The 67,713-nt window shown below is 44.1% G+C and overlaps 1 protein-coding gene across 1 annotated transcript; it reads right to left on the bottom strand.

Annotated features, from left to right (window-relative positions):
• Positions 1-15,791: 15,791 nt before the first annotated feature.
• lemd1 (LEM domain containing 1) lies at positions 15,792-49,119 on the bottom strand (the record flags this gene model as incomplete). The annotated part of the gene is made up of 6 exons (XM_084333592.1): positions 15,792-16,119; positions 19,237-19,301; positions 29,099-29,163; positions 29,552-29,662; positions 32,839-32,947; positions 48,922-49,119. 6 exons carry the CDS (start codon positions 49,117-49,119, stop codon positions 15,792-15,794), a joined length of 876 nt encoding a protein of 291 aa, XP_084189718.1.
• Positions 49,120-67,713: the final 18,594 nt, after the last annotated feature.

Genomic DNA, 67,713 nt, shown 5'->3' on the forward strand with positions numbered 1-67,713 from the left:
TACAAGCACAACTGTACATTGGAATATTGACAAAACCATGTTTGGTAATTTACTGTACATTGGAGAGGGTTGGGTTAGGACATTTACAGGGGCCAGTTTCGAATTGCAGTCTCCCGTAGGTGTTCTTTGAGAGTGGTTTTGAAAGTGGGTAGTGATTCACATTCCTTTACATCTTTGGGTAGGGCGTTCCACATTGATGTGGCATAATTGCGAAACGTGTTTAGTCCCTGTTTGAGCCGAATCTGGGTTTAACATGATTTGTGGAGCTCCCTCTGGTGTTGTGGTCGTGGTATTCACTGACCTTTAGGAAGTATTTTGACATGGGTACCTTGGTCGTATAGTGTATCTTGTAGACCAGGCCCATTGCAAGTTGCTGTACTCTGTCGTCTACTCTAAGCCATCCTAGGTTGTCAAAGTGGGCAGGGATGAGGTGGGTTCTAGGAATAAGGTCAAGCAGTAGTCTGACCAGTTTGTTTTGAGATGTTTGTGTAGCAGGCTGGATTATCCCTACTTTATGAGAGTAGATGTACACTGTCACCAGGTAGGGGGGAACGCAGCAGATCTGAGTCCAACTGAATCCCCGACTTTAGTGCAGGAGTATTAGAGTGGAGCTTTAGCAGAGGGAGTGGATGAGGCCTAGGATTTACTAACCTAGGGGTAGTGCGCTGGTCCTTCTTGCCCTCCAGGGTGACTCGCAGTAATTCCCCACACACCCACACTTCTCCTAATACTACCCGCACCCTCCCACACCCGGTGGCAGTAGTGATAGATGATATACTTTCTCCCCAAAGCAGTACCTTTCCTTGCTGATGAGCTGATGTCCCAATGATGCCTAGGCTCCCCTGTTAGCCTCTTTAGCTGCTGCTGTTAGCTCCCCTGTTAGCTGTTAGCTCCCCTGTTAGCCTCTTTAGCTCCCCTGTTAGCTCCCCTGTTAGCCTCTTTAGCTCCCCTGTTAGCTCCCCTATTAGCTCCCCTGTTAGCTCCCCTGTTAGCCTCTTTAGCTGCGGCTGTTAGCTCCCCTGTTAGCTCCCCTATTAGCCTCTTTAGCTCCCATGTTAGCTCCCCTGTTAGCTCCCCTGTTATGCTCTTTAGCTCCCCTGTTAGCTACCCTGTTAGCTCCCCTGTTAGCCTCTTTAGCTCCCCTGTTAGCTCCCCTGTTAGCTCCCCTGTTAGCCTCTTTAGCTCCCCTGTTAGCTCCCCTGTTAGCCTCTTTAGCTCCCCTGTTAGCTCCCTTGTTAGCTCCCCTGTTAGCCTCTTTAGCTCCCCTGTTAGCTCCCCTGTTAGCTGTTAGCTCCCAGTCATGTCCGCTTCCATTCATTGTGCTAGGCTAACATGCAGCTTAGCTAGCCTAGTTCACTACAGTCAGGAAATATACAATCAAAATACAACTCCCAAACGTTCCTGTAAACATGTTGTGACCTGTGTATTTACCACGTCTCCCAGTCACACAAGTCACACGAGTCTCCCAGTAAGACAAGTCACACAAGTCTCCCAGTCATACAAGTCTCCCAGTCACACAAGTCTCCCAGTCACACAAGTCTCACAGTCACATGAGTCTCAGTCACACAAGTCACATGAGTCTCCCAGTCACACGAGTCTCCAAGTCACACAAGTCTCCAAGTCACATGAGTCTCCTGTGTGACTTGGAGACTTGTGTGACTTGGAGACTTGTGTGACTTGGAGACTTGTGTGACTGTGAGACTTGTGTGACTGTGAGACTTGTGTGTCTGGGAGACTTGTGTGACTGGGAGACTCGTGTGACTTGTGTGACTTGGAGACTTGTGTGACTGAGACTCATGTGACTGTGAGACTCGTGTGACTTGTGTGACTGGGAGACTCGTGTGACTTGTGTGACTGGGAGACGTGGTAAATACACAGGTCACAACATGTTTACAGGAACGTTTGGGAGTTGTATTTTGATTGTATATTTCCTGACTGTAGTGAACTAGGCTAGCTAAGCTGCATGTTAGCCTAGCACAATTAATGGAAGCGGACATGACTGGGTAGCCTTCGGGAGAGGTGTTAGTTGGACAATGCCTAGGCTAACCAGTCATGCCCGCTTCCATTCATTGTGCTAAGCTAGGCTATCATTGTGCTAAGACTGAGCGAATTTTCCAAAATGTTGGCGTGTTCCTTTAAACTGTATAAAGTTAGCTGTATAAAATTGTCTATAAAACACTTAATATTTCGTTAGATCAGGGGTCTCAAACTCGCGGCCCGCGGGCCAATTGCGGCCCGCTGGATGATATTTTGCGGCCCCCCAGATGATTTCCACAAAAAAAATAAAGATTTCCCAATTTTTTTATTTTATTTTTGCAGTCATGTCATCACAAACACTGGCATTTAAAGGGTACAAATAAAACAATTCCTGCACCAGAATGCAGGAAATGAAGTCTTTGTAACACAAAATCTCCTGGTGGGGGACCCCCGCTTAAAAAGTGGCCTGACTGGGGCTATATTTTGCACTATATTTCCTGGCCTGAATGATTTACCCAGTCTGGCCCTGGTTAAAAGCCTCCAATGCTTATTAGTGTGTGTAAAGGCATTAACCACAGTATTGTTATGTTAGCTACGTTGAGCTGCTAGTTAACGGCCTTAACCACAGTATTACATTAGCTACTGAGCTGCTGGTTAAAGGCATTAACCACAGTATTGTTATGTTAGCTACTGAGCTGCTGGTTAAAGGCCTTAACCACAGTATTGTTATGTTAGCTACTGAGCTGCTGGTTAAAGGCCTTAACCACAGTATTGTTATGTTAGCTACTGAGCTGCTGGTTAAAGGCCTTAACCACAGTATTGTTATGTTATGTTATGTCCGAAGTTGTTTTCGTCGACCCGTAGGCCTGGGATAACCCCTTTTTGAAAACTGAAACACTTGTACTGCGGTATAGCCAGTGTATACCCGCAGGTGTGTTTTGGAGTTTTTTCCTGAAGGGTTATAGGAACAACCACCGCATGTTGAACCAAGAGGGTGGTTGATTCCCTGGTGTGTTGGAGCGGAGTCAACTCCCGGGTTACCCGGTTGAGTGTGCCCCTGCACGTTCATGACGTCTGCCAATCGTGTCAGCCTTCTCTGCCTCGGCCCCTCTAGTGTCAGGGATTTTTTGGTGGAGGCTTTGACATGGTGCTCAACAATGCCAGCATACGCCCCTTCCGCCGGGGTGCTGTTTTCAGTTGACCCCTTTGGCGCCTGTCTCGTCCGCAGTGCTCCAGGCTCGGGTCAAGTGCCTGCTGCCTGGATTGAGGGATCGGCCTCTTCTGGAGGTCGTCTCCCCGGTGCGCTGCCTGCTCCCGCTGTAGTGTAGCCTCTTGAGTGCTTTGAGTTACAGCCATGCTGACTGCCTGAGTATGCCAGGGTCAGTATGCCAGGGTCAGTGTGCCAGGCAGCGTGCTAGTGGGGGGAAGGGCCTGCTCTTGGATGGGCCCTGTCCGAATACGCTGGCGATGTGGGGGGCGGTGTCGCTAGTGACCGCCTGGTGAGGTCTTGATGCTGTGGCGTCATTGGCCTCTCCGGGCCTCCTTTTTCCGGGGGGATCCAGTCCCTTCTGGGTCTGGGTCTTCCTTCGCGCTCCACTGCTAGGGCCTTGCCACAGGGTTGAGTTTGCTCTTGACCCCGTGATTTTGGGGGCGGTAACGAGGTTGTTCCTTCCGTTCGTTCCCTGGTGGCATGCGGGTTGTGCGTGTGCGTAGTCGTGGGGTCAAGCCACGGTCTGCTCACCCTGTGCGTTGAGTTGCTCAAGTTCCTCTTCGCACGGTCGGATCCGTTCCCTCCCGTCCTCCAATAGGGAGGGTATCCCTCCATTAGGGAGGGTCGGGGGGTTCGGTCCTCCCCGGTTCTGATGGTTGTGGGGGGCCTCAGTGGGGTACATTTGTCGAGCTTCAGCTCCCGCTCAGCTCCCGTTGTGCAGTTGACGCTGAGCGGAAGCTAATACGATATAGAACGATAGGTTATGAATATAGTATTAGTGATGCTCAGCGTCTGGGCGCCACTGCAGCCTTTGATCTTGCCTTGTGGTGAAAGATTGGGAAGGAGGCGAGTGTGTGGCCACACACCTGCTTATGTAGGTAGCAGATGGGGTGTGGCCAGACGGATGTTGGTATGTAAAGGTGCATTTGTGAGTTTTTATTCAGTGCATATGCACTAAGTGAGATATGTGCAGTTGACGCTGAGCGTCACTAATACTCATAGAACTACGGTTATATTCATAACCTATCGACCTCTGTACCAAGAGGTGAATTCACTTCTAAGCACTCAGTCTGGATGCCTCTGGGGAGTGAGTTTTACTTCCTGTACCTCTACCGTGCCAGTCACTTCACACCGTCCGAAGTTCATCGTGACTGGGCTTCGCGGTACCATCCGTTACATTTGTACCTGGTGAGAATCATCTTTATAGGTATTTAAAAACTGGTTCATGTTTGTACCTGGTGAGAATCATGTGTATAGCTCTTTTAAAACTGGTTCATGTTTGTACCTGGTGAGAATCATGTGTTCAAATCACGGTTCAAATAACAAACTCAGCAAGACCGACGGCTTCTCGGTTACAGTGGGTGATAATATTGTCACAAGGAAAGATGAAATTACCTACCTGGGTTCCATCCTAGAGGCTAATCTTTCCTGTGACAAAATGGCATCCAATGTAATAAAAAAAGTCAACCAACGAACGCGATTCTTGTACCGGATCTCCTCTCTGGTAAACAAGAATACCCTGAAGACTCATTCAAGGGTACTACGACTATGCTTGCACCTCATGGTACCAAAGCACCTCAAAGGCACTAAAAAACAAATTACAAACATCTCAAAACAAGCTAGTCAGACTACTGCTTGACCTGACTCCTAGAACCCACCTCACCCCTGCCCACTTTGACAACCTAGGATGGCTTAGAGTAGACGACAGAGTACAGCAACTTGCAATGGGCCTGGGCCCCGTTCCCCGTACCTGGATAACTGAGTTAGCCGGATAACTTTCGGTGAAGTCTGACTTAAGCCGGACTTTCCGGTTCCCCGAATCTGGATTGTCCAAATCACCATGACAACAGATCCAAAAGTTTGAGCCTGGTCGAAAGCAGGGTTTAAGTTCAAGTTAGCCGGATGAACCATCGCCACGCCCCCGCAAAGAAGTGACAGCCCGTTTCCTGAAATTATTCCCACAGTCTACGATCTGCATTATACCATTCTGAATTACGTTTTTGTGCTCCATTCTTCCAGAGGGGGCTTTTGAAATGTAAAATAGACCCAAAATGCTGATACTAAATTCACTTTGTCCTAAATAATGCACGTTACCGTGCATATACCGTGGCGCTCGCTCGGTGCGATGTACACATTATGTGGTTATTTTAATTGTAACTGGGATTAAGATGTCTGATGAGATGCGCTGTTTGACGGATTTGAGAAATTGAATGAGCCGTTGACGTCACATTAATGAATGAGGATAAAGAGATAAAACTTCATTCAAAATAAAGAATATTCTAAACACGGGTCTCTCGTTCATTAATGTATAAACAATGAATTTATCCCATCTGGCACAGTGGTGCAGCGTTAGTGCTCAATCCTGGCAACCCAGCGACCGGTGTTCGAAACCCCGTGTTTCCAATATAATTTTTTGGAATATAATATTAATGATTATACGCCAAAGTAGCCTAGTTTTAAGTTAAAATATTATAAATCTACATGCATTGAGGATGTCATTCTTTATATAGCTCTCAACGTGCACCAAATTGAATTATTCCTACATCGCAAAAAGAAGGGAAAGACTAGGTTTCGAACCCCGGTCGTCTGCGTGAAAGTCAAAAGAAGAACCCGTTACACCACAGTGGAGATAAGTAAAAGATCGACCATACATCAATCAATGGGAAGAGAGCCGTATCGTTATTATGTATAACAGTTTAACTAATTATTTTCGCTAGCAAGATCTCATTTGATTATTCAATCCAGCAGGCAAGTTTAAAGAAATATAATCTGATTGATTGAGGTAATGAGGGACTTAAAATTAGCCTATAGATAACGCATTTAACTTGTCGGCGAGGCGATTGAGCCGTACTGCAATATGTTAATAAAGTTTTAAATCAATTAATCAATCAATGCCGCTAGAGAATCAGGATCTCTGCTATCAATACGTGCTGGCTTTTCAACTGGAGCGGCCGCGCGCACTTATCCTGGGTCTCAAGTCTGGCTTGAGTTAACGAGACTGAATCCACCTTCGAGGAACAGGAAAATCCCGGCTTCAAACATCGGGTTAACTGAATCTGGATAATGACATCTTGATCGACTTAGTTGAACCAGGTACGGGGAATAGGGCCCTGGTCTACAAGATACACTACGCGACCAAGGTACCCATGTACATGTCAAAATACTTCCCAAAGGTCAGTGAATACCACGATCACAACACCAGAGGGAGCTCCACAAATCATGTAAAACCCAGATTCGGCTCAAACAAGGGACTAAACACGTTTCGCAATTATGCCACATCAATGTGGAACGCCCTACCTAAAGCTGTAAAGGAATGTGAATCACTACCCACTTTCAAAAACACTCTAAAAAAACACCTACGTGAGACTGCAATTCGAAACTGGCCCCTACAAATGTCCTAACCTAGTTGTACAGTAAATGACCAAGTAAGGCTTTGTCAGTATTCCAATGTACAGTGTAAAATGTGTGTGTGTGTCCTACCCAACCCCCCCCACCTCCAATGTACAGCCCCCACCCACCCACACAACCCCACCCCACCCACCCAACCTCCTCCAATGTACAGTTTCTACGTCAAATGTATATACACTCTTTTTCTGGACACTTTTGTATCACAAACAGTACTGTATTTGCAAATCTGATGTCATAAATGTATAGATGTAGCAGTACTGTCTATCTGTATGTCATGTATGTCATATATGTTATGATGAATTGAAAATGGGGGACCCTGATGTAAACAAGACGAAAGTCTTTCTCTGGTCTGCATCCCCTTAACAATTGTATGTATTGAGCTGTACTGTACCCATTCTGCAATCTGTTAATAAACTTTTCAATCAATCAATCAATCAATATAGCTTTTTAAAACTGGTTCTGTATCATTTAGGGGATCCGCTCGGCATCACTCATGCACTCCCTCGCGTACATGCACGCGCACTGAATAAATTCCACAAATGTACCTTTAATACCAGTATTCGTCTGACCACACCCCTCGTTAGCTTACCTTCATAAGCAGGTGTGTGGTCACCTGCTCTCCTCCTTCTCGCTTTTCACCACAAGGAAGTTGCCTCGGTAGTACCCCACTTGACGTGTTGTTAAAGTTGAAAAGAGTTGTGACGAGTTTACATTGTGCTTAGTTTTTTTCTTCTCTCATAAATATTCGATAGAAAAAGCTAAGTCATAGAGAGTAGACCTGCTAGACCTACTCTTCACCAGCGGTTCTCAATTCCCGCCTCCGTCGTGCGTTCTGGTGCTGGGCTGTTGCCACTTTCGTGGTTGCCGACCCAGCCCAGGAGACAGCCGGTGGATAGTTTGCCTCTCCGAAGAGCCGAGGAGTCGGTGCCGGCGCTCCGGCGATGGCCTGATCTCGAATCTGGTTCCTCTGGTTCCAGGGAATCGTCCGTTGGTGAACGGGCGGTTGGTTTGGAGCCGGAAGATTTGCGACGCAAACTTTTCGCGTCTGCCCGTTCACGTCGCAAGATGGTGGCATGCAGGCGCGAACGGCCTGGGTTTGGGGACTTGCTGGAGACCAGCGAGGATGCGTCCGGCTCTGGATTTCCGATGGAAACTGAGGACTTCATGGAAGAGTCGGACGGATTCTTGTTTGAAGGTCCTGTGGAGGAGAGTATCCCTCCTGTCCAGGAAACACCGGAGGGGGGAGAAATGGCTCCGCGGGACGCCTTGTTCGAAGATGTCGAGGAACCACCTTGGCCTCATCAGCAGGATGCCCTACTATCGGCCACATCAGACTGTGGCTCCTTGACCAGTCGCAGCCTGCTGCATGTGAGGGATGCGGGTTCGGTGGAGGAAGGTCTGCAGGGGGAACTGCGGGCTTTGTTTCCCGAGCTCATGGCGGTAGCCGCCGCCGCAAACGGCGTGCCGCTGCCGCTGCCATTGCCTGCTACTGTCCCTGACGATCTCATAGGTCATCTCTGGCAGTGTCACCCGGTGAGAGGGGCTGATGTTGTCTACCCATTTTTCCCCTCAATGGGGACCTATGTTCGTCAGGGTCAGGTGGTTTCCAACATCATGGGACTTACATGGGTTAGTCAAAGGTATGAGAGAGAGCGTGCCTCGGCTTGATAGTCCGATGGCCGCTCTCCTCTGTCCGGATGTGGTGTGGGAGCCATTATGCAAGCCGGTCCTCCATGGAAGATCGGCTAGGCGATTGGCATATTGGGGTGACCAGTCATTTATCGCTGGTACACAATCGCTGCCTGCGGCGTCTAACATCGCCCACCTAGCTAGATTTGTATCGGGGATTATGACGGGCGGCATGGATCTGACCGAGGTAAAATGCGATCAGATCACCCAGGCGACAGGAGCTGTCCTGCACCTTGCCCAGGTGCTGGCCATAGCCATGGGGAAAGTGCGCGCCCTGGCCACCCTGAGCCAGCGCCATCTTTGGCTGGAGCAGGCCCGTGTGCCAGAGAAGAAGAGAGCCCCTCTTCTGACGGCCACCCTCTCCGATGCTGGTCTGTTCGGGAAGGCCCTGCGGTTGATGACCTCAACGTGCAGAGAGATGGCAGAGGAGAGATCCATTCTTCAACCCCATTTTCCGCCTCCCGTCCTTGCCGGTGGAGTCAGAAGGCTTCCACGACGTCGAGCTGCCTCCGTCGTCCCTACCACTGCTCCGCTGCTACGGCCTTGCCACGGGGTTGGGTTTACCCTTGACCCCGTGATTCTGGGGGCAGTAACGAGGTTGTTCCCTCCGTTCGTTCCCGGGTGGCATGCAGGTTGTGCGTGTGTGTAGTCGTGGGGTCAAGCCACGGTCTGCTCACCCTGTGCGTTGAGTTGCTTGAGTGCCTCTTCGCACGGTCGGGTCCGTAGCTCTCCCGGGAAACCTCTAATAGGGGGGATGCCCTCCATTAGGGGGGGTCGGGGGGGCTCGGCCCTCCCTGTTCTGATGGTTGTGGGGGGCCTTCAGCGGGGTGTATTTGTCGGCCGGTGGCTCCGCTCGGCCTCCCTATGTGCATGAGTGATGTCGAGCGGATCCCCTAAATGATACAGAACGTTAGGTTATGACTATAACCAAGTTCTGTTAATTAGGGGTGACGCTCGGCATCCGACGCCGCTGCAGCCCTTGACCTCACCTTGTGGTGAAAGCTTGGGAAGGAGGAGAGCAGGTGACCACACACCTGCTTATGAAGGTAAGCTAACGAGGGGTGTGGTCAGACAAATACTGATATTAAAGGTACATTTGTGGAATTTATTCAGTGCGCGTGCACGTACGCGAGGGAGTGCATGAGTGATGCCGAGCGTCACCCCTAATTAACAGAACTTGGTTATAGTCATAACCTAACGTTCATGTTTGTACCTGGTGAGAATCATGTGTATAGCTCTTTTAAAACTGGTTCATGTTTGTACCTGGTGAGAATCATCTTTATAGCTCTTTTTAAACTGGTTCATGTTTGTACCTGGTGCGAATCATGTTTATAGCTCTTTTAAAACTGGTTCATGTTTGTACCTGGTGAGAATCATGTTTATAGCTCTTTTTAAAACTGGTTCATGTTTGTACCTGGTGAGAATCCTGTCCTTATAGCTCTTTTTAAACTGGTTCATGTTTGTACCTGGTGAGAATCATGATGTCCTTATAGCTCTTTTTAAACTGGTTCATGTTTGTACCTGGTGAGAATCATGATGTCGTTATAGCTCTTTTTAAACTGATTCATGTTTGTACTTGGTGATAATCATGTCTTTGTATTTTTAAACTGGTTCATGTTTGTACCTAATGAACATCAAGCGAAGGGTAGGAAACACCCTGGCCCTGAGAAAAAGAACAGGCCGCAGCACACTGACTAACAGGAAAACAAACGCTGATAATAGGTTAATCTGCTGTAGGCCATATCAACAATAAGACAAATACAGATATACTGCTACCCTGATGGAACTGTGAAATAACAAAGTACATTCCAAAAATCCTACAGTATCTGAAAACACAGCAGCCAGGAAATTAATCATCCACGTAGGAGAAAATGACATCTCAAATCGACAGCCCACAACTGCAACCTCCGAAACGTCCCACCTTGTCCCCAAACTACTGCTATCAGTTTAAACCATGCTGTTCCTGTTCTTACTACTATCAGAGTCAAGAAGAAATGCTTGACACGTACTGTAACACTTACTAACCTCAGACCCATCATCGCTCAGCCAAGGCCGGCCTCACCCCCCATCACAAAATCACTAACAATGGCCCTTCTGAATGTTAGATCGTTGAGCAACAAATCTTTCTTAATCAATGATCTGATAACTGAAAATTATTTGCAATGCATGTTCCTAGTTGAGACCTGGCTAAATTACATTACTGGTGTGACAACGCTGATAGAAGCCTGCCCTCCAAATTATAAGTAGTATTATCAATCAGTAAGGCAAAACAGGAAAGGGGGAGGGAGGGGTTGCCACTATTTTATCTACATCGTTTGTATGTAATGACATTGACATGGGTGAATTTACATCATTTGAATATCTTGCTATTGAGCTCAAGGCTGAACTGTCTTTGCTCATCATCACATTGTACCGGCCACCAAAATACTCGTCAATATTTCTGCAGGAATTCTCAGAGCTAATCTCAGTTGGTATCATTAGATGTGAAAGATTAATCATACATGGAGATCTGCATATTCATATAAATAAGACGAACGACCCCAAGGCTATTGAGCTTATCAACCTACTGGACAGCTTTGAGTTAATACAACATGTAAATCAACATGGACACCATCAGCAAACTCTGCGAAAAAAAAATCTGTGATATTGGATTTTCAGCTGTTGCTTCACTGAAGACAAAGCACAGGTCTAAGCTCAACATTGAGCATGACTTGAGTGGCAGTATCAAAAAAAATCCAAGGAAATGAATAAAGGGAAGATGATTAAACTGAAGGTTTAATATTGTGGTTCCCTGCTTTAGTCTGTTGACACATTTATATACTAAATGCTTTTGTAGTCCTGTGTCATACCTAAATGTCATGTGAATTGTATAGAAACAACTCATTAAAAGTGACTATTGCTAAACTGATTTGACAAAAAAATCCCCCCCACCCTCCCTAATTGCCATACCTTGGCTTTTACTGAAACGACGCCAATGCGTGCATAACAGATAATGAAATCTACTGTATGTACAGTAGCTTTTTTATTTTTATCAGGGTGCCACATTTTGAAACTAATTGCAAATCTAATTGTTTATTATCCCGAGTAGTAAGAGATAAAAAAAAATTCATACAGAAGTAATTTGCTTGAAACCCCATAGAGGCACTTGGGAAGTGTCGTTCGGAAAAATTACAACGCTCATTAAAAGCTCTCTGTCCTGTACAAAATGGCCGTAAAAGAAAATACAATTTCCAAAATGGTCGACTTTTGCGAAATAAACAACACCAAAACGATTTTTTTTTTATCTATCTAATAACACTTTAACGGTTAAAGTGTTATTAGATAGATAAAAAAAATCTTCAAAATGATTGACAGTTACCTGACAGAACATGGACTGAAATGGGAGAACTGTGTGGGCTTTTGCTCTGACGTGCGCAGGCCATGGCAGGGAAAAGGAGGGGGCTACAGGCACTCATCAAGGGGGTCTCGGCCTCGCCAAACGCGCAATGGACGCACTGTAAATTCACAGAGGCGCTAGCGTCAAGACAGCTTAGCCCTGAGCTGAATGAGATTGTGACAAGTTATAAACGTGGTAAATTTCATCAAAACCCGACCCCTGAAAGCGCGCCTGTTCTCTGCGCTGTGTGAGATGGGAGCTGACCATTCTGCAGTGCTGTTTCACAGCGAGGCAAGGTAGCTCTCGGGAGGGAAGGTGTTGTCACAAGTCTTTGAACTACGAGAGGAGATTCGGGTGTTCTTGGAGGAGAGCATGCAAGAAGCTGCAAGCAAGTTCAATTATGAACAATTTCTGATGAAACTGGCCTATCTCAGCGATGTCTTTGGAAAGCTGAATGAATTAAACCTTGAGCTTCAAGGTATGTTGATATTTTTTGTCTTCTAGTATCTGTCAAGTCTACTCTAAACTAGAGTAGACTAGTGTCTGTCTGTTTGTCACTAAATGTAATATGAATTGATTACAAAAGGACCCCAATTGAAACAAGCCATTGGCTTTCTTGGGTTTTTTAATCCTATTTAGTTGACCTTGTACTTACTGTCATGTGATTTTTTTTCTGCAAACATCTAAATAAAGTATTCTATTCAATTCAATTCAAGGCAAAGATAAATACCTACCTGAGCTGGCAAACAAGATCACTGCATTCAGTGGAAAGCTGAAGATGTGGGGCAGGCGCCTTGATGAACAAGACTGATGCCTTTGAGAAGCTGACTGAGTTTGCTGAAAGCAGTGTTTCTCAAGTCACCACAGTGATCCCCTGTCTCAGGCAGCACATCTCTTCCCCCCTAACAACAGTGCTCAGTATGACTGGGTGGTGGATCCATTCAATGCAGCAGGTTGGTATTTTATGTTATTGACTGACTAATTATGACATTTGTGCTGTAGGCTACATACATTTTATTTATGTTGTACATTATATAATAATAATAATAAATAATAAATAATAATAATAAATAATAAATAATAAATAATAAATAATAAATAATAAATAATAAATAATAAATAATAAATAATAAATAATAAATAATAATAATAATAATAATAATAATAATAATAATAATAATAATAATAATAATAATAATAATAATAATAATAATAATAATAATAATAATAATAATAATAATAATAATAATAATAATAATAATAATAATAATAATAATAATAATAATAATAATAATAATAATAATATGCTACTATCTAGCTGGAATGGATTGTTGTAAAACTGAAACGTGTTGTGTTTAATTTGCAATTAATTACAAATAAAGTATCTCTCTATCTATAGCACCTGCTGATTTCAGCTCTGCTGAAGAGGAGCAACTCATCGAAATGACCTCTGACTCCACCCTGAGGCTGAGGTTTACAGCTCAGACACTGAGTGAATTCTGGCTTGGTGTGGAGAGGGAGCATCCACTCATAGGGCAGAGGGCTGTGGGCATCCTTCTTCCCTTCGCCACATCCTATCTCTGTGATATTGGATTTTCAGCTGTTGCTTCACTGAAGACAAAGCACAGGTCTAAGCTCAACATTGAGCATGACTTGAGAGTGGCAGTATCAAGCCTGCAACCTCGCTTTGAAAAGATGTGCAGTGCAAAACAGGCTCAGTGCAGCCACTAATGCTGTGATGACTCACATAATTTACTTACATTTTCTCTTTTTTTGCACAAATTGCAAAGTTCATTCACAAGTTTTTTCACACGTTTTTCACAAAGTTTTCTATATATATTTTTTTTTTAAAGCAGTGTCCTTGAATTGTATTGCAATGTTACAAGATGTCTCTATTTTTGAAAAAGCAGTCTTGAGTGTCAATTGAATTGTATTGCAATGTTACAAGATCTCTATTTTTTAAAAAGCACAGTCTTTGAGTGTGTATTGGACTGTATTGTTATGTTGTTGCACAATTGCACAGTTGTAAAGTGGTTGCACAATTTGAAAGGTCACGATATTGGTGTTATTTCAATAAATTTAAACATGGCCCATTTCATGACTATTTTGTTGGGGCGGGGGGGGGGGGGGGGGGCAAAATATTTTGGTCCGCCAAAGGGGGGCCTGACAGAAAAAGTTTTAGAAGCACTGTTTTAACCTATTGGTAAACTGACGTATTGACGATAATATACATTATAAATGCTGTTGTGACATGGTTATGTTTATACTTGAATATGTTTGAAAAATAAAACGATACTTTTGTCAAACAGTCTGGAGAGATTGACTTATGACGTGATGTCATTTTGGGACCGGTCTCGTCGGGCTTAAGAGGTTAGAGCCCTATACGTTCATTCCACTATAGACATTGCCATTTCTTGCCTGTATACGCTATTATCCCGAAATCAAATCTATATCATAGGTATTATGTTCCATCATGAATGCATGTTAGGGGGGGGGGGGGGGGGGGGGGTCGTTTCTGATTATTTGATTGTCAGTAACGGCATTCGCATCGAACACTAAAAACACTTATCAGCCCGATCGGTGTAAAAGCATTGCAGGATCAAGCAAAAATGTACGTCAGATCATTCTTAGCTGTGATCGGGAGTATTCCAAAAATAATATTCCAATTGTTTGATCGCCATCTGGTACATCCAATGCCCATTTGGCCCACGGCATAATCGATATTATATGGAGCATATGGATCGGGGTTCTTTGACGCGCTTCGATGGAACCGGCAGAACGGCTGCCCTCGCCCACATGGAAACATGAAACCGGAGACGTTTGGCCGTCCCATAGAGAAAGATACAAGGTTGCAAAGGGTGCTCGATACCACCGCCTAGCGGGATGCGGCCGGTATTGCACCTTGGGGACCTCAGACTGATTCCATATGGTAACAACAGGCTGCCTGGGTGGATAATGAATAAAAATATCGGAAAAAAAGGAATAACGACCCAGAAACGACTTAAGTAGTTTTTGGCACTGAACGACTTAGGCCCAGAAACGACTTTAATCATTTTTGGCACCTAAAGTGTTAAAACCAATTTCTGACAATTAGTTACACTTTAAATTAAAGAAAAATTTGATTTTTGATTCTGGACAATTCCATCATGGATGAACATGACTTTTTAAGCACCTTGTTAATAAAAAATGGGCTGTTTCAAGGAATTCCAGACCTTGACTTTTTTTTGTCAAACAGCAAGCACTTTAAGCACTTCAAGGACCTTGTGCGAACCCTGCATACTGTACCAGAATATCCACACCACAAAAACAATCTTCCATATCATGCCATTTCAATTCCATGACCCACTAGCATTCAGTAGACCATGCCAACATGATGCAAAACATCCTTTATTGAAACACCTTGATACAACTACCGTATATAAAAAAGAAACACCAAAGACATACATAATGCTACCGTACTACCTGGTGGTATTACAGTCGTCTGGTAATCGGAAGGTTCCCGGTTCGATTCCGGCTCCTCCCAGTATAGCATGTCGAAGTGTCCTTGAGCAAGACACTTAACCCCCTAACTGCTCCCAAGGAGCAGGTCGGCACCTTGCATGGTTGCCTCCGTCGTCGGTTTTAGAATGTGTGAGTGAATGGGTGAATGTGAGACATAAGTTGTAAAATGCTTTGGATAAAAAACGCTTTATAAATGCAGTCCATTTACTACCCCATCTGTTAAAATAACAAATACCAAAAATTAAAATTAAAAAAAATTAAATCCACTCCACTGATTATAACTTATTATTATTATTCAGGTACGTTGGAACTATTTTCTGGGAAGGGGGTGAAGAGCCATGGATGTGCCCAACCTGAGGCTTTAATCACACAACACACGTATCTTTAGTATGAAATCTAAAACTGTTTTGTCCTCTTTTGATCCACGAGAGATACAAATACAGCCGGGTGTTTAAAACACAAGTCTAATAATTTCCCTGAACATATTAAATCATCCTGGCTCGCTGGCTTGGTAAAACCTTTCAGACCGGGCCAAGAAGCACGGAGCAGTTAGCCAAATTAACCTCCTCCCAGCTGAAAGCCCACATGAAGGGCTGAAGAAGATGACAAGCTCCTCTGACGTTACCACGGTTACTCCTGAGCAGAGGGCGTGTCCAGCGGGGGCGTGTCCACCAGAGTCTCAGACTGAAGCGACAGCCCCTCCTCTCCGTCCGACAGCAGCAGACTCAGGTCATCCAGTAAGGCCACAAACTGATTACCCAAGCCGCCGCCCTCGATGTACGCATAAACGAGGTAGAAGAGGCACGACGCCACGACGAGGAAGATCACGACCTGTGCCGACAGAGGCACGAGGCCACGCCCCGGGGTCACAGGGGTCACGGGGGTCACGGGGACCTGGTGGTATTGGTGCTGGACGGGTCGCCCTGCTGCACCCTTGATGGGCCTCCGTCGGGTGGCACTGAAATACAGCAGAAGGTCAAGGTCAAGTTGATTATATATGAGGGTTGTATTGGGATAAAGGGGTGAGGGTTGTATTGGGATAAAGGGGTGAGGGTTGTATTGGGATAAAGGGATGAGGGTTGTATTGGGATAAAGGGATGATTGTTGTATTGGGATAAAGGGATGAGGGTTGTATTGGGATAAATGGATGAGGGTTGTATTGGGATAAAGGGATGAGGGTTGTATTGGGATAAAGGGGTGAGGGTTGTATTGGGATAAAGGGATGAGGGTTGTATTGGGATAAAGGGATGATTGTTGTATTGGGATAAAGGGACGAGGGTTGTAATGGGATAAAGGGATGAGGGTTGTATTGTGATAAAGGGATGAGGGTTGTATTTGGATAAATGGATGATGGTTGTATTGGGATAAAGGGATGATGGTTGTATTGGGATAAAGGGATGAGGGTTGTATTGGGATAAAGGGATGATGGTACATACAACTCCACATTAAATATTCAAATTTTTTAATCGGTTTAACCATGGCATACATGTGCATCTCAATAAATTTGAATATTGAGGAAATATATTGGTTGCCTCCAGGCCACATTGATTCATGCAAAAGGAGCCCCGACCAAGTATTTCTGTAATATATATATATATATTTTTCTTTATTGGTCTTATCTAATATAAAGATTTTCTCAGATACTGAATTTTGGGTTTTCATTAGCTGTAAGCCATAATCATCAAAATGTTCCGAAATACAGGCTTGACATATTGCACTCTGTGTGTAATGAATCTATAGTAGGCTATATGATTTTCACTTTTTGAATTGAATTACTGAAATAAATTAACTTTTCCTCTATATTAAAATATATCATTGTGTACGGCTTCTGGGTATATATATATATATTATATATTAAGTTATTTGTCCTCTAGATCACAGAAGGTGTATCTAAATGGCAGCCTGTCCAGTAGCAGAGGTCTAGAGTGTGGCGTGCCGCAAGGAAGTTGCCTAGGACCTTTGCTCTTCTCTGTATTTACTAATGACCTATCCTGGGCTACCAAATGTGCTACAACAGTTCTTTATGCAGATGATTCAACATTGTATTACGCTGCACCATCATGCAATGTACTTAATGAAGTTTTGAGTAGAGAACTTAAAGTTGTGCATGACTGGGTAGCAGGGGAGGAAATTAGGCCACTTTACTGGCCAAATGCTAGTATTTTTTACGTTTGGCTGGTAAAAAAAATCAGATACCTGCCAGTTGGCTGGTAAGCCAAAAAGTTAGTTTCCTCCCCTGCTGGCGAGTATACAAAAAAATAAAACATTCTGCAATCACTGCACTGGCAAACGGTGCGCGTCTTCTGAGTGTTCGCTTTAGTTGACAGTGCCACGAGAGCACTGCACAAGACCACCCGCGGACATATAATGTTTAATAAACGTTTGCGCAGTACTGGCCAACCCGCGGACATATAATAATAAAAGTCCCGCGGTACTAGGCTAGCCATCAGGAGCACTCGCAAACAGATAACGTTAAACACAGCAGAAGATGGAAAACAGACAGACTGACCAACGGGGAACTGCATCCAACCCTAGTACAACCCTCGAGTATAAGTTACTAAGGACACATTTAAATCACAGAGGTGTAATGTTAGTCTACTGGAACTGTATACAGTGGTTAGCTTCTAGTTAGCGTTTTAGCTATAGCTGATTGCTAGCTAACGTTAGCCCCGTGTGCTCAAAGCAGCCAGCTAGGTGTATCTGTTATGACTATAATGTTTCCAAAAAAGCACCGGACTACGACGTAAGGTTAGACATTTTATTTCATGCTCAAAAGCCCCTGGCTTGCACATCGCAGTCACGAAAGGGGCTAGCTCAACCAGTGCACTGTGCACAACAGCACACCAACCCAACTGACGTTACCACAACACTTGATGGTACTTCACAGCACTGTCGTAAGACCACCGTGCTGTCTTAAAGGCACAGTGTGCCTACCCAGATGCATACACAACATTGACGCGGCTTGACATACAAAGAAGTAATTATCACAATTAGCGATTTTTTTTGTCTGGTAAAAAATCTGTTTGGCTGGTAAAAAAAATCAGATACTCGCCAGTTGTCTGGTAAGCCAAAAAGTTAGTTTCCTCCCCTGCTGGGTAGTATGTAATAGACTTGTCCTTAATATCTCCAAGACTAAATGTATTGTGCTGGAAACAAGGCACAGGTTATCCTACAAATCCAAAGCTTAATTTAAACTTGTGTAATTCAGCAGTTCAACAAGTTGAAAGTACTAAACTCCTTGGAGTGATGCTGGATTGCACTCTGTCTTGGTCTCAGCATATTAATTATATTGTTTTAAAAATGGGAAGAGCAATTGGTATTTCCAGGAAATGTGCTTCTTTTGTTGCCCGTCCCCTTTTATGTCAGATAGTGCAAAGTTTAGTTTTATGTCATCTTGACTATTGCTCTGCGATGTGGTCATCTGCTGCCAGTGGTGACCTCAGGAAGCTCCAGGTGGTCCAGAACAGGGCAGCACGGTTGGTACTGGGCTGCTCACTAAGGTCTAATGTGAGCCGTATGCATGCCCGCCTCTCTTGGCTTAACGTTGAAAATAGATTGTCTTATACTTGTGCTGTTCAAGTTGGTCATGAGCAGTAAAACTCCTGTTTTTATACATAATCAGATTGTTTTTAGTAATACTGTGCACGAGCATTACACTAGAGGTTCCAGTAGTGGGCAGCTTGAATTGCCAGGTCCTAAAACCAACGCTTTAAGGAGATCTTTTATTTTTAGAGCATTAACTCTTTGGAATGGCCTGCCTCGGAACCTCTGCTGCATTTTTAAGTAGATTCACTTTTAAAAAGAATCTTAAATAGTTTTTAAATTGTTTTTAACACTGTAAAGTAATTTTTTGTTTTTGTTTTACACAAATGTAATTTTAGCTATATTAATTGTTACAGTAGGTTCATTCTGCATTGTGTGTACTGACTTTTAATATTTAATTTTTTTTGCAAAAGTGATTGTTTTTGTATGTTTTTTGTGTGTGGACCCCAGGAAGACTAGCTGGTTGCTATCGCACCAGCTAATGGGGATCCCTAATACAATCAAATCAAATATATATACATACAGTACTTGCCTGATGCCAGATGGTGTGTATGCAGCATCTGGAAACATCTCCTTGAGAACATCTGCCACAGATGCCTGGGGATGATAGAATATTAAAACATACAGCATACAAATCACAGACAAACAAGAAATAAGACAGTCTGCCTGCAGCCAGTCACCCAGTGGCCCACAGAGGCAGAACGCCTAGCCAATCATGTGGGCAGGAAAGGGTGATGAAGGTTTATTTATAGACCAAAAAGATATACAACATCAATGTGTATACATTTTTGGCATAGATTATTATTTTCTTGTGAAATGAAGAATATTGTATGTCTAAAGTCCTCCTCCACCCGTGAATTAAATAGCCTGAAAAGGGTCAAGTAAAATAATTCAGTATTAAGAGTTACAAGGGGTTACAAACAGACATCCCTGTGGTTCCAGGGGTTGTGTACCACAAGGTGGAGAACCACTGCTGTAGTTAACGCACAACAGACAACACTGCATCACCTTTTCCCAGGAAAGCATGCTCACTACAGATAATGAAACATAACACTGTGCACGTGTCCTAAATTCATGGGTTTTGGTTTTGAATAGCCTGCAACACTAACATCATACAACTTACTGAGTCAGTTATCCATTAACCACCAACTAAAGTGCCCGCTGTAGACTTTGCACAATGCCGTCAAGTGAATGATAAGAAAAGCAGTGTAAAGGAAATAAGAATTAAGTCAGCAAGGAGATTCTGTGCCTCGATTTGCAGGTAATGGGAAGCCGTGGGTGTGTCGTTCAGGGACAGGTTAGTCATGGTGTACTTGTCCACCATTTGCATGTCCTGCTAGGAAAAAATGGTAAATAAAAATACTTCTTATATGGTACACATGAATAATTTCAACTCATCCATATTCTGAATTGATTAATATGCTCATTCTTTTGGGTAAACATAATCATTGTAGCAAGTGGAAAAGTAGTACACCCTCCTTTGTTTGGTTTATAAATTATTTCAAACTATTTGTTTATATTTGTTTATTTTATGGATCCCCATTAGTCTACAGGGGTGTCAAACACATTTTCACAGAGGGCAGCATTATGGTTGCCCTCAAAGGGCCAAAGACAGTATAAATGTAAATGTAATGTAAAATAAATGTAACTACTTCTTTACATTTAAACATCTAAAAACAAACTGGTCAGACTACTGCTTGACCTTACTCCTAGAACCCACCTCACCCCTGCCCACTTTGACAACCTAGGATGGCTTAGAGTAGACGACAGAGTACAGCAACTTGCAATGGGCCTGGTCTACAAGATACACTACACGACCAAGGTACCCATGTACATGTCAAAATACTTCACAAAGGTCAGTGAATACCACGATCACAACACCAGAGGGAGCTCCATAAATCATGTTAAACCCAGATTCGGCTCAAACAAGGGACTAAACACGTTTCGCAATTATGTCACATCAATGTGGAACGCCCTACCCAAAGCTGTAAAGGAATGTGAATCACTACCCACTTTCAAAACCACTGTCAAAGAACACCTACGGGAGACTGCAATTCGAAACTGGCCCCTGCAAATGTCCTAACCCAACCCCCTCCAATGTACAGTAAATTATCAAGTATGGCTTTGTCAATATTCCAATGTACATTTTTGCTTGTACAGTGTACAGTGTCCGCCTACCCAACCCTGCTGAGAAAATGTCTACAATGCACTTCTGTTGAAATTTGAAAAATAAAAAAAAAGTTGTTATGTTCTATATTTCTTCGTAAAGATGCAAGGAGACAGAGAGTTGTTACTTTCACACCCCCACACATCCTGCCATACGTAAAACATAAGGATACAACTGCCCGTTGCAACACAGGAAGCTTGTTTCCTGTTAGAAATTGTAAGTTTGCATTCCCCCCCCCCCAGACATAGCCATGTCATGATGTCTCAATTCCACTATTAACATACGAAGCGCAGCTTCTTAGACATTTCTGAATCTGGGCAGCCCCCGGTATCCTGTCTCTCTGCATTTAAACCGAGTCCGATCTTCAATCGGGGGTCTTTTCAGCTACACCTTGTAAACTGAAGTGAGACTCTGCACAGATAATACATTTAGCTTATCAGCTTCTATCCTTGATTCAAGTAATCATTCTTTCAGTTCCAACTGGGTCATTGTTGGCTGAAATTCCACCACAATATGCATTTGCATAGATGTATACGTTATGTTTACATACATCCTTTTGATTTATCAGGTTAAGAACCCCATATTACTCCATCAATCAATGATCAGGCTATTTTTCATTTCATTTTTATTTATTCGTACATGGAATTGTTACAGTCCAACTGTGTCTTCAGTACATATCGTTCACTTAATATGATCCACTAAATCCCATGGCCGAAAGAAACAGGAAGAAGAAAACTTGTATTGTACCGCCCCTACACACATAGGCCTACAGTACACTGATAAGACTGTTCATAGCGCAATGTTTACCAAACCAAACAAAATGTACATACTTATTTAGCAGAAATGAAAACACAAATACATACATTTTGTGTATCTATCAGTTAAATTGCATATTTACTGAGGTTCATTCAGAGGGGCAGAACTATGGTGCAACCAACACTTGTGAGCTGTCAAGAACACGTGGGACGGATGGTTAAAAAAAAAAATAACTGCTGTTTACTTATATATTTCCATTTCGGTTTTTCTTTTAATAAATTTTGCTTTTCTTAAATTTATTTTGATAATGTTTATATTGCATTATATAATTCTCCACATGTTTTTTTTGTCTGCTTTAAAATATGTTTAATAAAATAAAAAGCACCATTCACCCTGTGGAGCCTTGACCCTTGACCCTGCTCATAACTGCCGTTCCTCGCCCCGTCTGCACCAGAGGAGAGTTCCGCCTGTTTCCACAGTTAAACAGGGTAAACACATAACCAGGGGGTGTAAAAAGCACCCAGAAATTATACTTAAGTGAAAGTATGGGTACCGTCTCAAAATCTTACTCAAGTAAAAGTTAGAGTATCTGGCTAAAAACACACTTGAGTAAGAGTAAAAAAGTTTCTACTTTTAAATGTACTTAGGTACTAAAAAAATGCAAGTAAAAAAACTTTTTTTCTGACTGTCTATTCTTCTGATAGCCGGTGTTTAATCAAAGATCCCCGCTTTCTAGTCTTGCACAAGGACCAATCAGTATGGGTGGGTTAATTTTCCATTGATGGGGATTTGATTGGCTGTTTTTAAATAAGGTGCGGCCGCAGGATTAATAACGTTAACGTTAGTTCGGCCAGAGAAACAAATATACTAATTAAAATGGTTGGACCCGTCAGATTTGTACTTTGTAGGTCTGCTTTTTAAATGTAAGGAGTAAAAAGAATGTTTTTTTTTTTTTTTTAGAATGCAATTTGGCTTTTAACTGAAGCTGGGCGCAACACTAGACATGTTTAGCTAAACATTAAATATCTTTGGAACAGTTTGTGATAAGGGCTCGCCTTATTTTGTTTCGGAATCGGGATCTCCTCAACATTGCATCTCTCCTGCGAGAAATAAGCGGACAACGAATAAAACGTCACTCGCCACTTAAATAAATCAAAAGCATGTATTTAACAACCTCAAAAACGTTCGAAACACGGTTTATATCAACTTAATAAATAAACATCAACGAAAATGTCCAGTAGGCCTAACTAAATAACAAGATACATCTCCGTTACACGCAAGCAACGTCTGATGGCCGAATCTGTCAGGGCACTGGAGTAGATATATACAGTACTGTTACATCCAGACATTTATGATACAAGATATATAAATATACAGTACTGCTTAAAGGGGAACTCCAACATTTTGGGAAATTAGCTTATTTAACATCTTCCCTGGAGTTAGACAAGAAGATACATACCTTTTTTGTCTCTGTGCGTGCATTTAGCTTTGGGAATAGACGCTCCGTTAGCATAGCTTAGCTTCATCACTGGAAGTGAGGCAGATCCGTAGCCTTACAGTGCCTTACAGTGTATTGTAAGGTCTGACATTGACCAAATTTGATATGCATGACCTTGGTGGGCTCTAGGTCAACTCCTGAAAAGGGGGTCAATGTCAGACCTTGCAATCAAAAGTTAGGGGGCGCACTGAAATTATGGCAAGGGTTATTAGCCCCCTAACTTTTGATTGCAAAGTCTGACATTGACCCCCTTTTCAGGAGTTGACCTAGAGCCCACCAAGGTCATGCATATCAAGTCCACCCCTCATGACCCCTCACCCCCGATACGATGCAATAACAAAGCAGAGCCATGACACCAGTTGTAGGCCGCTACATAAAAGCGCATATACCTGCTAGGGTAATAGCTTCACATTCTGCACGCCAGCCAGACGATAACATGTAGCACCGTGCAATCCATTCTTTGTGGATCTAGCCCTGGGTGTTGGTGGGTTAAGTGCCCTTTTTGCAGGGGTGTAAAGTACTTGAGTAATTGTACTTCATTACAATACTTAAGTACTGTTTTGGGGGATTTGTACTTTACTCGAGTATTATTAGGTTTGTATACTTTGAGAAAAAAAATATACTTTTTACTCCTTACATTTAAAATGCAGAGCTACGGGCGCGGCCGGTAGGGCAGCGGACTAAGCGTCTGTCTACCACCGCAGAGACAGTGGGATTGAATCCAGCTGCGGTACCTCCGGCTTGGTCAGCGGGTGGGAAAGCCGGTGGGGTGGGTCCTGGTCGTTGTAAACAGCGACTCCTACAGTTCGGTCGGGGCGCCTGCACAGCGAGGGAAGGATCTGGGGGAGATAGTGTGATCCTTCCACACGTTACACTCCCCCAGTGAGAGTCCGCGCTGCCAGGTGAAAAGAAGCGGTGGGCTAACTAACTAACATGGGCGCATAACACAGTGCAGTGACGTTGCTTCCGACTCACGCAAACCAAAACATTAGTGTCAAAAAAAAATAAAAGGTACATTTAAAAATGTTTGACTGTTACAGGTTACCTACAGTCAAATAAGGTCCCTTGTTAGGAAGATTTCTAGTTAGGAAACAAGGTGAAAGGAAGCTACCTCACTAGTACTGAGACACAGCCACAAGGTCCAATAACCACATACTAGTGGAAAAACGCTTCCGTTGTTTTGACTGGCGCCATAATTTATTTAATTTTTGTATTTTAATTATGTTTTTGGTAGATTTTTATTATTTTTAGGAGAGACAGAGCGGGGGGAAGACATTTGGCAAAGTCGAACCTGGGTTGACCGTTTCGCGACGCAGCGCGTTACATGGTGTGCTACTAGAGCGTCCAACTGGCGCCATAATTATGATTACTTGGAATTATCATCCAAGCTTGACAGTAAATAAATGCACTACAAATATGCATCAATAGAAAATATACTTCCATCAATTATTACTAATTTAAGCATCTTCTTTCATGCCCCAAGTTTCACAACTGGGCTACAAAGAATATGTCAACTATACTGAAATCAACCATAAATCTAAACAACAAAGGAAAGATGTTATCTAAACATGTTATCTAATAATAAATACAACTATGAACCATAAATGAACATGTTTATCGCTCTGTATGTGCACTTACATTTTCACTGATGCACACACACAACATCAAGTACACAACCATCAAGTTTATGGTTGTGGAAACTGCTCACAACAAGGTCTGGATTATATTAGTTTCTACATGAAACTGCTCACAACAAGGTCTGGATTATATTAGTTCCTACATGAAACCGCTCACAACTAGGTCTGGATTATATTAGTTCCTACATGAAACCGCTCACAACAAGGGCTGGATTATATTAGTTCCTACATGAAACCGCTCACAACTAGGTCTGGATTATATTAGTTTCTACAGGAAACCGCTCACAACAAGGTCTGGATTATATTAGTTCCTACATGAAACTGCTCACAAAGTCTGGATTATATTAGTTCCTACATGAAACTGCTCACAAAGTCTGGATTATATTAGTTCCTACATGAAACTGCTCACAAGGTCTGGATTATATTAGTTTCTTCATGAAACTGTTCACAAGGTCTGGATTATATTAGTTTCTTCATGAAACTGTTCACAAGGTCTGGATTATATTAGTTCCTACAGGAAACTGCTCACAACAAGGTCTGTGGATTATAGGCCTGTCCCCGACTATGGATTTGTATAGTCGACTTTGATTGGCCAAAATTTGCAGATCAGTCGACTACCTAATGTAATGATACTTGGCCGGGTCAAAACGGAAATCTAAATTCCACTTCCAAAAGGAATTTCCACAGAATATTTACAGTATTCTGTGTAAATGAATGGGAAGATCTGTGGGATTTACCGGTCTAGACGACGGTGGAAAGTACTGCTGATAATAATTGTTGTCGTAGTGCAACTGGGCCTGTTGAAAACAGATCAAAACAAACCACTTCCTCCAAAATACTATACTTCATTCCAGTGGTTCTGTCAAGGTTATAAAAGTACAGCCATCACATCTTCCTCTGGGCATTCAGATCATACCCAACTATATAATAATAAGATGTACAGGTTAAGTGTAATTACCCCACCACACAGACCCGGCGCCATGGGCGGGCATTGGGGGGCCTGGCCCGCCCACTGAGTCAGCTGTGCCCACCCTAAAAAAAAAAGATTTTTTTTTTTTTTGTCAATCAAAGTCGACTATCCAAATGCTTACAGAACAAAGGATATGGAGAGGGCTTCAGCGTTCTTATTTTGTTTCAGGTAGGTGCTCTTTGGATTAAATCCGGGGTAGGATTCGCTTATATAAGAAAGGTTGAAATCCAAGGCAGCTCTACAGTTTTTAAAAAGCCTTTAATAAGTAGCTTACATTATTTAGAAAAATCTTTTAAAAGTCCAACATGTTTCGGCCTACATGGCCTTCTTCAGGGTGTCCAAATGCTTAGTCGGGGACAGCCCTAGTGGGCACTGATGTCAACAACAACACTACTGAAGCTAGCACGGCACTCTGTGAGAATTCGTTTTCTACCCTCAAGAACATCTTTACAGAACATCGCCTTAGTATGTGCTGTCACCCTTCTTCTTCACCCTCTACACCTCAGACTTCTGCCGCAACTCAAGCGGGTGTCACCTGCAGAAGTTCTCAGACGACTCCTCCATCGTAAGCTACATCACCGACGATGATGAGGAGGAGTACAGAGCCCTGGTGGAGAGCTTCGTGGGGTGGAGCGACAGCAACCACCTCCAACTCAACACCAGTAAGACCAAGGACCTGGTGGTGGACTTCCGGAGGGGCAAGAAGAGGCCCCCCCTGATTCCCATCTCCATCCGAGGGGTGGATGTGGAGATGGTGGACTCATACAAGTTCCTTGGGGTACACCTGGACAATAAACTGGACTGGTCGGATAACACAGAGGCCCTCTACAGGAAGGGACATAGCAGGCTGTTCTTCCTGAGACTCAGGTCCTTCAATGTGTGCAACAGACTGCTGCAGTCTTTTTACCAGTCTGTTGTGGCCAGCATCCTCTTCTATGCTGTAGCATGCTGGGGAGGCTACATCAACTCAAGGGACACCAACAAGCTCAACAAGCTGGTGAGGAAGGCTAGCTCCGTGGTGGGAGTCGAGCTACCTAGACTTGAGGTGATGGCAGAGAGGGGGATGATAAGGAAGCTGGCTGCCATCATGGAGAACCCCTACCACCCCCTCTACGACGAGCTAGTCAAGATGAGAAGCTCGTTCAGCCACAGACTCATTCCCCCACGACACTCAACTAACCGCCTCGGACAGTCCTTCATACCAGCGGCCATCAGGCTCCACAACAGTGGGCAGCGACTAGCAGCCTCCAGGCTCCACAACAGGGGGCAGCGACAGCGACTGCTACCAGACATTGACCTGGGACTTAGGAACCCAAGGAGGACAACCTACACTACCTTAGGCTTACTGCACCTTATGTGGACACTGTGATACTGTGATACTGTGAATAATGTATATTTCAGTGGATACCGTGATACTAGTCAGATAGTAAATTATATTGACCATATTGACCAAATTGTTTACACTGCCTGTGTTGTTTTTACTACCTGTACACTGTGTTGTTTTTACTACCTGTACCCCCCCCCCCCCCTCCCCCCCATGCTGCTATGATGCCTGAATTTCCCCAAGGGGATCAATAAAGGAATATCTTATCTTATCTTATCTTCATCGACGCAAGGCCAATTTAATTCAGTTGGCATTTGAGAAGGACTTAACAAAAAAGTTCAGGAATGAGTGGAGGGGTAGTGTTTTAAGAAGATTTCACTCTGTCCCCAAACGCCGCTTGCCGCTCTACTAATGATGGTGAGTAGCCTGTGGAGGAATTTTGTTTGCTTTTTTATGCACCTTATTTTTGTCAGTTCAGTTCAGTTTGTCAGTGAATTCAGAAGTGTTGAATAAATGGACTTTTCAAAGATATAGAATAGAATAGAATAGAAATGTATTATCCTGAGGGAAATTTGACACTCCAAATCACTCAACATTAAACATTTAGACAGAACAAGTCACGAATAAGAATAACAAAACAAATGGCCTAAGAATAGAATAAAATGAAATAGAATGAAAATAGAATAAAAGATACAGTAAATAAATACAGTAAAAATATACTGAAGTCTACAGTAGGTGTAATATTGCACAGTGCTGTTTAAAAAGTAAGAGTCCAGGAAGATGGTAACTGTCACTCTGTGCTCAGTGATGCAGTGAGGCACAGTGATGCATTGTATAGTCTGATGGCTGTCGGAATGAAGGACTTCCTGTGCCGTTCAGTGCTGCATTTAGGTAGTGTGAGCCTATAACAATACATGCTCCTCCTGTCAGCCAAGTCTGTGTATAGTGGGTGGGAGGGGTTTTCCCTGATGGCCTGGAGCTTAACAAGGCTCCTCCTCTCCGCCACCCTCGCTAGGGCGTCCAGCTACACCCTAACCACGCTACTGGCCTTCCTGACCATCTTATCCAGCCTGTCTGTGTCCCCTGCTCTCAGTCCGCTGCCCCAGCAGGTCTGTTATATATATCCGTTCAGTCTGTTTTTGTATAAGTGAATGTTCTTAAGATAGAGAAATTAGATTTTTCAATTGCCTCTCTGCTGTTTAGTTCAGCACCGTGGGCAGCGCCAAGCAAGCCACAGCGCCGTTGTCCCAGCTGAAACGTATAAAAGGGAACCTGTGTTGAAAAACCATTGTGCCCCCCCGAGAAAATGTTATGCCCCCCCACTAATTTGTTTCTGCAGCCTGGTCTGCCACCACACCATCCTCCAGACCAGAGACTGCATGGGCCATGGGCCATGGGCTGCATGGCTCCGCTGGAGCCAGAGGTTGCAGTTACAATCAATGACCACTCGGTGGCACTACAGACCAGATCTTATACACAGACACCAACAGAGTACAGTGGACCAATGGCGGAATCCAAGACCTGTATTATGAGTGAATGGGTAAAGAAAGATCATAATCGCAAAACAATTTGAGAACGTGTAGATTACATTCAGTAATCTATATCATAATATGAGGTTATCAAATAGAGATCAAACATCAAAATGAAGTCCACACCCTGTAAAAACTGCCGCTACAGTGTGTTTGAGAGTGTTGTGTGGAGAGCGGACTCTACTGATAACATCAGGTTATCCTCATTGACTTTGTGGAGCGACAGTGGCTCAGGTGGGTAGAGCAGTCGTCTGGCAATCCGTAGGTTCCCGGTTCGATTCCCGCTCCTCCCGGGCAGCGTGTCGAAGTGTCCTTGAGCAAGACACTTAACCCCTAATTGCTCCCGATGAGCAGGTTGGCACCTTGCATGGTTGCCTCCGCCATCGGTGTGTGAATGTGTGAGTGAATGGGTAAAATTAGAGGAGCAAATTGTAAAGCGCTTTGGATAAAAGCTGCTATATAAATGCAGCCATTTACCATTTACTAATGATAACATGATGTTATCTCTCTCACCTGGCTGCTCTCTTGCAGGTCCTGATCCACGTGTGAAGTAACTTCCTCTGCTGCTTGTTCTGAACCTGCAGTTGTAGAAGAATACCTGAGCATGACTATGCCATGCAAATATTCACCATCTGTCAAATTTTAAATGTTTAAGACAGATTACAGGGAAGAAACATTGCTGAAAATGTTGATGAACAATTGAGTACCTCAGACAGAGAACCACATAACTCCCTTTTAAGTTTTCAGAGTAACAACAACACTTAATATGGTTCTTCAGTGCAAAGGTCCAATTAAATAATAAAACTGCCGTATACTTTGAAGGAAGGAAGGAAATAAATCAGACCAAGCAACCTTTCAACACCTGGCATTGACTGATAATCAATATTTATAAAAGGCTAATATGAACCTAATGACATATGCATCTAACCCCAATTCTAACAATATACACAGTCATGTACTACCCACCTTTCTCTTCTTCCTCCTCCTCCTCCTCCTCGTGGTCAGAGTACTGGTTCAGTATGGGCTCATCACCCTGCAGCGTTGTCAGTTTTCTCTCGTACAGGGCCCTGGTGGAGGCTGTAGCACAAACACAAAATAAACCCGTCTGTCTGTCTGTCTGTCTGTCTGTCTGTCTGTCTGTCTGTCTGTCTGTCTGTCTGTCTGTCTGTCTGTCTGTCTGTCTGTCTGTCTGTCTGTCTGTCTGTCTGTCTGTCTCTCGTACCAGGCCAACACAGGTGGGACAGTGTGGTGCCATATGGTCATGCTAGCATAGCAAAGATGGTGAAGCAAGCTACTCGCACTAAAACAGACCCAGAGACAAACTATAGATATAGGTTTCTTGTTTATAAACACAATGTTGAGCCAATCGGCCGTACCTGCTGAATCACGTGACCGAATTGCCCCCTACCTGCGTTGAGCTGCGGGGGGGGCTCTATGGAGAAACCATGGCACTCCCCTGACTAAGATAAATAAACAGTTTTTTCCCGCTGCCCTGTGGAATACAGGTTTAGGGCAAGAGCTCAGCTTCCCTGCCAGAGGCCACTCCACTGTCCAGCACCTAACAGAAGGTCCACTCCACTGTCCAGCACCTAACAGAAGGTCCACTCCACTGTCCAGCACCTAACAGAAGGTCCACTCCACTGTCCAGCACCTAACAGAAGGTCCACTCCACTGGTTCCAGCACCTAACAGAAGGTCCACTCCACTGGGTCCAGCACCTAACAGAAGGTCCACTCCACTGGGTCCAGCACCTAACAGAAGGTCCACTCCACTGGTTCCAGCACCTAACAGAAGGTCCACTCCACTGGTTCCAGCACCTAACAGAAGGTCCACTCCACTGGGTCCAGCACCTAACAGAAGGTCCACTCCACTGGGTCCAGCACCTAACGGAAGGTCCACTCCACTGGTTCCAGCACCTAACAGAAGGTCCACTCCACTGGGTCCAGCACCTAACGGAAGGTCCACTCCACTGGGTCCAGCACCTAACAGAAGGTCCACTCCACTGGTTCCAGCACCTAACGGAAGGTCCACTCCACTGGGTCCAGCACCTAACAGAAGGTCCACTCCACTGGGTCCAGCACCTAACAGAATGTCCACTCCACTGGGTCCGGCACCTAACAGAAGGTCCACTCCACTGGGTCCAGCACCTAACAGAATGTCCACTCCACTGGGTTGGAGTCCGGCACCTAACAGAAGGTCCACTCCACTGGGTCCAGCACCTAACAGAAGGTCCACTTTACTGGGTTGGAGTCCAGCACCTAACAGAAGGTCCACTCCACTGGGTTGGAGTCCGGCACCTAACAGAAGGTCCACTCCACTGGGTCCAGCACCTAACAGAAGGTCCACTCCACTGGGTTGGAGTCCAGCACCTAACAGAAGGTCCACTCCACTGGGTCCAGCACCTAACAGAAGGTCCACTCCACTGGGTCCAGCACCTAACAGAAGGTCCACTCCACTGGGTCCAGCACCTAACAGAAGGTCCACTCCACTGGGTTGGAGTCCAGCACCTATCAGAAGGTCCACTCCACTGGAGTCCAGCACCTAACAGAAGGTCCACTCCACTGGAATCCAGCACCTAACAGAAGGTCCACTCCCCCGGCCAAGCGCACCTGCCCAGGAGCCGCATATGGAGCCGCATATGGGTCGACGATGGCTCAGGAGGTAGAGCGGTCGCCTGGTTTCAGATCCAGATTCCTTTATTAAGCCATTTGTGTAAACACATTAGGAAATTGCTGCAGCATTACAGTATTATGCATTCCCCCCCCCCCCCCCCACAATAACAGACAGTGCAGTGGAAGATGGATAAGTTAAATAAATATATATAAATAATTATATAAAGTGCAGAGTTTCAGTTCAGGCCGGTTTCATCATTGTGCCGGTGTCACTTGGGGCAGAGGGGGGGCTGAGTCCTTGATCAGCCTAGCGGCTGAGGGGGAAAAACTCAGTCTGTGTCGAGCTTTCACAGCCTTCGGTAGCTACAACCTTCTCCCAGAGGGGAGCAAGGTGAAGAGGCCGTGGCCGGGGTGGGAGGGGTCGGCCATGATCTTCCCCGCTCTCTTCAGCACCCTGGAGTCGTGCAGGGATTTGAGGGAGGGCAGGGGACAGCCGATCACCCTCTCACCCGCTGCAGCTTGGCGAGATCCTTTGCCGCTGTGGCGGGGAACCAGGAGATGATGGAGTGGGTGAGGATGGACTCAATGATGGCTGAGTAGAATTGGGCCACCATGGTCCTCGGCAGTCTGAATTTCTTCAGCTGCCCGGAGGAAGAACAACCTCTTCTGGGCCTTTTTCAGGAGATAGTTGGAAGGTTCCCGGGCGGCGTGTCGAAGTGTCCTTGCGCAAGACACTTTAACCCCTAATTGCTCCAGATGTGCAGGTTGGCACCTCGCACAGTTGCCTCTGTGAGAATGTGTGAGTGAATGGGTGAATGTGAGGAACAGAAATTGTAAAGTGCTTTGGATAAAATCGCTATATAATAAATGCACCATTTACCATTTTTCTTACCATGTGCATTATGCTCCAGGTGAATCCTCCCCACACTGCCAATATTTTACCGCTGCAGCTCCACCCAATCTATCATATTCCATATCAAATATCGTTAGCCTCATACAATAATTGCCTAAGTAATCTTTCAAGATTTTTGGAAAAGAAGAAAACATTTATTTTCCAGCAAATGTGTACAAGTTCTTTATTTATATTTTGAAAATAAGTTCCACAAGGTGTATCAACAAGTTTGCAAAAATACAAAAACACAACAACCATTGCATAACAAAATAAGCTGACTTTTAAACAAAATATGTCATGACTTAGGCATTTTTTCCTCATACATACATACACTAAGGCAGTTGTTATACTTGCCTAAGTCATGCGATCGCCATCTGTGTATGCAATTAAAATGCACAAGTCACACGAGTGAGTTAGGCAGATGGGGATTTTTTTTAACGTAGCAAGCGTTCCGATTGGCTGACGACATATGCACTAAGCCAGGGCGATGCAGCAGTGTGAGGAGATTACAGTTAGCCAGAAATCTTAATTTGGCAAAGAAATTACTTATATACTTATATTATATTTAAATGATAAATGACTCATTACTTATACTAATTATCGTATGAGGTTAACGATATGTAAACTTGTTCTCTGCGTTTGTGTCGTCATCATTGGTGTAAGCCGAACTAGAGAAGCGGTGAATGGTTTACACGAGGTTTTTTCACACACAACACGCAGATATACTTAAGAAAAGATGAGCGATCTCACCAACAATAGGCCCAGCTGTGACGCCGTGTTGGAGCAGGGTGGCCTTCAGCTCCTCATCCGTCAGTCCACTGGACTCCAGCATCTCTGGGTCCTCCTCCTTCTCCTCTTCCTGGTAGGAAAACATAATAATAAATTGGATTTAAAGAGAGAAGCGCCTTTCTCGGACTCAAGGACACTTTACAAAGAGAGAGAGGCAATATAAAAGAAAGGGTAAAAATATGAATATATATCTATAGTAACAACAGGAGGCCAAATGAAAGGACACTTTAAATTAGAATAACAGGAACAGTGTATTGCACTACCAAAGCTAACTAGCATGTCCCATATGCTCTGTAAATAACTATGTACAGATTCCGAGATGTCACTCCACGTTACCTGTTACCTGTTTACTGCACAATGTTGTTTTTTCATTTTTTTATTCTATTATATGTACCACTGTATTGCACATCGTTGCGGGCAAGACCACCCGCATTTCATTGTATACCTGTATGCCGTGACAATTAAAACTCTTGACTTGACTTGACTTGGAGAAATAAAACAAAATAATAAATACAAATAATTTATTAATATTTAAAAAAGTTTAATAAAAAGGAAGCAGGGTGCTGTCCAATTGGACAAAACAGTAACAAAGCAACATGATCAGTAGCTTATAAGAAAAGAGTCAGGGGCGAAAGGGGTGCGGGCTACTTGGGAAGCAGGGCCGTGTTGCGCAAAGGCAAGTGTGAGATGCAGCAAATATAAAGGTATACAGTCATGGATCTATGCAAACATATGGATATTTACAATACCATTGTCCTCCATATATACATATTAAAATGATATATATTGTGTAGTTATTAATGAAATAGCACCATGACAATTGCATTTCAAGATAGACATACAATAAATATGTAATGTCACATTGTAATTCATACTGGAATATAAATACCAGTCAAATACCATTATACAGTCAAAACCAGGAGGTCACCTTCACCTCCACCTCCTCTCCTAGACCTCCTCCTTCCCTCTCCTAGACCTCCTCCTCTCCTAGACCACCTCCTCTCCTCTCCTAGACCTCCTCCTCTCCTAGACCACCTCCTCTCCTCTCCTAGACCTCCTCCTTCCCTCTCCTAGACCACCTCCTTCCCTCTCCTGGACCTCCTCCTCTCCTAGACCTCCTCCTTCCCTCTCCTAGACCTCCTCCTTCCCTCTCCTGGACCTCCTCCTCTCCTAGACCTCCTCCTTCCCTCTCCTGGACCTCCTCCTCTCCTAGACCTCCTCCTTCCCTCTCCTAGACCTCCTCCTTCCCTCTCCTGGACCTCCTCCTCTCCTAGACCTCCTCCTTCCCTCTCCTAGACCTCCTCCTCTCCTAGACCTCCTCCTTCCCTCTCCTGGACCTCGTCCTCTCCTAGACCTCCTCCTTCCCTCTCCTAGACCTCCTCCTCTCCTGGACCTCCTCCTTCCCTCTCCTAGACCTCCTCCTCTCCTAGACCTCCTCCTTCCCTCTCCTGGACCTCCTCCTCTCCTCTCCTAGACCTCCTCCTTCCCTCTCCTAGACCTCCTCCTTCCCTCTCCTAGACCTCCTCCTTCCCTCTCCTGGACCTCCTCCTCTCCTCTCCTAGACCTCCTCCTTCCCTCTCCTGGACCTCCTCCTCTCCTCTCCTAGACCTCCTCCTTCCCTCTCCTGGACCTCCTCCTTCCCTCTCCTAGACCTCCTCCTCTCCTCTCCTAGACCTCTTCCTCTCCTATTGTATTCTTCTTGGGACCATGTTGGAAACAAGTCGACAGACTTTCACATGTTATCCTTGTACCCCTTGTTTTTATACTATTGTATAAATTGTACTAAATAAAAATCAAATCAAATCAAATCTAGACCACCTCCTTCCCTCTCCTAAACCTCCTATCCTAGACCTCCTCCTATCCTAGACCTCCTCTCCTAGACCTCCTCCTTCCCTCTCCTAGATCTCCTCCTCTCCTAGACCTCGTCCTTCCCTCTCCTAGACCTCCTCCTCTCCTAGACCACCTCCTTCCCTCTCCTAGACCTCCTCCTTCCCTCTCCTAGACCTCCTCCTTCCCTCTCCTAGACCTCCTCCTTCCCTCTCCTGGGCCACCTCCTTCCCTCTCCTAGGCATCCTCCTCTCCTAGGCCTCCTCCTCTCCTCTAGACCTCCTCTCCTAGACCTCCTCCTCTCCTAGACCTCCTCCTGTCCTCTCCTAGACCTCCTCTCCTAGACCTCCTCCTCTCCTCTCCTAGGCCTCCTCCTGTCCTCCTAGACCTCCTCTCCTAGACCTCCTCATCTCCTCTCCTAGACCTCCTCTCCTAGACCTCCTCCTCTCCTAGACCTCCTCCTATCCTAGACCTGCTCTCCTAGATTGATAGAATAGTTTATTGATTTAGAATGGAAATCACACATACATTTGATCACAATATGAACAGGTATACATTTCTCCATTTACCAATAGGATTCAAATAAACACAATAAAGCCATAGGCTTGTTTCCATTGTGGTCCTTTGATTGATTGATTGATTGAAAAGTGTATTAACAGATTGCAGAATGGGTACAGTACAGTACAGCTCAATACATACAATTGTTATGGGGATGCAGACCAGAGAAAGACTTTCGTCTTGTTTACATCAGGGTCCCCCATTTTCAATTCATCATAACATATATGACATACATGACATACAGATAGACAGTACTGCTACATCTATACATTTATGACATATCAGATTTGCAAATACAGTACTGTTTGTTATACAAAAAGTGTCAAAAGAGTGTATATACATTTGACGTAGAAACTGTACATTGGAGGAGGTTGGGTGGGTGGGGTTGGTGGGTGGGGGCTGTACATTGGAGGGGGGGGGGGGGGTTGGGGTGGGGGGGAGGGGACACTTTACACTGTACATTGGAATACTGACAAAGCCATACTTGGTAATTTACTGTACAACTGGGTTAAGACATTTGTAGGGGCCAGTTTCGAATTGCAGTCTCCCGTAGGTGTTCTTTGAGAGTGTTTTTGAAAGTGGGTAGTGATTCACATTCCTTTACAGCTTTGGGTAGGGCGTTCCATATTGATGTGGCATAATTGCGAAACGTGTTTAGTCCCTTGTTTGAGCCGAATCTGGGTTTAACATGATTTGTGGAGCTCCCTCTGGTGTTGTGATCGTGGTATTCACTGACCTTTGGGAAGTATTTTGACATGTACATGGGTACCTTGGTCGCGTAGTGTATCTTGTAGACCAGGCCCATTGCAAGTTGCTGTACTCTGTCGTCTACTCTAAGCCATCCTAGGTTGTCAAAGTGGGCCGGGGTGAGGTGGGTTCTAGGAGTCAGGTCAAGCAGTAGTCTGACATCATTGGTGTCAGTGGATTTATGTACTGGTGTGTGGACATGGTTGTTTGTAGTGTCTGTATGTCAGGATGTGTGGTATAAAAAAAAATACATACAATAATATTCCATTTTATAGACAATAAAAGAATAAAAAGGAATAACACATATTAGAAACCCTTTGGTCACTACTCCCAGCTTCTGCTACTTATGATCCACCTCTTTATAACTGATTTAAAATTGGAGAAGGGGTTTATGGGCTTCAACTCCATTGGTAGGCTATTCCATAGTACTGCTGCTGAATACAGGAATGAGTTTTGGCCTATTTTTCTATTACATCTCACTGGGACGATGTCTGTTGTACTACCCCTGGTGGCATGTCCGTGTACATCCCTTACCATGTTAAAATATCCACTAAGATATTGAGGGACAGTATTCCAGAGTATCCTGTGTGTCATGTTGAGTTTTAATTGAGAGACCCTCTCCTCAACCTGAGCCACTTGAGGCTGTTAAAATGTGTCTGTGTAAGTCCTGGGATGGAGTTTTAAAATCATTTTAACTAATTTGTTCTGAGCTGTCTGTAGCCTACCTTTCAGTGCTACTGTGATGCCAGTGTACCAGGAGCATGCATAGTCATAATGACATTGGATCAGTGCCCCTGCCAGGACTTCTAATGCTGACCTGTTAATATAGGTGGACACTCTACCGAGAAATGTTATTCTCAGTTTATATAAAAGTATGTCGTGGTTAACGGTGTCGAAGGCTTTTTGGAAGTCTATTAAAACCATCCCACAGAATTGACCTTTGTCCACCGCTGTTCTAATTTGGTCTGTCAGATATAATAAACATGTGTGTGGAATATGATGTTCTAAATCCAGACTGGAGCTCGTACAACAGGTTGTTTGTAGAGAGGTATTCGTTTATTTGATCATTAATGATCCTTTCTATGACTTTGGATATCGCACTAAGAATCGACACAGGCCTAGTTCCCTGGGTCTAGTTTACCTCCTCCTCTTCTCTCCTAGACCTCCCTCCTCTTCTCTCCTAGACCTCCTCCTATCCTCTCCTAGACCTCCTATCCTCTCCTAGACCTCCTCCTCTCCTCTCCCTCCTCCTCTCCTCAACCTCATCCTCTCCACTCCTAGACCTCCTCCTGTCCTAGACCTCCTCCTCCTCCTCCTCCTCTCCTCTCCGCTCCTCGACCTCCTCCACTCCTAGACCTCCTCCTTCCCTCTCCTAGACCTCCTCCTTTCCACTCCTAGACCACCTCCTTCCCTCTCCTAAACCTCCTCTCCTAGACCTCCTCCTATCCTAGACCTCCTCCTCTCCTCTAGACCTCCTCCTCCTCTCCTAGACCTCCTCCTAGACCTCTTCTCCTAGACCTCCTCCTCTCCTCTCCTAGACCTCCTCCTCGCCTAGACCTCCTCTCCTCTCCTATAGACCTCCTCTCCTAGACCTCCTCCTCTCCTCTCCTAGACCTCCTCTCCTAGACCTCCTAGACCTCCTCCTCTCCTAGACAGGGTTCCCACGCTTGCCTTGAAATTTTTTTCCATGCTACCTCCTGATTTTCTAGGTACCATATTAAGTGATGATCTATAGGCCCGAGGCTTTCCCCATCCATGCCCCCCTCTCCTCACACACACAACCCCCTAGGACAGGGGTCGGCAATAGGCGGCCCGCGGGCCGACATTGACCCGCCAGCAATAATTTCTGGCCTGTCAGATTATTTTGAGAATATGATATTTATTTTACGCGCGGGAAATATTCACCCGGGACGCCAGTGTGTCTTTGTGAAGCTGTATCTATCTACCGGTGGTCATCAAAAGCATGTCTGTCACTATAGCCACTGGGAGAACCAATGGAATAGTCCCACCGGGCCGCATGTATATTTCCCTAACGCACTTTCACTTCCGCGTTCGAGATGCGAGCGAGTAACAAAATGTGTTAAAAAAAAAAGAACGAACGTCTTTGGATAGCTTCTTTGCAACGGGGAAATACCAACTGATGAGCCAGAAGAGGAGCCTACGACCTCCAAGACACATAACGCTTCTTTTAATAAACAGGAGTCGTACTTAAAATACGGGTTTATCACAACAGGTCGGTGATTCTTGCGTGCCGACGTCCTCTCTGCATAATATGTGGCGACAACAACAACAACAACAACAACAACAACAACAACAACAACAACAACAACGAGGCAATGATGACAACTGTGTTCAAGTTGGCAGATAAAGTAGCTGCATTCAACACCAATCTGGAATTGGAGGGCGGCAAGTGGATATTTGACATGTTTCAAACATTAGCAGGGATTTTGGAGGACTGAACAAGCCCGGGGCAGGTATGGTGAGTCATGTTTTCATGCATTCTGACCTGCTGTTCATGTGTTACTTATGCACCCGCCGCGGTGATCTGCAACAGCTGATCTGCTGTTCATGAATGAATGAATGAAAACTTTATTTAACAGATCAGAATGGGTACAATATACAGTACGGCGCAATACACACAATTGTTAAGGGGATGCAGACCAGAGAAAAAAGTTTGTCTTGTTTACATCAGGGTCCCCCATTTGCGAGTGCTCGCTTATGTCTGTGTTTTTTACTGTTGTGAAGCACTGTGAACTGCAACCTCTGTATGAAAAGTGCTATACAAATAATATAGTTATTATTATTATTAGGGATGTCCGATATTATCAGCCTACCGATATTATCGGCCGATATCGGCATTAAAATGTCGGAAACATCGGAAAATATCAGTATCGGTTTTCAAAAAAAGAAATGTATTTTTTTATTTTTTTTACATTTCTATAACCTTTATTTACCCAGGCAAGCAAGTAAGAACAAATTCTGATTTATTTATTGTCAAAAGTATGCATAATGTTGTGTTAATTCCACAACAAGAGATATGTAATGTTAATTACCTGAAATTATTCAATTTTTTGGGGGGGGGGAACCCTGCATATATCGGTATCGGTTGATATCGGTTGATATTGGTATCGGAAATTAAGAGTTGGACAATATCGGTATCGGTAAAAAAGCCAATATCGAGCATCCCTAATTATTATTATTATTATTAAGTGTATGCACCCGCCGCGGTGCTGTATTTTTCACTATCAGTATATTAAATTAGCCATTGTTTTTGGTCCTGGCCCGCCAATCAAAGGCTTGGGGAAAATCTGGCCTGTGGCCAGACCTAATTGCCGACCCCTGCCCTAGGACTACTTACTTGATTTAAAAGATGTGCCAGTCAAGTCTACATTGTAAATGCTTAGAGATTATGTCTTATTGATAATATCAATGCATGAAATAATGCAACAAGCTGTAGATGAAAAACTATTTATTGAACTGGAACTTTGAAACACATGAGCACTGGGATTGATATATGTTCTCTCTTCCACTCCTCTCCTATCTCATCCTGTCCTCTTCTCTCCACACCTCCCCTCTTGTGTCTGCTCCTGTCTTCTCTTCCTACTCTTCTCAACTCCTCTCCACTCTTCTCCCTTTTCCTCTGTCATCCTCTCTCTTCTCTTCTTCTCCTCCTCTTTCATCTTTGCCCCTCTTCTCTTCCTCCTCCCTCTTTCCTTTATTTATTAGTCTTATTAGATTATGAGTCTTACTCTGTAAATCAAACTAATGAACCTAAAAGGGAAAACATAAGGCTGGTTCCCCTGTGGTTCCTCAGTACAGCAACCCCACTAGTAAGCTTAGCTTATAACAGTATAGATGTATAGAATCAGTCTAGGCATGATCAATGATTTTTCAAAAATGTCTCACCCCAAATGTTCCTATTTAGTAGTATAATCTTTAAGAAAAAAAAACAAAAAATCACAAAATAGCTAAAAGTAGATATAAGAATGAATGTTACAAACTATCAAGACTATTCATGTCAACTAGTATAGAAGTAATGTCACAGCCTAATGTGAAAATGTATTGGTAGTTAGCTAGCAATGCAAGCTAGCCAACACTAGCTAGTAGCTAGTTAGTTAGCAAACTGAATGTTGGCTAGCAAGATTGCACTCCATGTCATACCTGTCAACCCTCCTGTTTTTCCCGGGATTATCGCGTATTTCAACCTTCTCTCCCGCCGTCCTCCCGTTAAAATATTTTCCCTTATTTTTCCTTTTTTTTTTTATTTATACAAAATGGCTGCAATTCGCCTGACGAAAGGTGGCAGCAGTGTAGATTAGAACGTTAGAACAGGAAGTCAGGACGGAAGACGGTTGCCAAGAAAATGTCTGGCAAAGTGGGGTTGTTCCCGGAGAGCTCACTCTCGGCCGTGGTTTCTCAGTGTATAATGTATGGTGCTCTCCCTGAACATGCGAGTAGGGTGAGACAACACCATTCTTTAGTCCAAATAATACCCTACTTTATACTATATTATTGTCATTCGTTTAATGTAAAGTCAGTCTTACATTGGCACTGCTTTAACGTTGCATTTTCCCATAATCCATTGCTGTATTAGACCCATGTGCCAGTATAACTTTTGTAAAGTAATGAAGCGCAAATGTAAAGTTAATCAATACACAATGAAACAATATTCTTATCTATATATCACATGTCAAAACTACTTCAAGATTTCCGTTTTTCATTTCTACTCATTCATCCAAAACAAGACAGACTGTAGATGTCAAGGCTCCCGTGTTGGCTGGGAAATGCATGTATTTGACCCTTCTATTGAGATCGCGAGTAACGTTATTATTCCTGAAGTCCACCAATCCGAAACTATACTTTTAAAGTCCATATCACCATGTTGCCTGCATCAAATTCCAACATCCAATATACCATATAGGATGCCAAGAGGGTTTTTATGAACTCATCTTAATTTTGTGCTCAATAGTTTCATTTTATTACTATTTTACACATCATCCAATACAATTGCCCAGGACAACCGTTTCTATTTCCATGTAAGTGTTCACTTTTGCTCAGTTTCCATGACTTTTCCATACCTGGAAAATGAAAAAATGAATTCCATGTTTTCCAGGTACCGTGGGAACCCTGCTGGACCTCCTCTCCTAGACCTCCTCCTCTCCCCTCCCTCCTCCTCCTCTCCTCTCCTAGACCTCCTCCTTCCCTCTCCTAGACCTCCTCCTCTCCTCTCCTAGACTTCCTCCTCTCCTCTCCCTCCTCCTCCTCTCCTAGACCTCCTCCTCTCATAGACCTCCTCCTATCCTCTCCTAGACCTCCTTCCCTCTCCTAGACCTCCTCCACATCCTCCTCTCCTAGACCTCCTCCTCTCCTCGACCTCCTCCTCTCCACTCCTAGACCTCCTCCTCCTCTCCACTCCTAGACCTCCTCCTATCCTCTCCTAGACCTCCTCCTAGACCTCCTCCACCTCTCCTAGACCTCCTCCACCTCCTCCTGTCCTCTCCTAGACCTCCTCCACCTCCTCCTCTCCTCTCCTAGACCTAGACCTCCTCCTATCCTCTCCTAGACCTCCTCCACCTCCTCCTTCTCTCTCCTAGACAGTGGCGTCGCGTGGGTAAAATAACAGGGGAAGCCAAAAAAAAAAAAAAAAAAAATATTAAATATTTTTATTAATTTTTTAATTTTTTAATTTTTTAAGTCAATCAGTCACCATGTACACTACAGTATGGCTCGGCGGCCAGTCAAACTTTCTTTTTATTTATTTAACAGATTGCAGAATGGGTACAATACAGTACGGCTCAATACACACAATTGTATATAATAAGGGGATGCAGACCAGAGAACGACGTTTGTCTTGTTTACATCAGGGTCATTAATACTGCTGGAGCATTGGTTAATTTTTGGTCAGATTTTTCCTTGCACGATTTTGCGCGCCGCGTGGGAGCAAATTCGAGACACATATTCGGTTGCAAAAAGGTGTCCCACGGTCTCCTCTATGGCCGTTAATATTGTCACGCGGATCGGAATCACGGCGCGCCCATGGGACACTTTTCCGTTTCGGCGAGTTTATTCCACGCTTGCGGCTTTCCTTTTCTAAGCATTTTCGGGGCTACATGTGAATGAGTAAAAGTTGCGGGACGCCCAGATGTTTCCACGATAGAAAGCTCGCGTGGATCCCATCATAGGCTCACTTAATACAGCGTTTTTAAAATCACGCAACATTTTCAGGGTCGCGAGCCGACCTTTTCCCCTCGTTTTCGATGATGGAAGTGATTTAGGAAAAGCTTCGGCACGCCGAGAGGTGCCCGTGGATTTAATCTCGCGAGGATCGGGGCAATATTCGGCCCGTGGGAGTAGTCACGGGTTAATACAATGTTCAGAGTGCAGAGGGGAGGTGTGCAGAGGGGACTCCACACTCATGATTCTTCTCACAGCCCCGTTTTAAACTTTTAGGGTGTGGCAGTCAGCTCGAATCTGATTGGCTAGGATCGGTTTTGGACTCTAGATACATGAATCACATGGTTGAGGCTGGAGAAAGAGACCTACCCCCTGCCTCCTCTCCTCTATAGCTGCAGTGAGCACAGTGAGTCTGACAGTGTGTTAGAGGGAGTGAGAAAGAGAAGAGGGACATTTAAAAAAAAAAATTATAACACAGATGCACAGATGAAAAAGAATGTAAACTATATTAAAAAAAATTATATATAATTTTTTTTTTTTTTCATATTTGATATTAATTCATATTTTAATAGGGAGGCCTGGCTTCCGTTGGCTTCCATAAGGATTCGCCACTGCTCCTAGACCTCCTCCTCTCCTCTCCTCGACCTCCTCCTATCCTCTCCTAGAGAGAGATGAGGAAGGGGCAAGAGAGAAAAAGAGCTGGGAGAGTGTGTGTGTGAGAGAGAGAGAGAGAGAGAGAGAGAGAGAGAGAGAGAGAGAGAGAGAGAGAGAGAGAGAGAGAGAGAGAGGGAGGGGGGGGGTGAGTACTCAGCCCTTGTGTGGGTGAATGTAACGTTTTCTTTCCCCTATTATTTCATGCACACTTTATTCATTGTTTTAAATTATTATTTTCTTTTAAGTTATTTTGTGCATCACTCTGTTTTGAATTTGATGCAAATTTGCAATGCATGAGGGTCATCCTTTTGTGTTAAATGGCTGCATGAAGCAAGCATTTGTTGACTCTCATGTTGATAAGAGTATTAAAACTTGGAACTTGAAAAAGATCTGTAAATAAATATATAAATAATAAATAAATAAGATAAATATATATATTTTTAAATGCGATTAATTTGCGATTAATCGCGAGTTAACTATGGACAATCATGCGATTAATCAGATTAAATATTTTAATCGATTGACAGCACTAGTTATTTCTGATTAAACTTCTGATAAAATGTCTGATTAAACCCTGCAGCAGCTCGACTGGAGAGGAGCTGAGGACCAGTCCAGACCAGCTACAGTATGTTTGTGCAATGCACTAAATAAGGCTGCAGCTACATAGATCAGTCAATGACCGGATAGAAATTACAGATATTGAGTTATTCGTCATGAATTTATTACTCATAGGAAATGTCACATCACTGTGACAACCCTAATGTAGGTTAATGCAAAATAACGCTTTCTGGAACTGCACAAAAATGAACTGTCATAGACTTTGCTCTCAACAACTGTTAACACAATCGCTCTCTCTTGTAAGACGGGAACTATGACACAACAATAACTTAATTAGTAATGAAGAAATTAATACTAAAACACTGGAAAGTTACAACACCACCCTCTAAATACATGGAACATTTGGAAATCACATGTGTTTTAAAAATGGAAGAAAATCTTGCTAAACAAGCAATACTCAGCACCACACTCAGTTCTTCCAAGAGTTTGGATGGAGATGTGTCAGGAAGCTTTGTCTCAATGTTCTCTGTAAAGAGTAACTTGGTGATCCTTTTCTGTGTATTTTTTTTATATGTATTGACCGTATTAATAGCCAGCAACAGACCTCGCATTGAGCTAGAAATGTCCACAGAGTGAACGAGTGTTTATTTTTTTTTTATCCACTTTTTCTCCTTATTTTCTATTTTTCTCCCATCCCAATTTCGTATTGCCAATTCTCCCCTTCAATTCTTCCCTCCCCTGTCTTGAACGTTGCTAGACTATGCCTCCCACTGGTCGGCTGTAGTGAGGATAGAAGCCTTGCATCACGTGTCCCCGTCTCCCTGTCTCCCTGTCAGTTGCTGTCCCGGAGTGTCGGACGTCCCGTGATGAAGACCGGGAGGATGCGACCCTCTCTGCGTGCCCTCCTGTCTCCCCGTCTCCGGCTGTCTCGTAGTGATGACCGGAGTGCTGGACGTCCCGCGATGATGACGGGGAGGTTGCGACCCTCTCTGCGCCGCCCCCTGTCTCCGGCTGTCTCGGAGTTATGACCGGAGTGTTGAACGTCCCGTGATTAAGACGGGGAGGACGCGACCCTCTTTGCGCTGCCCCTGTGCCTCAAATAGATCCTCTATCAGCTCTATCTTACATTTTTCTAAATGTTCAGTTGCTATTGCATGCACTCATCTGTGTTTCACTACACACATGCGTGCATGCTTACCAACTGTCCGTCTGCAACACTACTATCACCGACATCTAAGAAGGGAGATCCCCCTTGAATGGCCCTTCTAAGGTTTCTCTCCTCCACACTGCCTGTGGTGCATTTTTTCCTATTGCTAGGTTTTAGTGAGTTTTTCCTTACCTTCGCGTGGGGTATGCCCGGGAGTGTTCGCATTGCATTCATTTATTTTGCATTTATTTAAAATTTGTTAGACCTTATGGTGTTCTTGTTTGGTTTCTTGACTTATTGTGATGTTTCTTCTTGACTTGTTTAAAGAAGATGTGTCCGGCCCATGGGGACATTAACGTGTGTTGTCGGGCCTTACAAATAAATTTGATTTGATTTGATTAACGCGTGAGAGGCTCACGCTGCCCCCGGTCTCTGCTGTACAGGCATCACCCAACCGACCTGTAGGAGTCGCTGTCCACAACGTCCAATCCCCACCCATCGACTTTCCACCCGCTACCTCTGCCAATTGAGATAGTATGACGACTGGCCCAAGCCGCAGGCAATGCTGACTCGGGGAGTCGAGACCGGAGTCTCTTGCATTGGTGACAAGCGCAATCTCCGCTACGCCACCCAGCCGCACCACGAGTGCTTATTTTCTGTATTTATTTATATTTCTTGAGAAATGGTAACTTGGTCATCCTTTTCTGTATTTTTTTTAAATAATGATTTTCAGTTTTTGAGAAATGGTCAAACTTATCCAAATATGTTATTTTCATGGAAAACAGTGCAGCTGCAACAGATAGCACTTGTGATCATTTTCTGTAATGCTATTTAAAAAAAAGAATAATAAATAAAATTTTGAAATCTGGCACCCCTGGCAGCTCTCTGAGGCACCCTAGTGTGCCACAGCACCCCTGTTGAGAACCGCTGTAGTAGAGGACAACTCTACATTAACACTTTGATCGCCGGGGTTAAATTCATAATTTACCATCCCTCGCCAGCCCTATTTAACATGGAGAAGTTCCCCTTCTTTGCAGGGCTATAACTTTTTAAATTTTATTGCTAAATTGACATTACTATGGCCCATTCAACGTCCTATATATTGTTCAGGGTGTAGCAACGTTATACTTTTTCATTCACATATTCATACTAAAATACGGTCTAAAGTATAAGAATATTTTTATCGTTTTCTGCAGCTTTCTCCAGAACTTGATTTATAGCCCTAAATGCATTATATTGATGATCAAATACAGTTTGGTAGGAATCTGTGCGAGATAAAAAATTTCAAATGGACGTACTTCTAGAAGTTACTACGTATGATCTGATGATGACCGGATGGGGGGGGGGGGTCGTTTATAATTCCGTGGGCAACGTTATATCATTCATCTAGTGTGGGTGATATGATCATTAGAGCAGTTAGTATAGAAGACATTAAAAAATAACGCTGAAACTCACCGTAGCTTCCTCTCGCCGTTGGGAGATGAGCGTGGAACAGATTTTTTTCTATTATGGGATGTCAAAATATCCGATCCATTTCCAGGTTGTATAATAGTATATACGTCCAAATCATGTTGTTTATCGAGTTATTGGTAATGGATCACTATCCGTTGTGATCAGCTAAAGTCCTGGGACTATTACCGAGTGATCGGACCCAATTGAAATGAGCACCAGCTTCCACTTCCTGTTTATGCCCTGGGCGATCCGCCGATCCGCCACCAGATGGCGCTCTTGAACCGTTGTAGAGTTGAGAGGGGCTTGTTTGTGTGTATAGTTTTATGTCATGTCAAAAGAATAATAAAGAATAAAGTGCTCGCCCTCTCATTGAATAGAGCGTTGGCACTCAAGCGCTAAATCGTGCGCCCCCTGCTGGCACTCAAAGTGTTTAAGTTTAAGTTTATTTGGATCCCCATTAGCCACAGCAGTGCTGGGGCTATTCTTCCTGGGGTCCATAACACATAAAATACAGTTACAGACTTATACACTCACAACATTTACATGTCATACAGACAATTAAAACAACAATAAAAACCCTAATCAAATTCATAATACAATACAACAATATATACGCCTTATGAATTCATAATACAATACAATAATACCTACTCATAATTAATTCATAATACAATACAGCATAATATACCATTTAGCTTTTACATACATTATCTATGTTCATATCAGCCAATTATACAATATTTTAATAATATATCCCTATCAGACACGTATCTCTTTATCAGACACATACATTTTCATTTACGTACACACTATCTATTAGGGAATGTCAATTTCTTTGGTTGAAAATGTTGTTTTACCACGATTTTGAAACGACATTTACTATTCTCCTGCTTAACATGTCTGGGAAGAGAGTTCCATTCCTGCATATCACGGAACATGACAGTTCGCTTCATTGCATTCGACCTCACTTTTGGAAGTGTAAAACCTCGTGCAGAAGCATGTCTGCTGGAATGGTTGTGTCTGTCAAGACTTATAGATAAATTGTTATATAAAATTGAGGGGATCTTTGTAACAAGAATATTCCTAGTGAATACAAGGAGTGAGCAGAGTAATTTATGTTTGACAAGTAACCAAGTTAAACAACTGTGCATCGCTGCAACATTAGTTCTGTACTCACAGCGAAGCGATATACGTGCTGCTTTGTTTTGTACCATTTGTAATTTTTTCAGTTTATTCGTCGTTACATTCGACCATACTGCAGGACAATAGTCAAGATTTGACAAAACCAGAGCTTGAATTAACAACACAGACACTAGAGGACAGCTCTGTATTAACAACACAGACACTAGAGGACACAGCTCTGTATTAACAACACAGACAGTAGAGGACAACTCTAGTTAACCTTCTGTAGTGTGGCAGTGAAAGGGTTAACCTGCTGTTGTGTGGCAGTGAAAGGGTTAACCTTCTGTGTGTTGTCGCAGTGAAAGGGTTAACAACACAGACAGTAGTAGTAGGACAACTCTGTATTTAACAAAAATAAATGAATGTGAGGTGTGGAAAGCAGACACTACAGAAATGACAAGGCAACCCCTTACACCAGCAGTACAACTGTTGTCAATGAGGGGCCCCACGCAGGAAACCAAGCCAAGTGGTGTGTGGTGATGGTGGTAGTGACCTATATATATATATAATAAGACCACCCTACAACCCCCACTGCTGTCCAGACCCTTCAGCGTTACAGCTGCTGACCTTGCAGGATATCATTTCCAATGATAACAGCTGCTGTCGCTGCTGCTGCTACGACCACTATGAGACCCGACAACACCCCGTGCCCATTAAGTATTATAGAAGGACATAATTATTATTGAGCTACTTCATTGCTATAGGTTAAATACTTCCCCAGAGTAATTAAAATAGCAATTCCAAACTATAGGGGACCTCGACTTTGTGTGAGAGCATTAACTTGTGGCTGGTGATCCTCACTCACATGATTTCTTTCAGCTGATTGTTGCTGCATGGTTCTGCTGCACAATGCTGCTTTTCATTGTTGGCAAGTCGTTTCACTACATGTAGGGCCTAATTAAATTAAATACAATTTAGATTAGATTAAATGTAGCTTAATAGTACAGCTAAATGGCAATGTGATTTTAGCAGTTAGTTGATTTTTGTTGACATTTTGAGGTGCCTGAACCACTGGAACTACACGTATGGCTGTAGAAAAGAAGGGAATTGCATGATTATTATTATTATTATTATTATTATTGTTATTATTGTTTATTTCTATTTATATAATCGACTCCCCTCTTTTGAGTGAAGCCCCTTTGACCAACCCACCCCTCCTCTCATTGTCATACAAGAGATTCTGCTGACGCCTGACGGCCTTGACCATTGTTATGGTTAAGTTATAGCAACTGGTCTAAGAAGGTGCCAGCAGATGAAAGTTTAGCACATTTTTATGTATAGAACCCAGATATGATTATTTGGTGTTGCTTCCTGTTCGACTGGCATACAGCCAGTAAGTGCACTTAGTTTTCATTTTCAATTAAGTGGTATTTTTTGCAGTCATGTCACTTCATTTAGTTAATTATTATTTTTACATTATATTGGTAGCTTTGTTTGCTGTAGTTCCACTTTATCCACTAAAGTAATTGGTACAGTAGCTTGCTAAACTATTATGCTTCAAGAGTAGCTTCCCCAACCTGCTCGAGCTGTACTGTACTGTACTGTACTGTAGGCTATACCCATTCTGCAATCTGTTCATTAAAGTTGTCAATCAATCAATCTCGAATCGATTGGCATTGCCATTTTTATCATGACTTCGCATTGTACACAAAACAGCAATAATTGCACGTTTGCAAAAATCCCATGTCGATTATAAATCAAACATTAATAAATAGTGTAGCATATGCGTTTATAAATAAACTCACAACGACATCTTGCAACAAGTGGTCCTCCTCATCGCTAGAGAAATCCGCCGCGTGTTGTTGATCGATGTTCTTCACGTACAGCTCCACATACACCTCCTTTCTGCTCTCGCTGGGAGGCAAGGCGACGCTGTTGGCAATCAAGTCCGACTTCAGTCTCGACTTGGAGAAATGAGTGGGATCCTCAACGAACACCGGCATGACAGTCACACAGGAAGAATGACACCAACAATATACAACACTAACTTGTCTTTAACCCCAAATGTAACCCAAACGCCTCTAATCTATCTGAGGTGATGATGATGATATAGATACTCAGAGGTTATCCTTGTTGCCTCCTCGTGCATTAACACTGACTGATCTGGGAACAGCTGTTACTTTGACAGCTATACTAGAGACTACAGCCAGTCAGAGCCAAGCGGAGCAACTGGCATCATGCATACCATGACATTACGATTTTGATTTGATTGGATTGAAGTGTATTTCAAATATGCAACAACAAACAAACATCAAGTACAGATTATAGCCTTAAGCCGTTCAAATAATAACCAAGCGGTGTCTCTTGGTCCTGGAAGGGAAGGGACTCCCTAAAAACGTGATATCTCCATAGAACTAACTAACTATAAATAATAAATAATAAAGATGTACATAAATCACCCACCCCTGCCACGATCCACATTAACTGCAGTGCACATTGGAGCAGTGCATGACGTCCGTGTGGGAATGAGATACCAAGTTTTTAAATGAGCCACCCATTGGAAGCAGAGCCTGAGGACCAAAGTTAGGGAACATTTCTTTATTTGCTAAATCTAACATAGCAAGCATCAATTAAATATGCCGTTTTCCCTGCTCAATCAGGGCCATTTCTGATCAGGACGTACCTGAGAATTGCGAACTCCAAAAGTGTGTTGCACAGTCGTCCAGCTGCATATTGATTGGAGGAGCTACACCACCGCCATCTGCTGGAGCAAGACGGGCAAGACGTGTGTGTGTGTGTGTGTGTGCGTGCGTGTGTGTGTGTGTGTGTGTGTGTGTGTGTGTGTGTGTGTGTGTGTGTGTGTGTGTGTGTGTGTGTGTGTGTGTGTGTGTGTGTGTGTGAAAGAGAGAGAGAGAGAGAGAGAGAGAGAGAGAGAGAGAGAGAGAGAGAGAGAAAGAGAGAGAGAGAGAGAGAGATTTTGTTGATTTTTAAGAACCTTTATTTCCAATAAATAAAAGGAATTTTTTTCATTTGTCAATTAAACATTCATACATAGACACTATTTAAATCCTCACAGAAACAAGGGGTTAAAACAGAGCTGCTTATCAACAACCGAACAAAGAGCTTCATTGAAGCACCAATGCGTCAAAAAAAAACTCAAAATCAGTCATGAGTAAATAAAACGGAAAATCTACTGTAATTCGAGCTCATACCAAAGCCTTAAACAATGGCAACAACTCCCCACCTGAACCATATTCAATTTGATTTTTCCGACTTTTGTAAATTGACAATTTTGCCTGTCCCACTACAAAGTTCACCAGCTCCCATTTCATTCCATTTGTCCTTTTATAACCAGCACCAACAATAAAAGCAGTTTTACTCCAACTCTCCCCACATTTGACAAACACAGATTCTACTGTACAACCTCAAAAAGTACTTCAATTTGTTTACACTCCAAAAAACAGTGGAAAACAGACTCTGGTTCTTGACAAAAAGGACATTTGTTAGATACTGTTGGATTTAACTTGGAGACAAAGCTATTGACTGCCACTGCTCCCTTCAGTATCCGCCACTGCAAGTCTCCTGACCTCTTGTTCAGTGGTGCTTTATAAAACACCCTCCATACTGGTTTACATTCCTCCTGCACATTCAGTTTCTCTCTCCACACAGTGTCTGTTTTCATGTAACGGGGAAGCCCCGTGAGTATATCCACAGTCACAGAAACAGGGGTGTTGACAAGTGACTGTGGCATTACGGGCTAGTAAGTTAAACTCACTTCCTCATAACAGGGTTAACAGACGCATAGGTACGGTACATAGCAGTGGATTCACTTCTTAGTGCAGCGGCCTGTGTCGTCGCCCGCGTCGCGGGAGCTCCCCTGTTCGACTCCCCCTCGGGACATTAACATTTAACATCAACACAACACAGACCAATACGATCCGTCACATTCACACTCAGCATTTTTTTTGTTTAGAGCGTGCACACAGTATTTATACATTGCCTTCCCACTCAACATGTACAATTCAATGGTCCCATCAGTCCAGTTTGATCTATTTGGGGACTCAGTTCAGGAGAAGGATCTCCTGCATCAGGAATGTCTGTTCCACTTAGATGGTCCCGTAACATGTCCCACTCCTGATTACTCAGTCTTTCAGGCCACGCAGTCAAAAAGTTCCTGGTTTGGCGACCCGACCTCAAACCCATCAGAGAGGACACTTCCTCTGTGTTACGAAGTCCTGGGCCCGCTGCATCCACTATTTGTTTCAGCTTTACTCCCCCAGCTGAAACTAAACGCTGGGTGAGACCAATCCTGCTTTCATTCTGAATGTCCAATCGGGTCCCATAGATTAAAGGCTCCTCCAATAGCCAAAACAGTGAACTTGTGGGTTCCGTTCTGCTCCATTTAAACAGCGCCCATGGTTTAAAAAGTCCTTGATAAAATGGAGTCAAATCACATAAACGTATAAAATGACATTCCAACAAAAACAAAGACACAGAGAGAGAGAGAGAGAGAGAGAGAGAGAGAGAGAGAGAGAGAGAGAGAGAGAGAGAGAGAGAGAGAGAGAGAGAGAGAGAGAGAGAGAGAGAGGGGGGGGAGGGAGGGAAGGAGGGAGGGAGGGAGGGAGGGAGGGAGGGAGGGAGGGAGAGGGAGATCTATGAGAAAAGTTGCTCTATTATGCCTTAAACCAGTGAAACACAATCTGACCCCTCAATGGGACCTCTCATTATTACTGCATAGTCTAATGGGACCCTCTTTTGAGCCCTTAGTTGTCAGTTGTCTTTCAAGACATAATTTCTCTTGGCTATCACGTCGAAAAAGCATGTAAGCTGTCCTTCCGGAATGCCTGACTGTCAATGGAAATGGCAGCAGTGCTATTTTGAGACCTAATCCTGATTTTGTCCCTAAGAACATTAGGAGCTCTTTTCACCCCAGGGACATTGTCCTGAAGATGTTCTACCCTCCTCCCCACTTTAACCCCCATGAGGAGAGGAGCATGCATCAGCTATGTCCTGTCCATGCACTCTCTCATGTATGTGGAATGCGCAGCCGGCTTCAGATCCACGTCACACTTGCTTATGTCATGGCAGGGCTGCCAAACACTGGACTGTGTCTAAAAAATACTTGTCGTTTTTGGCTATGCAAGGGTATTGGTCCTATCAAGGCCAGGGCCCACGCACAGAGTGGCTGCCTCCTCTGCCCTGCTCAAGGGTGTCTGCTGCATTTACAGTAGATTCACTTTTAAAAAGAATCTTAAATTGTTTTTAAATTGTTTTTAACACTGTAAATTAATTTTTTGTTTTTGTTTTACACGAATGTAATTTTTTGCTATATTAATTGTTACAGTAGGTTCATTATGCATTGTGTGTACTGACTTTTAATAATTTTGTTTTTTGCAATAGTGATTGTTTTTGTGTGTTTTTTTGTGTGTGGACCCCAGGAAGACTAGCTGGTTGCCATCGCACCAGCTAACGGGGATCCCTAATCAAATCAAATCAAATCAGTGGAAGACGCATCAGCATCTTAGTTTTCCCCTTGCTCTTTTGTCAGATTCGATCTGTCCACCTCTCATTCCGTCCTCGGCACAGGAGCCCTTCTAGTTCTAACTAGTTGTGGGATTTTTCTGGGCTCCTTGCCCTTGTTAGGGGTTCTTCATGTGTAATTATGCACTGGAATGCCTGTCACCCCGACTCAGGTTACAATTCGTAACTCTTTCACTGAGCACTCCAGGCAATGTCCCTGTGAAATACCTGTGGGTTTGAGAACATTTCATTCAGGGTCAGTGCTTATCCACATGTGTAAAGTGGGTCCCCTTTTGCAACTATTACAATTCGTAACCAGGTCCTATTGGCCACCCCGCTTTCCTATCTTCTACCCTTTGTCGACCCTTTTAGGCTAGAACAAGGCTTTTCTCAGTCAATTTACCCTCTGACTTCTCAGCATTGGATGTTTGGCTGGTGCATTTTTATGCACAAGGAACAGCTCTGTCTCCTTGTTAATCCTTTTAGAGTTTAACAGGAGCCTGAGTGTTCCTCCATCTGATTTGTCTTTTTGGACCAACAGGGGGTGCACTGACCAGGGCTATGCACTAGCTTTTCCCTATTGTCCAATAGGCTAACCAAGATGTGCGGCCAGTATGAAATCAAATGATGATTATGAATTATAACCCTAATTATATGAATATTGGTGTAACATCTTGCTTTCTCTCTCTGTTGTCCCTAGTTGTCTTTAAAAGGAGCTTTTGGGAGGGAGATTGCTGGCAACCACACCTGCTTATATCCTAGCAGCGGGGGTGGGATGTGGTCCTGGTCAGTGATAGGTGCATTGAGAAAAGATATTTCAGCAAGTGCCCATAGGTGCATGGAGCAGTCCAATAGGAGAAGCAAGACGCTACGCCAGTATTCATATAACTAGAGTTATAATATATAACCTTCATTTCAAACTGTATTTAGTTCCATGCATTTAAGGGTAGAAATCAAACCATGCAGTTTTGTACAAAGATGTGATTTTATTATTTTTGTATACATACCTGTAAAACTGAGACTTGTTTATACTGAACCACAGAATCGCCATAAAGTCTCAATATGCAGCCCAGAAACACGCACACATACAGACCCCCGTGTCACTATGCTCTGGCCGCCAACATATACTGTATATCAGCGGTTCTCAAACTACGGGGGTTGTGGGTAGCTGACAGTGGGGTTGCGCATTGGCAAGTAAAAAAAATTAAATCAATATATATATATATTGTTTTTTTTATGTTCTGAAACATATTTTGGCTAAATATGCCTCGTTTTATAAATGTGTATTGATAACATCGTGCTGTAATTAAATGTTCTAATAAATATGCATGATCAAGTTCAACAACGTGTGCTTTTATTTTGATATTCCTTAATTCCATGTTGAAATTACGCGATACAGTGTGGGGTCGCCAAAATAAATTCTAAATAAAATCGTCGTGGTGGTATAAAAAAGTTTGAGAACCCCTGCTGTATATACATAAAACATATACTGTAAATAAAGTTGAGTATCCCTGCTCTAACTCATTAACTCTCTATAACTGTTAAACTAAATCAATGTGTGCAATGTGAGATTATGAGCACAATAAATCAGCATGGTTTTTGGTGAAGAGCCCCTTTATCCCTTTCACTACCACACTACCAAAGGGTTAACCCTTTCACTGCGACCATACAGAATGTTAACCCTTTCACTGCCACACGACAAAGGGTTAACCCTTTCACAACCACACCACAGAAGGTTAACCCTTTCACTACCAGACTACAGACCGTCTGTAGTCTGGTAGTGAAAGGTTAACCTTCTGTCGTGTGGTAGTGAAAGGGTTAACGATGGAATCAGTAATGCCGTCAAACAGCGACCTCTAGGCAAAAGAGCCCTGCTTGGTGGTATTGCACTTTGTGTACATTCTTTGGTTTGGTCTGATGTGTGGTTTGGAGTTGAGTGGGGATAGAGGGGGGGGGGTTGCTATCGCTGGCCACACACGGGGCGACAGTGGCTCAGGAGGTAGAGCGGTCGTCTGGTAATCGGAAGGTTCCCGGTTCGATTCCCGCTTCTCCCGGCCAGTGTGTCAAAGTGCACTTGAGCAAGACATGACTTAACCTATAATTGCTCCCGATGAGCAGGTTGGCACCTTGTAGGGTCGCCTCCACACTCTGTGTGTGAATGTGAGTGAATGGGTAGAAATGTGAGGAACAAAAATAATTGTAAAGCGCTTTGGATAAAAGCACTATATAAATGCACCATTTACCATATACTACACCTTAGGCTCCGCCAAGAGATCAATCAATCATCAATCAGATGTATTTATAGAGCACATTTAAACATGACACATGTCAACCAAAGTGCTGTACAGAGGCTAGTAGATACACATAGATACATCTAGACAACATATAGACAACAATCACATCTCAGTTATACAGGAGGACACACAAGCAAACAGGGCATGAGTCAGTGTAAATCGGGAAATGCTAACAAGTAGAGGTGGGTTTTGAGTCTAGACTTGAAGGCATCTGAAGAAGAGAGGGGCTCTTTTGCCTATCAGTCGCTGTTTGACAGATTCTACCTTTAAGCAAGTGAAGGATATAAACAGGCTATATATAAATGAATGAACTGGAAAGAGCTGGGATCCGAAGAAAGAGCAAAACACCACTACAACAAAGCAGGTGGAAAGCAGACCATAATATATTATTTATATATATGTATAATATTATTTGATATCTGGACGTTGATATCTGGTAGCTCTGATGAAAACACGAGTCTTTTATAGCTGTTAAATTGGTTGTTCCAGTAATTCACTTCAGACTCTAAAGTCATCCTCTCCCCAGCAGCGTTGCGGGGCATTTAGCTACCTGGCTACCTAGCTCCAGTTCAACCAGCGTCGCGGAGCATTTAGCTACTTGGCTACCTAGCTGCAGTTCAACCAGCGTCGCGGGGCATTTAGCTACCTGGCTACCTAGCTCCAGTTCAACAGCGTTGCGGGGCATTTAGCCTGCTGGCTACCTAGCTACGGTTCAGATAACTAGCTACATGCAACATTTAGCGAGCTGGGTTAGCCGGCTAGTTGGCTTTGAATCCCGGCTAGGTAGCCATCAGGCTAAATGCTCCGCGACGCTGGTTGAACCGTAGCTAGGTAGCCAGCAGGCTAAATGCTCCGCGACGCTGGTTGAACTGGAGCTAGGTAGCCAGCAGGCTAAATGCTCCGCGACGCTGGTTGAACTGCCTGCGCCGGTCTGTCTGTCGAAGACCGAGGGAACCGCATCGGGCTTCAGCTGATTAGTGGTCTTCTGGACAAACCTCCCACCCCCAACAACATAATCCGAGGCAATGAAGTGTTCGCTGCAGATCTTCATTCCCTGTCCAACAGGCTGATCGCGCCGCTTGAGTGCAGCCAGCCAACGTGCCAACAACACTGTTTTTTTCACTGGTAGTTTGTGGAAATGAACCAACTTTCCTCTCTCTTTCACACAGTAAAATTAGTTTGAACAGCCAGGAGCAATACAAAAAGAACCACCGCGGCGGTCCCGTTGTTTGGTCTAGGCAACATTTTATTTACTGACTGACCCGACAATCCATGTTTACTATAGGCAGCTAACCAGCAGTGTATACACCAAACTAACACCGTGACGTCACCATCTAAAATGGCGCCGCCCATGGCGAAAACAGGGAAATTATATTAGATTTTTCAGACAAATAAGCAGGATTTCACATTTGATTATAGGACCCTGTCTTACACAAGGTACACAACAAACGAACTAGGATCACATTGTTCAATGCTTCATCTCCCCTTTAACAATTGTGTGTATTGGGCTAGCCCAGGGGTGGGCAATTATTTTTCCCAGGGGGCCAAATGAGCAACGGAAAATATTTTGGAGGGCCGGGCCAAAATTCCGAACTCAATTATGCATAATATACATTTTATTTCTATATAAAAAGGAGTAAATGGCATTGTTTTGACCGCTGGTAAGAGTGTATGTTATTATTTGCCAATTAAAAGGTGAGGTTAGCTTTCAAAAATATCCTTTATTCAAATAGAATTTCCAAAATGATAAACAAAATGTGAAATATTTAACTTATTTTCAGTCACATTAATAACAAAGGGCATTTTGAGTTTCATATACTATTGAAACAAGGATTTTTCTTAGCTTTCTAAAGACATCACATAATCTTTGTAGCCAAAATAAACAAGACATGTCACTGAACTGTGTAACTGTAAAGAAAAGTGTCCCAGTTTTGTAGCCTTTTTGACTTTACATGCCTATATTAAACATTTAATGTTTTCAGAACTGTGCAAAAATATATATATATATATCATGTGTCCCATTTCACTTGTTATATTTCCACATTTTAGTGTTCTTCAGTTCTTTTTTTTTACTGTGCAGAAAAAAAGAAAAGGATCAAGTGTCCCATTTCACTTGTTATATTCCCACATTTTAGTGTTCTTCAGTTCTTTTTTTTCATTCAGTGTGAGAAATCCAGTCTCTTGAGCTTTAACAAATCCATCAAAGTCAGGTTGAATGTCTGAGGTGGAGATGCGAAGCACAGCTGACAGATGTTCATCAGTGAGAGAGGATCTGTACCTGGATTTGGTAAACGTCATGACTGAGAATGTCTGTTCACATATGTAGGTGGATCCAAAGAGAACCAACATCTTCTGAGCATGACTTCTCATGTTTGGAAAGTTCTCCTCCTTGAGAGCAGAGTAGAACTCTATCAGTGATGCTGACTTAAAGTGCTCTTTCAGTAGTGAATCAGACTGCAGGTCAATGAGTTCAAGCTGAACATCAGTGGGTGCACTATCAACACTGCAGGTAAAGGGAGAGGAAACCAGCTGCATTTCATCCTCAACCTTTTTGAAATCTTGAAAACGCCTTGAAAATTCATCATGCAGTGCTCCTAACATGGATGACTACCTGTGCCGGTGATCAGCTGATGGTTTGACTTCTTTCAGGGTTTTCATGTGTTCGATATTGTTGCTGCCTAGTGCCTTGAAATTTATTGCAACTTTGTCATGAAGGCTTTCACATGGCTATGCATTTCATGAGCAAAAATGCCCTTGCCCTGCAGTTGTGTGTTCAGTAGGGATGGGTACCGTTCACATTTGAAAAATTTTAATCAAAAAATTTAATCTACCTAACCACACTTTCGACCGTTTTCGGCTTGCCATTGCCCTGACTGCTTTGTTGTTGAATCAAGTCAAATCCTAGGTAAGCGTATATTGTGCGTGTGAACGTTGACATAAAAAAAAAAAAATAAATAAAAAAAATGTTATCATGTAATCTTTTGCGGGCCGGTCAGAATCATCCCGCGGGTCGTATTTGGCCCGCGGGCCGTACAATGCCCAGGTCTGGGCTAGCCCATTCTGCAATATGTTAATAGAGTTTTCGTTCATTCATTCATTTATCCCGTCACGGGTGCACACCGCAGGGGAGGTTGTTGCATGGCTACTAGTGGAGCAGTGCTTCACTAGTAATAGACTTTGGTCAGCAGCCGCCACTGGTGTTCCGTGCTTAGTGGTGCAGGTGGCATCGGTCCTTTGCCCTGACATGGTGGAACGGTATCCCGCCCGGCCGACACCAAGAGGCGAGTCGGCCCGGCAGGTGGCTGGTGGGCTGTTGAAGCTTATACCGCCGCGGTACAGAATTTAGCAGCAACTAACAACATTGCTCAATTGGCTGCTTTTCTGTCAAAAATGGTGTCGGGTGGTGGGGCCTTAGGGCTAGCCGACGTCAAAACCATTGCGCGAGGTTTTGAGGTCATTCAGTTTTTGACCCAGCCGCAAGCTATAACTGCAGGGAGGGCTAGGATGCTGTCAACGGTTGTTCACAGGCATCTTGGTTGGAGCAATCTCCCCTTGAGGAGGGGAGGGGTCTCCTTCTCAGGGCTCCCCTCTCCGCGGGTGGACCTTGGTCTGCCCCCGGAGGCGCCGGCGGTATTTGACCTGGGCTCCACGCCGCCCCACACTGCGCAGCCAGAGGTGAGAGCATGGCCTCGCCAGCGGCTGCGGCGAGGTCCCCAGCCAGGGGCCATGTTTCCCCCGTATGAGATACCCTGGACAGGAAAACAGGTGATCACAAGGCCGACAGCCTCGGCGGCCCGAGGGATCGGCTATATTAGATTTGCACGCCCTAAAAAAACTTTGCCATCTATCTGTGTCTAGCTCGCTCTCCGGTTACTCCCCCCCACTACGCTACGGGGCTCAGGGCTCTGATTTGTCCCCTTTGGCTGCGGGCCGCGTTCTTCCAGTGAAGCGCAAGCGGCCCCACATTTCGCTTCTCATGGAGACAGGGGCTGACACCCAGTTGCTAGCTAGGCCTGGGTCTGTCTATGAGAATTCTGTGCTGTCAAGCGGCTCCCACACCACACGTCCTGCGTCTGTTTGGTGAGCCTGGTGTTGTATCTGTCAACGGAGCAGGGTTCCCTGTATCAAAAAAATTCTGTCAGAGGGGGAACTCTAGGCCCAGGAGGTCGCAGCGTGGGTTCCCCCCAGCCCCACCCTCGCCAGGCCGGGTATTACGTTAGTGCCTCCCCCGTCTGGACTTCCGATCCCGCGGTGGTCAGTTAGGCACGCGTAATTTGGGTGGTAGTAATATCACTACAGGGCTATGGTGTGTAGAGACCCACCCTATCGGGCAGTGTGGGACCACACACCATGCATGTCCAGCTGCAGGGCAGGCTGTCCTCAGCAAGCTAAGCCAGGAAGATGCTCAGGGGGGGGAGCCTATGTCACCAGGGGTGATGGCCGCTCCCCCCGTATCAGACCGCCCCTTCTGTCAGGGTCCCCCCCTTGGGTGCGATTGCCTCGTTGGTAGAGTCAGGGTGCGATATCCCGGCTCCGCGGGACACCCTGCTCGCGCGGTTGGCGAGACCAGGGTTGACGACGCACAGCGGGAGGGACCGGGCCACCTATCTACGATTCCTAGCGGACCAGCGGCAGTTGGCGGCGGGGACGCTTTGGAATTTTTACCACATATGGCTGCAGTAGTAGCCATATGTCAGTGTGGATGGAGAGAACGCTGAGGGTGGCGCTTGTGTTACAGTTTACACACCCCCGCCCTCCGTTTTTGGGTTTGGTAAGGACTCTATTATCAGAGTCCGCGGCAGTGACAGCCCTGGCCGAGGAGATTCGTTCTCTGGCGGTGAAGCAGGCCGTCGTCGTGGTCCCATGGGAGGACGCGATGAGCGGCGTTTCCTCCCGATATTCTCTGGTGCCCGAGAAATCGGGGGGGGGGGGGGGGGGGGCGGGTGTCAGACCCATACTGGACCTGTCCCATGGAAGGTTCAGAATGTTGACCGTTACCCACCTGTTAAGCGCTGTCAGGTGGGAGACTGGTTCACCTCCATAGACCTGAAGGATGCGTATTCGCATCCCGATCTTCCCTCCTAGGACATACCTACGCTTCCTTCAGGGCTTAGCATACGAGTACCAGTGGCTGCCGTTTGGCTACTCGCTGGCTCCTCGCATCTTCACCAAGTGCGTGGAGACTGCGCTGGGGCCTCTGCGTTGTCAGGGGATACGAATTGTATTCTACCCTGGACGACGTTCTGGTCCTCGGCCGGTCAGAGAAGATCGCCAGGTCTCATACCAGGCAGGTGGTGGAATTCCTCACCAGCCTGGGTTTTGCTGTAGACTGGAAGTAGAGTACTCCTCTTCCCAGTCAATGGGTGGTGTACTTGGGCTTATTTCTAAGCTCAAGGTCTATATGGGCATCCCTCTCAGAGCGGCGGCGAGTGGATGTTCTCGGCGCGCTCGGGCAGTTCTGTCCTAGGACGGTTATGGCGCTGTCCGTGATGCGCCTGCTCGGTATGATGGCATCTGCTCACTCTGTGGTCCCTCTTGGCCTCCTCTTCATGAGGAGGATACAGAGGTGGTTTTCCAGTATGGAAAAAGACCCGGTGAGAGACAAGTGGAAGCGGCTGAAGGTTCCCATGTCAGTACTGGGGGACCTCGCCCTCTGGGGAGGGCCTGGGGCCCTCACCAGCGGGGTCCCCATGGGCAGCAGGCTGTCACATGTCACGGTCTTCACCGATGCCTCCCTCATGGGATGGGGGGGGACGTGTTGGGCCAACGCAGTAGGAGGCAGCTGGCAGGACCATGCTGCCCGGTCTGCACTACATTTCAATGTGTTGGAATTGAAGGCAGTCCTTCTGGTCCTCAAACGGCTCGGCCACCTTGTGGTGGGCAAGCATGTTTTGATCAGGGCGGACAACACAACATCAGCGTCGTATATCGACAGACAGGGAGGAGTACGCTCCCCCCGTCTGCACCGGGCGGCAGTCGAGCTCTGGCTATGTGCGTCTCTCAATCTGCGCAGCCTGAGGGCTCTCCACATCCCCGGCAGGGAGAATGTGGGTGCAGATGTGATGTCGCGGGGCGGTCCTCACCCGACGAGTGGGGACTACGTCCAGACATAGTCAGACAGGTCTGGGACCGATTCAGGGAGGCCACGGTGGACCTGTTTGCGAGCAGACAGTCCCACCAGTTCCCCTTGTGGTTCTCTGTCACTCGGAAGGACAACCCCTCTCTGGGGGTGGATGCCTTCTCGATGTATCCATGGCGGCCCGGGATTCTGTACGCGTTCCCCCCCATACACCTGATAGCTCAGCTGTTGGGGCGGGTACGTCAGGAGCGCGGGACTTTGATCCTGGTCGCACCGGGCCTGTTCAGCCACCCTCTCGTGGAACGTTCTTGCTTGGCGCACAGCGTCTCAAGCCTGTGGAACGTTCTCTGTCTCCGAGTCGGGACCTCCAACTGTTCTGGAAAGGCTGTTGGGGGCCCCATTTGAGCCTCTTGAGCAGGCACCATTGGATCATCTGTCTTACGACCGCGTTCCTTTTTTGGGCCCCAATAGCAGGCGACTCTGTGGCCTGATCCGGCCTTTGTGCCAAAGAATATCCGGAGCTCTTATCGCTCCAGGGATATTGTGCTTCAGGCGTTTCACCCTCCTCCTCACACTAGTGAGTTGGAGGCGAGCCTTCACCTGTTATGTCCTGTCCGTGCGCTGAAGGTTTACCTTAGTCGCACGCAGGATCTCAGGGCTACCGATCAACTGTTGTTTGTTACGGTGGCTCTCAGGCAACGCCTGTCACATTGGTTTTGCAAGGGCATTGCCCTCTGCTACACTTTGGCTGGACAGGTTCCCCCCGCAGGCATCAGGGCACACTCCACTCGTGGAGTGGCGGCTTCCACTGCCATGTTTGGGGGGGCCTCGGTGGAGGACATCTGCGCTGCGGCCTCCTGGTCCTCCCCCGGTCCTTTTGTTAGGTTTTACCTCATGGACATGACTGGGGGCTCTGTCTCCCAGGCAGTCCTGAGGTCCGGGACCTCTCCTGCATCCCGCCATCAGGTGGGCTAGCAGGTGGGTGTGGATCGCGGAGGGCTGTGTCACACGTGGTCCCGCTTGCACTGTGAGTTCTAGGGTGACTGGTTCCCTTTTTTGCACATTGGTTGTAGTTGACTGCCTCCCCCCTTTGTTAGGACAGGTGGGTGGACGGGACTCCCCTCCTCCCTGGCAGGGGCTTATGGGCCCTCAGGGGGTGCATTTGACGTGGCCACGCGTCCGCTCTGCCCCTTTTGATCTCATAATGGCAGAGCGAGACAGATGAATATATAACGAAGGTTATCCTATAACCCTAGTTATATGAATACTGGCTGAGCGTCTCGCTCTTCAGCGCCCTGAGGTCCCTTGGATGTTTTTCACGTATAGAATTCAGACTTGGAAGGGCATAGACGTGACCACTTCCTGTGTCTTGTAGGCATGCACGAGAGTAGGCGTGGTCATGTGCAAGTGACGTGCATGTGCATTTTTTTCACACGCACAATAGGTGCATGAGATGACATCTCATAATGGCAGAGCGAGACGCTCAGCCAGTATTCATATAACTAGGGTTATAGGATAACCTTCGTTACGCTGCTCTGAGGTTATGTTAAAGTATGTGGTCCAGTTATGCTGCTCTGATTACGTCCTCTTAAAGTTGGCAGGCTTCAAATTTGACAGTACATAATCTTCATACATTTTTGGCATGTTTTTGTAGTGGAGTAAAAAGTACAGTAAGGTTCCCTAAAATGAAAAAAGTACAAGTGCCTTAAAGTAGTACTTGAGTACAGGCTTGTGCCAGGCTGAGCACGATTAACATAAAGACGCCACAGAAGGTCAAACTCATACACTATTCGAGCTACAAATGGTGTTCATTTGCTTTTATTATGTCGCAGACTAATTCAGTTGACATAGAGGAAATGAATAGGGAAAATAAGAAGTAACCTGCTAATAACATGCTAATAATATACCAAAATAGTTCTATGTCACACAGCCTCGGTTGAGTGACCACCCCGTATCCAATGGCTTTAAACCCTACATGACACGTTAGAAAGAAATCACATAGGAATAGAAAGCCATAAGATAAAGTCGTGGCATAGCATTAGACAAAACACTGAATAAAATGTGTTTATTTTGTCAGTGATAAACAGTCAGCAAGTTTAGTGCTATTTGAGAAATAATGCTCTCAACATTTAATGCCTAATTATGTTCATGCGTTACAAATGTCTTATTTCATCCACAAATTAAGTTTCTCACAGAAAATAAAGTAATTTGAAAGACATTTGAGAAATGTAGAAATTGAAGGTCCAATCAATCTTTTGTTATAGTCACATAATTTCTTGAAGGAAAATAAGCATTTTTTCTTTCTTTTTTTTTCTTCCATTGTAAATCAGAATAATAGACCCGTTTACAAGGTCCAGTGGTTTACAAACCAGTGTAAACAAACCATTTGCAGACACCAAATACAGCAAAGAGAATTGAAAATGTATACTTACTGTACCTGTGTGTTGTCTATTGTTAGCCCTCGTATCAAGAAGAGCCCAGTCAATCAGCTAGACTGCTAGTGCTAGAGAATAAAAATGTGTCTCTGTTCCTATCTTATATCTCAGGTGCTAACTCAATAATGTTTCATTAAGGATAACTAACATGATTAAATATACCTCACTGCCATGGGCCTTCAAATGAGAAAGCAGGGCCGTTTCTGCCTTTTTGGGGCCCCTATGCAAAAAGGTTTGGGGGCCCCTATTTTGTGAAACTATGGTGGGGGGATTCCAAACCCTTTAAGGTGGACATGCATTTAACATTTAAATGCATCAATCTGGTGCATTTTAAGAGGAAAAGAGGCTAGATCCGTGATATCCGTGAACGTATATATATTTTTTCTCACAAATTCAAATCAAACATCTCAAGTTGACCCCAGCAATGACAGAAAATGATAATAAATAGGAAACATTGGGGCTCCCCTACATCAAGAAACTCCTGAAAACTTACAGGATTTACCGAATCTGCATTATAACATCTCCCAAATGCACATACATGAGACAGATACTGCATTTTCCTTACATTTCTGACTTACAATATTGACATTTAAATGGAACTATTTAAGATAAAGTTAAAGTTAAATAAAGTTTGAAAATGCAACTACATTTTTGTCAGTAAGGTAGGCTACTTATGTATTTTTTTCAGTTAAATGTTTTAAGCTGATGATTTGTTACATCCCTACAGGATATAGGTAACATTATATATAATAACGTTCTGGGTTTCTGTCCTCTCCCAGGGCGCCCCCTACCGTCATTCTGGAGTACGTCACCCTGTTCTCTGTAATTAGTTGGTTTGTTGTCACTAATTGCTGCGTGTGGTTTGCTGGGAAATTGGCCATATAGTAATCTCTTGTTCTCTTTTGTTCGTTACAGTATCTTGCTCTAGTGATTCTGATAATAAAAAGAACACGCATTTTGAGAAGAGCAACCACATATCCGTCTCCTTATTACCTTCTACTATTGGAACTCAACTCCTACCTTGAATCATAACATAATTATATATATATATATATATATATATATATATATATATACATACAGTGTATTGAGTGCATTTTTAATGCCATTCTAGGGGGCCCCCTGGTGGCTTCGGGGGCCCTATGCAACCACATTTATGGCAAGAAACGGGCCTGGGTTGCAGGCAATGCTCAGGGTTTAAAACTCACATAGACATGAATAATTAACTCAAGGAACTGGTGGTATTCATCTGGGGCGCCTGGGAGGAATGAAATTATACTATCTCATTAATCGTTGATAAAAAAATACAGCTTTACGTCATTGTCTTTTGGGAGAAGGTACAGCGTTAATCAAAAGGATTACATTTTTGGTTTCTAAATGCAAGGAGCATTACATAAACACTATCTTCTGTACTCAATGACCTCCCCCTATCCCCAAACCACTCCAGAGTTTCACTCAAACATTTTTAATAAACAGACAACCTACCACAACACATTTGCACAGGTTAGACATTGAGTTAGTATTTTTGGAAACATCTAGCTCTAGATTGTCTTTGGTTTGAATAATCCCTCCATTCCCAACTTGCTTTTATGTTTCTCATGACCCTGGGCCCCTATTCAGTCTAAGCTGTCAGGCTGGTGAGTCAAACACAACATTCTCCCCACACAGCTTACATTAATGGGAGATTGATTGAAAGAGACCTTCGGTTGTACGCTTTATTCAGTTTTGTCACAATGAAAACTTGGTTCATTTACATGTCCATGGAACTTCAGTCAAGAAGAAAAATGTAATGGTCTTTTCACCTTCTTCGGGTGGGGAATTCTTGCGCTGCGCTAAAACACAAGACCGTCTCAGACTCACAAATAACTTTGAGTAAGTCACTGCATCACTGAGCACAGGGTGACAGTACAGCCTGGTGAAATCTTCTGGACACTTCTCACAATCCTCCCTGACACTTTACATTTTCACACGTATTACTGTACATTTTACTGTATATTTCTGTATATTTTTGGCTGGATAGTTGTATATTTAAGATTTTAGAATGTACATACCAGAATGTATATCCCGGACCGTATTTGATTCTTTATTCTATTTTATTCTTATTTTTAATATTATTATATCCTTATTCATATTTTAGTCCTATTGACTGTCTGTAGTGACTACGATCTGTTGTGCCAAATTTCCCTCGGGATCATTAAAGGATTTCTATTCTATTCTATTCTATAACTGTAGTGGTCTGTGGTAGTTTTCACCTGTAGCCGAGCATAGAGACACGGCACGAAACTCAGAAAACAGTAGCCTTCACAGAAACATGAAAAGAACTAGGTGCCTGTGGACAGGGAGGGAAGGGGCTGCTTTGGAGGACAGAGGAGGTATTTGTTGACATTATATCGAGTGCAAAGCTAAGGTATTTGAGGCACAGAGGGGCCAGGTATTTGTCAGTCAGTGCTTCTTGTGCTTCTGTCTCCAACCCAAACAACAAAAGCCCCATTGAGACAACCTGCTTTTTTTCTCTCTCTCTCTCTCTCTCTCTCTCTCTCTCTCTCTCTCTCTCTCTCTCTCTCTCTCTCTCTCTCTCTCTCTCTCTCTCTCTCTCTCTCTCTCTCTCTCTCTCTCTCTCTCTCTCTCTCCTCCGAACCAGCACACAAACACTTCCTGTGCTCGGCTGCGACTGTCTTTTCATCCACCTGTTTCAAGCTGTGCGACCGATATACAAGGCGGTATCACTTTGCTACGGTAGAACTTTGTTGATTAGTGTTCTTGTGGTATTACTTCCAGTTGTGTGGTTCAGACGTCAACCCTGAGTTTGCCCAAACGCAAAGGTCACAGTTACTCTGCCGTTAGTAGAAATAAATAGAGACAGAGGCACTGCACGGCTAAGCACAGGACTTTTATATAATTAAACAAACAAGCCAACAAACCGGCAATTGGTAATAAACTGAACCCATCATCCTTCATTTTGCCCTCTCTTATTAGATTAGATAAAAATATATTGTCATCCTACAGCACAAGTACAGTACAACAAAAAGAAGTTTGGCATACAACCAGAGTGCAAATGTAACAGTAAAGTGCAATAGTAATATACAATGTACAGGTGGTTAAACTGGATATAGAATATATAAATGAGTAATACTGAGTAAAAAATCAGCTACATACATACATACGTACATACAGCTGATATACAGAGTTGTAGTATTAATATGTACAGTTATACAGGTATAAAGACACTATGGTAAGGTATAAAGAATTGCCTCACAGCTATAGTGAATATTATACTTCAAACTACTTTATTTTCCTTTCGGAACATCATTTGTGCAGTGGTTAAAAGACAAACATACAGTGACAATACATAGACACTCACCACTATAAAAAAAATACCAACTACATTAAAACTACAGTAAAAAAAAAACACCACTATAAAAAACACCAACTACATTAAAACTGTTACACTCCCAGACCTGCACAAGGTTGGGAGAGGCAACCCCACATTGACATTAGAAACAATATGGGTTACTGCCCCACACAGGGGGTTGATGGTGGGGTCATGGCTCCCAAATGCAGTCAGTTAAGATGCTATCTGATTGCATTAGAAATATACTATTGTTACATGTAGGTTATTTGTTACAAGTGTTGTCTGTTTAGGTTGTTCTTGTGTTTTGTATTCTTTCCTGTGTTTTGTATCGCCTAGTTTATCTTCCTGTTGTTTTGATTATTGTTTGGTTCTATGTTCCCCAGCTGTTGTGATTGTTAATTGGCTTCAGTATTTATTGTTTGTTGTTTGGTCGAGTTATTGTGGCGTCATTGTCTCCTCGTTGTCTCCTCGTTGTCCCTGTGTCGTGCCTGCCTTCCCTGTTGTTGTCAAGTGAGTTCATGCCTGTCTACCCCTGTCGTTTTCTTGTTTTCCTTCGTTGTTCTGTTAGTACTAGTGCCTTTCGTTTGTATTGTATTTTGGATTACTCAGTAAAGCTTCCTTCATCAAGTATCACCCTTTGTCTCTGTCTCTGTTCTCTCTTCCTTGTCCGCAACTGTGTTATCCTCCCTTCATCGCCACCCCCGTTCGTAACATAAAACTACAGTACTTAAAAGCATGATATATTAAAAATCCATATGGAGCATGTATATAAATAATAAATAATAATAATACAGATGATATGTGTCTATCAGGTGGACAAGATCACAAGAGAGAGTATTCCTACTGGGTGAATCGCTCAAAATAAAATAATCGCTCTAATAAGGCCCTTTTCACAAGACACCATAGTCAACCCCAGG

The sequence above is a fragment of the Notolepis coatsorum genome (assembly GCF_963971535.1).
Source record: "Notolepis coatsorum genome assembly, chromosome: 17".
NCBI classification, from domain to species: Eukaryota; Metazoa; Chordata; class Actinopteri; order Aulopiformes; family Paralepididae; genus Notolepis; species Notolepis coatsorum.